We start from the raw sequence: 72,089 nt of genomic DNA, 5'->3' as shown, positions 1-72,089 counted from the left end.
AATAGAAGTGCTAAAACACAATTTTCCAACTACGGCTATTTAAAATACTAGACTAAGGACCCAGAACAAACTAAACAATGCAATCAGATGGGACAGTGCAGAAAAGTGCAAAGTAGTATCACCACATAGGTCACAAGTGCACTTAGCTATTTAAGTAGAATTGATATAATTAAAATAATTTAATTCTCTCTTCCACATCTCTTCAAGTCTTAGATTTATTTATTTTATTTATTTTCCATTTGTTTACCAGGAAAGTCCAAGTGGGCCAAAAAAAGCCACTTTTCAGAGGAGGCCTGGGGACAAAAGTTCCACATTACAAAATTTAAATACAGAATAAACAAAACATGAGGTACAAATGTAATAATTATGGTTATAGTAAAACTTGTAAGAAGAAGGCAATAAGTATAGTAAAGCAGTTACAGTAAGACATGTGAGAAGCAGATAATACAATACATTCTTTTAAGGTACAATAGATATTATAATACAGTCTTAATGATATAGTACAGTCTTTGTGAAAGAAAAGGACTTCTAGTTCAGTCTTTTAATGTAGAGATGCAAAAAGAGAGACAGAGAGAGAGAGAGAGGATTAAGGAGAAAGAGAAACTGGGTAAGTGTTGAGTACTTTAAAAAGGAGAAAAGAAAGGGGTAGAGTACAGTCAGATTAGGCAATATTGCTGTTAGAGAGAGAAAGAGGGGAATATAAGAGGTTGGGAGGCAAGAGGATTCATAAAAGATGCATAGAAACATAGATGAGAGATACCAAATCATTCTCCACAATTCAAAATGCATGAACTGAGGAGTACACTGTGTATAACAAAAGTGGATGGCAATTATACTGTGATCTGTTAGTAACAAAGTAACAACAGACATGTTTTATGATCCATGGACCAAGTATCAGATACTGCTAACTGTTAGCCTTTAAACAAAGGCAATACTAAATAAATGAAGTAGTGACAAAGGTGAGGTACCATAAACCTTTCTGTTTAATGTTTTTTTTGCTATCAATGTAATGCTTTGTTCCAATAGAATTTGTCCTTCACAAGAATGGCATTTAGCTGATCTTGAATTCAAAAGCTGGACCAGAGTATGATATCACATATTCATCGTGACTATGCCTCCACTGTCAAGAGGCCAGAGTATTTGGCATTTTAATTGAAAAGCAATATTGGAAATATGGAAACATTGTTGTGCACAGTACTGAGAAGGAAGAATGCGAAGAGAGGAAGAATAAGGTATAAAAGTAAAAAATACTTAAGAATATATTATAAACATAAGTGACTACTTTTTCACGGAACAAGGATTTACACATTGCAATATATATTAAAACAAGTTGTAAACAGTCCCAGTTTACTCAATAGACTTTATTAATTCAAGACAAGAGGAAGGGTGACAGCTGATTGGAGCCTTGACCTAGACTGTTGCACTAAACTATAAGTTAGGAGTTCTTTGATATAGGCATAAAGGAAGGAGGGTAGACAGTAGAAAGGAAAACAATGCTTTACAGAGAGACGAAAAAGATGAAGAGGAGGATAGAACATAGGTAAAGCATACGCAGGAAGAGAGTCAGTTGAAAAGTATAGGGAAACAGGAGGTGTACTAGATAGGTTTGAAAATAAAGTCCATGCATAATCTATAGGAACAGCTAGAGGTAAGCCACTGGGGATGCTGTGGAAAAAAAAAAACACATCTGAGAAATAATAAGTGAAGAGTATACAGGGAGGTTGGACAGTCCAGTTAAGGGATAGAAAGTAGCGACATCAATGTAGAAATTGAAAAGGGGAAGGTCGTAGGGGAGGTTTTTTTTTTTTTTCAATATGTGAATGAGTAAGCATAAGAAGAGATGACACAGGTTTTCAAAAAATGAGCTGAGGAGAACAGAGTGCCTACTATAGTATAGGAGGTTAAGGTTTTTATGGTTCACAAGGTGGGGAATCAAAGGGAATAATAGACTGGTTTCTTTGTTATGGATGCTAATGCGTACAAGAGGAGTTAAGAGGATTTTACCCAATATTATTCAGAGGAGTCAACCAGCATTTGTTAAGAGAGCAATATCTCATCATAACTGACAATTAGTGATGATCCTGTGGAGTAGATGGAAACAGAAAATGACAAGGCAGATTTGTTGGTTCTATATTATAACATCAAAGTCTTACAACTTTGAATGTTATAATATTGAACCCAGTAGAGGGAACGCTGGAAATAGCTAAGCTGCAGAACACCGAATACTTTCCTAGGGAAAGTATTCGGTGTGCTGTTTCTGCAACTTCACTATTTCCTCGACTGTGGAGTGAAGGTTATGGACCAGGTTAAGGTAAGTGTGCGAACAAAGGTGAGTGTGCGATTGGGCATGGGTTAGGTGAGTTAGGGTTAGGGAGCGGGTCAGGTAAGTGTGCGATTGTGTGGACGTGACGGTTAGGGTGGGGTAGGTGAGTTAGGGTTAGGGAGCGGGTAAAGTGAGTGTGCAATAGTGACAGACCTTAGTGTTACGGTTGGGTTAAGGTAAGTGGATAGCTAGTGGTGTATGTATGGTTTAGTGTAGGTTTTGTGAAGTGTGTGTGGATTATTTATTTTGGTGTGCTTGTGTTGTGTGTATGTTTGTCGGAACAGCAAATTTTTTCCCTTGGAAAAATTCACTATTCTGACTGTTCGGTTTTCTGGTGTTTTGCTCTACTGGGTTCGATATTATAACATTCGAAGTTGTAAGACTTTGATGTTATAATATAGACCCAAATTATTTTTGACACAATGACATTTGACTTGGAGAAGCAAACTTATTTGTTTAAAGTCTTGGAAAAAGTGTGGGTGGAAGAAGGTCTGCAGTTTGGTAAACTCATGATTCTGTGACCCATGCATAAGAGACGTAGTTAGCAGAGGAGTGACTGACCATGGATGCTTCAGTACACATTTGTTGCCTTCCTTATTTATTTTAGTAATATAAGTGCTGGTCAGTGAGGGAAAGGAGAAGTTTATAGAAAATAAATAAGAAGATAGGATAAAGATTTATTTTCAGTTGTTTACAGAAGATTGTTAGTGCTAGAAGGTGTAGAACACAAGCAATAAGATCTTATGCATGAATTTCAGAATTTTATGGAGGAAACTGGGTTTGAGTGTGTTAAACAGAAAGCCAAATGAATTAATATGGGACAGAATGGTAACTGTGGGGCAGTAAACTTTGTAATGAGAGATAAAAGACAGAGAGAGAGAGAAGTGGAAGCTGTAAGAGGAGGATATTAAATCAAATCAATAATGTATTTATTTGTTTTTTTTATTTATTTATTTACATTTGTTGACCGGGAGTGTCCGACTGGATGTAGGTCCATTTTCAGCAGAGGCCCGGGGAGAAAAGCTCCAAAGTTAAAATAAACAGACAGTAGTTACATTGGATTACATATTAATTAACAATTTAACATAGCAGTTAATTCCAACATATTTATAGATGAAGAACATAGTACATCAGTAGACAACTAGAATCTTTATCTGTGAAGTGCATAACACACATTAACAAATGTTACACTAAGAAATTCCTGCTGTATAATAAGTACTAGGCTTATGAGCATCTGAGCTTGCTATAATTAAGGTAGTTAGTGGAGTGGAAAGAAAGGTAGTGGTTGGATGGGGTGGGTGATATTAGAGTGGGAGTTGCAAGGGCATAGCCAGCATGTTTTTAGGTGTGCTTTTAGTAAAGTTTTGAAGTGGGTGCATGATGGCATGGAGGTAATTGTGGGTGGGAGGGAGTTCCATAATTTGGCTGTGGTGCAAGAGAATAGTGCTTCACCAGCAGAGTTATTGGCTTTAGTGATCTGCAAGTGATTTTTGTAGATGGATCTTAGTGGTCTGGTGGTGCGATGGGTTGGAGTAGATTCTGGAGGGATGGGACATTTAGTGGATGGTTTACTAGTTTGTGGGCGAGTGAGAGTTGATACCATTGAAGGAGGTGAGGGAGTTCAAGCCAGCCCTGTTCAGCAAGTGAGAGACAGTGGTGACTACGGTAGGATGCCCCTGTGGCGAATTTGGCGATTTTGTTGTAGCAGGTCTCTAGCTTGTTTAGATCGCATTGCCTTAGGTTGGTATATATTGGAGAGGCATAAAGTAGGGCAGAGATAAGGTGGGAATTTACTATTGAAATCTTTGCTGCTTTGGTGAGAAGTTGCTTATTTCTGTATAGTGCTCCTAGTTGTTTGTGGACTTTTTTATGGTCATGGATATGCGAATGTCAAATTTTAGTTTATTGTCTATTTCCACTCCTAGCAATTTGGTGTGTTCAGTTGGGTATATAGTAGTGTTGTCTTTTGCTGTGATGTTAAAGTGAGAGTTGGTTTGAGTATGTTAGGTGGGTTAGAAGATGAGTAGTTTAGTTTTGCGACTATTTATGAGGAGTTGAGAAAGCAGGTTAAAACACTGGTGTTCACTGCCCACCACTAAAACTACTACCATTTAGAGTAATTGCCTCCTCATTTAAGGTTGTCAGGAAGCTCAGTGCCTGAGTCAGATGAATCACAGGCATATAAAACAACTTTCAGGTGTGGGAATCACTTCAGCATACTGATCTGTCTCCTATTAAGTAACCATTACTTTACCACCATGATTCTCTCCACACTGCACCAAAGTGAAGGCCACAAAAATAAAGCTCCTCTAAACTTTGACTTTTCGTGTTAAATGCTATGAAATATAAAAAGGTTGGTGAAATTTTTATCACTTCATTACTAGTTTATGCAGCAACTTAGCTTCCCCAATAATCCTACTAGTACAGTCCAAGGCAGGCATATATACATAATTTCTAACATGTTAAGCACAAAAATATTTTGCTGCATAAATCATCACAAACACCAAAATCCTGTCTGCCATTACATATTTTTGTCACCTCACCATGAAAAATGCATTCATTTAAAAGAATCACACACTCTGAATTTCTTGGTCCCTTGTCCACACATTCAATTCATCCCAGAACAATTACATAATTACATAATTACATAAGGCAATTACTTATACAGAGGCCTTTAAGATTACAAAGACAACAGTTTAACCAGCATTACAAAACATTAAAATTTTCTCTGACAATGTCTTTCACCATCTATAGGCTAATTTCCCTTTCGTCTTATAAAAATTTACTATAAAACTATTTCTTTTTCCAGTAATTCCCTAAACACCTGAAATGGTTTGTTTTATACCTCACATCTTTCTAAACTATGCATCTGTACTAAACACCCTCTTATGAGTAGCATTTTTATCTGCAACACGTGTGAATAACACATCACTGTACTAAGACAGTATAGTAGAATTGCCAAAAAAACAAAACAGGGCACTTCCATTAGAAAGGTGCACTATTGCAGCAAATCCTCCAGAATGCTTCATCCTTGCTTATCTTTAAAATGTAGCCATGTGCTCTATCATCCCTAGCTAGGAGCAGTTCCTAAAACATTCATCCACTTCCTTTTTTTCTATACCCACCTTCCTCTTACCCTGTCTTCCTTCTCTTTGGTACAAGCATCCTTTCTCATCCTTTTTTCTTTATTGCTGCTATCCTCCACATCTCCTTATGGTGTGCCATACAATTCCATGCTGGCTTTATCATTAGAACCCCATTACAGTTTTATGCAGCCACTTACACAGCACCATAATGCATTGATTAGATGGTCCCTGATAGCTGGATCTTTAGTATTATATTAACTTCCTATAATTTCTCTTTCATTTCCTGCCACTCAACTTCTATCCTTTCCAATATGGCTCCAATTCTCACACAGTTAGTTTTCTCGGGAAACTGATTCTGCTGCCAGTCTTTATCTATTAAAGGCCACCTCCCACTTTCTCTTTTTTCCATCTTAAATCACATTTGCCAACATCCCTGGTAAAATTAATCTGTGCTTCATACAGCCTTCATTTTTCCTACAGAGAGGCAACTGTCCAAGTCCAGCTCATTTAAATGGCAGCTAAATTTTCAACATAGGTCAGCTGGGTGCCAACACCAGCCTGCTGGAACAGCCAGAAGCTCAGCTCTACACTTATGACCTCTGGTATCAAATAGTAATCATCTGTCATTTTGATTCCATGGCCCCATAATAGCAGTACTCTCCCTTCTCACTCCTGGTCCATCAACATCTCATCTACATTGCAAAGGAGCAATTTTACAATCTCCTGCCTGGATGTTTTGCCCGATATATCTATTTTCCAAACTTTTTTGCATTCTGTCAATAAACACAGGTTGACTACCTCTGTCTGCTGTGCCATTTTAATCTTCTATTACTGGTAAGTTAAGTAGCTGGGTATTTTCCCATCATTACCTATTTTTTTTAAATCTTCTAATTTCCATTGGAGCTGCTGCATTTCAAATTGCTACTGATTAATCATAAATACATGCCTCTTCACCTCAGTTTTTGCATTTTTCCTATCTCCTTAAAGCAGTCAACATCCAGTCAGAAATCTGTCACCTCCTGGTAAACCCGCTATGCTCTCTTTCTCTGTATGTCATCCTCAGTCATTATACCTCCCAGAATTTAAAGGACTTCATCTAATTTCTAATCCTTTATTTCCACACAGATGATCATCTTTAGCTGGGCAGCACAGTAGCATAGCAGATGTCATTGTCACCTCACAGCAAGAGGTTCCTTAGTTTAATGTCTTCTGTGTGCAGTCTGTATGTCATCCCTCTGTTCACATGGGTTTGCTTCGGTTTCCTCCCACATTCCAAAGACAAGCAGTAGGTAGATTGGACACTCTAAATTGGTCATAGGTGTGAAAGTGGGGTGTGGAAGAACTATTGTGGTAAGCTAGCCACCATCTAGAGTAAACCTTGGCTCTAGATGATTTAAACCATTGAAGTAACACCCAGACCCCGTGTGCACAAATGTGAAAAAGGTGTGAATGGATAGCTGGATCATCTTTAGCTGCTGCAACATTTCTGCCACCTGACTTTTCAGTGACTATGGTTAATTTTCACTGCCATCACTCTTCTGCTAGTTTACTTAAAGCTTATAGTCCGCCTATGCCACAGTCGTCATGTTTCAGGGTTACCAGCACCGCTCAGGTATTTCATTTTTTTTAGCCAGAGCTAATATATTCTAATTAGACAAATTATTTCTATTGCTGTAGCACTCGACCTATAGTAGGCATTGAAGTCATCCTAAGTATACACTATTGACAGCATAATACAATGATACAAACTGGATTTCCAATTCTTGAGGGCTGAATATGTTGTACATTTCTTATATCTTCCAAGTTGCTCCACAGAGCATAGCTACTTTAGAAAAAAAGGCACTAGACTTGCAACAGACTATGACAATCACTAAATAAAATACCCCATAGTAGTCTCACAATTATATATTTAGTACAATACCTTAGAAGTCAACAAGTGTCCTTTTCAAATCTTACAGGAACTTTATAGCATAGTCTCAATACCTGCAGTAGATATGTACTGAGTGCAGGCAGTGCAGTAACAGGGGACGAGAGAACTGACAGAAGTAAATAATTCTTCTATATATGTTGGAGACATTGTGCGTACCTCACATCAGCATCAGTATAATATGCTATGAGTTTTTGTCACAAAACCGAATATCAAAAAGATCAGTAGCCAACACATCAGAAAACAAACATTGACTCCTGATCCACCAAAAGAACAAAACAGGAGTGCTTTTTGCAGGGGACAATCCCCTGCAAAAAAACAAACTTAACTATACTAATCATGAGATTGCATAACAGTGCAGGAAAGTGTAAAACACCTCTAGCTGCACTATTGTGCGATCAAATGAACTGGTACTCACAGTGATTGTGCATGTGTGTGTGTTTGTGTGTGTGTGTGTGTGTGTGTGTGTGTGTGTGTGTGTGTGTGCGTGTGTGTGTGTGTGTGTGTGTGTGTGTGTGTGTTTGCATATAGAGACAGATAGACAGACATACAGAGATCAGATATATGTTGTATGACTTGCACATAGGGTCTAGTATTAAAACTTGAATGAGCAAGATCCTTGTGTACACTTTATTTGGACACATACCATATATATTTTTAAGTAATGTGGTCCAGATAAAATATTTTGGATTTGCTGTGGAAGGATATTTCTCCAAAATACCTTAGTGTCTTCCCTGAGTAACAATAAAAAAAATGCTTGTCATTGAGAAATGGTTTGTTAAGGTATGTAGCTAGTGACTTCCTATGTACACAGCATAGCTCCAAAGAATTGTATCCTTCTATAGAAAGTATAGATTCTTTAGCTTGTAGCATGTATTTTAAATATCAAGTATAACAATGAAATGTGTGTGCCCATGTTCTTTTAGTATAATAAACTGGCAACTTAATAATCTATAAGAGAGAACTACATGCCATACTGTACATTTTGTTTGTTTGTTTACTTCTCTGGAACATCTGAATATCTTAAATTAATTTCTTTTTACCTCACCTGCAATGTACTGGCTTTATGTGCATCATGTCGGTACAAGTTAGTATTTTAATTAGAAGTAAATACATTATTTTTCGAAGTTGAATTTGTTTGCTGCACTGACTATACATCAAAAAACATAATATTTACATCTGAGAATTATAGTTTCCTCTCTGAAATTAATAAAAATGTGATTGGTCACATCATGTCCAGGCATGCACTGACCAGGCAGTGTACACTGAATGAAAGGAGGCATGAGTTGCAAAAAAAATATTCAGATAAATATAGTGAGCAAATACAAATCTCAGCCATCTGCTTTTCTTTTATGTTTCCCTTCTGTGTGTATGCCACCACTTATGATGTACCTCAATTTCCTGTAGTCCTGTACTCTCCTTTCCTCGCTTTTCATGGAAACAGTAAGGGGCCAGGTGACTGGACACCACACAGCAGGTGTTTACAATGTGCTGTCAGTTCCTTTGTGGTTGGCCTTTAGATTTTTGTTATTGCTCTGCCTTCCACATCATAGCACAGCTAGCCACTCAGGCTTGCCCTCTGTTACTGTTTCAATATCTGTGCTTACATTATACTGTAGTGTATCACCACTCTGTGAAGCAAGCCGTGATCTAGAATGCAGAACATTTATTTGAAATCCAAGCCATCATGTCATGCATGTATGTATGAATTTAAGCACTTTAATGCTTTATTTTCTTGTCCAAACTGGTCCTAATGCATAGAACCCATTTCATGGGTACCAAACAGCGAAGCTATAATAAGGCATTGTTAAACACATATTACATTAGGATTGTATATAATGGGGAATAATATATGTGCATCATGTTGACCAGTTTTATGCTGTGCAATGAATAGAAACAAGTCAAATCAAATAGCAGAAGGATACTGTTTTCAATAATAAGATATATGAACTTAGCAAACCCATTTTATATGCAAGATACTTGATTAAATGCATTTCAAACATTTCGTGACTGCACATACAGCATAATTCCATTCTAAAGAAAAGACAAAGGCACCCATTTCACAGAATAATGTTGAGTACATGGGACCTATATTAGGTTAAAGATCCTATCCATTGTATCTTGAGGGTCATGTGATATGAGTGAAATGATAAGAAAGCAAAAGCTAAGAGAAAGGAATTTTCTAAATAAAGTGCGACAAGTACTGCGTCACACTTGGATCATATATACATGAAGACAAAATTACTAGGATTGCAACAATTAGCTGTGCAACTATATGCTGCTAAAACACAGATGAAGTTATAAAGAAACATTTAATAACTTTCTTAAATTCATAACAATAGCAAGCTGACCAATTTAAGAAGAATGACTTTGATTTGGTGAATTTACAGAAGGAATAATCACTGGCACTGGATTCATTAACTCTACAATGGACTAGCTTCCTCTGTCATAAGGTAAAGACTATGGAAAGGCTTTCTCCTTGGCTGTGGTACTCTCTTCTTGAACAGCAAACTCAGTGATATCCACTGAATACTCTTCTTGTAATTAGCTAAGCTTTCCACTCTTTTAATGGGATCCAGTAATTTATTCTGTCAAGCAGGAATTCTCTATGTTGAGTATGAGCATATGTGCTTAGTTTTATTTGCTTGCATGTAGAGCTTTCGATTCCTATGGCTATAAGCTGAAGCAGTAACATATGGTTCTAAATCAAAGCTGAATTGTAAACATGCATTGTAAAATCATTTATACACCATAATTAATTTTCTGGTGTGTATCTTGTAGAATAGTGTGTGTGCTGTACCTTTAAGAAGCGTGTTAAGGACAGCACGTGCATATAAATAGCAAGCATGTGCTAGCTTCAATGCCATTTTGACAGTGCAGCCAGAGATTGAGTATGCATGAGTATGATAGCTACTTTGTTTATAGTTTTATACTAAGTTAAAGTTACTAAGTATCAATCCTGATGTGGTTGTACATAATACAGCTGCTTGAACAGAACCCACAGAAGTTCGTCTGTTTTATCCTGACCAGACGAGCGGCAATCTGCACAGTAATGTGTATACTTAAGATACTTATATCTCCCTATATAATTAAAGGTTATCTATTAATATCATTTTCTTAGTAAATCTTCTCTGTACTTTTGCTACAGCTATAAGCTGAACAACAGAATAGATACTGAAGATGCTGCTGTATATCACTATTGGTGTTACATGTCTTATATAAGCTTCCAGGCAACACAGGGAAATGTGTTCATGTTGCTCTAACAGTAATATAGGGAAATGTCTACATGCTGTTCTAACAGTAATACAACGAAATGTGTTTGTGCTGTTCTAACAGCAATACAGGGAAAATGTGTGCATGCTGTTCTTAAAGTAATAAAAAAATGTGTTTGTGTTGTTCTATCAGTAATACAGGGAAATGTGTGCATGCTGCTCTAACTGTAATACAGGGAAATGTGTGCATGCTGCTCTAACAGCAATAAAGGGAAATGCGTGTGTCCTTCTCTGACAGTAAAACAGAGGAATGTGTTCATGCTGCTCTAACAGTAATACAGGGAAATGTGTTCATGCTGCTCTGATAGTATTACAGGGAAACGTGTGCCTATTGTTCTAACCGTAATACAGGGAAATGTGTTAATGCTGCTCGAACAGTAATACAAGGAAATGTGCCCATGCTGCTCAACTGTAATACAGAGAAAAGTGTTCATACTACTCTAACAGTAATACAAGGAAATGTGTGCATGCTGCTTTAACAGTTATACAGGGAAATGTGTTAATGCTGCTCTAACTGTAATACAGGGAAATGTGTGCATGCTGATCTAACTGTAATGCAGGGAAATATGTGCATGCTGCTCTAACAGTAATACAAGGAAATGTGTGCATGCTGATCTAACTGTAATACAGGGAAATGTGTGCATGCTGATCTGACAGTAAAACAGAGACATGTGTTCATGCTGCTCTAACAGTAATACAGGGAAATGTGTTCCTACTGCTCTAACAATAATACAGGGAAATGTGCGCATGCTTTTCTAACAGTAATACAGGGAAATGTGTCCGTGCTGCTCTAACACTAATACAGGGAAATGTGTTCATGCTGCTATAACTGTAATACAGGGAAATGTGTGCATGCTGCTCTAACAGTCTTCTTCTCTTTCAGCTCTGTTCCCGTTAGGGGTCACCACAGCAGATCATCTGTTTTTATTTCTTCCTGCCCTCTGCATCTTGCTCTGTCACACCAACCACCTGCATGTCCTCTCTCACTACATCCATAAACCTTATCTTAGGCCTTCATCTTTTCCTGTTACCTGGCAGCTTCATCCTTGGCATCCTTTTCACAATATACCTAGCATTCCTCCTCAGCACATGTCCAAACTAACCCAATCTCGCCTATCTGACTGTCTCCAAATTGTCCAACCTGACCTGACCCTCTAATATACTGATTCCTAATCCTGTCCATCTTTGTCACACCCAGTGCAAATCTTAACATCTTTAACTCTGCCACTTCCAGCTCTGACTCCTGCCTTTTTGTCAATGCCACCACCTCCAACTCTTACAACATAGCTGGTCTCACTACCCACTTGTAGACCTTCCCTTTCACTCTTACCAGTACCAGCCTGTCACAAATCACTCCTGCCACTCTTCTCCACCCATTCCACCCTGCCAGTACTCTCTTCTTTACATCTCTTCTACACTCACCATTACTCTGAACTGTTGATCTCAAGTATCTAAACTCATCCAACTTCGTCACCTCTACTGCCTGCATCCTCATCATTCCTCTAGCCTTGCTCTCATTCACACACATATATTATGTCTTTGTCCTGCTGACCTTCATTCCTCTACTCTGTAGAGCATATCTCCACCTCTGCATGGTCTCCTCAACCTGGTCCCTACTCTCACTACAGATCACGATGTCATCTGCAAACATCATAGGCTGTGGGGCCTCCTGTCTGATCTCATCTGTCAATCTGTCCATCACCATTGCAAATAGTAAAGAGCTCAGAACTGATCCTTGATGTAATCCCACCTTCACCTTAAACACATCTGTCACTCCCACTACAGACTTCACCTCTGTCACACTACCCTCGTACATATCCTGTACCACTCTTACATACTGCTCTGCCAGTCCTGACTTCTTCATACAACACCACAACCCCTCTCCAGGCATCCCATCATATGCTTTCTCCAAGTCCACAAAGACACAATACAACTCCTTCTGATCTTCTCATATTTCTCTATCAAGACTCTCAGAGCAAACATCACATCTGTAGTGCTCTTTCCTGGCATGAAAGCATACTACTGATCACTAAACAGCACCTCCCTTCTTAACCTAACTTCCACTACTCTTTCTCATAACTTCAAGCTGTAACTGATCAGTTTTATCCCTCTGTAGTTACTACAGCACTGGACATCAACCTTATTCTCAAAAATAGGTACCAAAACACATTTTCTTCACTCCTCAGGCCTCCTCTGACTTTCCAAGATTTCATTAAACAATCTGGTTAAAAACTCCACTTCCATTTCCCCTAAGGACATGCATTCTTCCACTCATATGTCATCTGGACCAACAGCCTTTCCATTCTTCATCCTTTTCATAGCTGTCCTTACTTTCTCCTTGCTAATCTGTTTCCCTTCCTGATTCACTAACCCCACATCATCCACACTTCTCTCTCTCTCACACTCTTTTCATTCATCAGCCCCTCAAAGTAGTATTTCCATCTTCTCAATACACTCTCCTTGCTTGTGAGTGTGTTTCACTCAATATCCTTTATCACCCTTACCTGTTGCACATCTTTCCCAACTCAGACCCTTTATCTAGCCAATTGGTACAGGTCCTTTTCTCCCTCTCTAGTGTCCATCTTTTCATACAACTCTCCATATGCCTTATCCTTAGCCTTCGCCACCTCTCTCTTTGCCATGCTCCTCATTTCCTTATACTCCTGTTCACTTTTTTCATCTCTCTGACAATCCCACTTCTTCTTCTCCAGCCTCTTCCTCTGTATATTCTCCTGTACTTCCTCATTCCACCACCAGGTCTCCATGTCCTCCTTCCTCTGTCCTGATGTCACACCAAGCAGCTTTCTAGCATTCTCCCTTACCATCACTGCTGTAGTTACCCAGCCATTCAGTAACTCTTCAATACCCCCATGCCTGTTTTAACTCTTCCCTGAACTCCATCTCACAATCACCCTTTTTCAGCTTTCACCATTTGATCATTGGCACTGCTCTCACACTTGTCCTCCTCTTCTTGATCACCAATGTCATCCTACAGGCCACCATTCTATGCTGCCTAACGACACTTTCCCCATCACCAATTTACAGTATCTAATCTCCTTCAGACCGACCGTCCTGCATAGGATATAATCCACCTGTGTGCATCTTCCTCCACTCTTGTAAGTCACTTTATGCTCCTCCTAAGAGTAATACAGGGAAATCTGTGCATGTTGTTCTAACAGTAATACAGGGAAATATGTTCATGCTGCTCTATCAGGAACACAGGGAAATGAGTTCATGCTGCTTTAACAGTAATACAGGGAAATGTGTTCATGTTAGTGTAACAGTAATAGAGGGAAATGTGTGCATGCTGCTTTGACACTAATACAGGGTAATGTGCGCATGCTGCTCTAACAGTAATACAGGGAAATGTGTGAATGCTGCTCTAACAGTAACACAGGAAAATGTGTGAATGCTGCTCTTACTTAAATACAGGGAAATGTGTGCATGCTGCTCTAACTGCAATGCAGGGAAATGTCTGCATGCTGTTATAACAGTAATACCTGGAAAATGTGTGCATGGTGTTCTAACAGTAATACCGGGAAATGTGTTCATGCTGCTCTAACTGTAATACAGGGAGATGTGTGCATGCTGTTCTAACAGTTGTAAAGGGCACTGTGTACATGCTGTTTTAAAAGTAATGAAGGGAAATGTGTTCATGCTGCTCTAACAGTAATACAGGAAAACGTGTGCAAACTGCTCTAAGTGTAATACAGGGAAATGTGTGCATGCTGCTCTAACATTAATACTGGGAAATGTGTGCATCCTGCTGTGATAGTAAAACAGGGAAATGTGTTCATGCTGCTCTAATAGTAATTCAGAGAAATTTGTTCATGCTGCTCTCACAGTAATACATGGAAACGTGTGCCTGCTTTTCTAACAGTAACAAAGGGAAATATGTTCATGCTGCTCTAACAGTAACACAGGGAAATGTGTTCATGCTGCTCTAACTATTTGAAGCAGGTGGAAGATGCACACAGGTGGATTATACCCTATGCAGGAGGGCCAGTCGGAAGGAGATTGCGCACAGTAAAGTGGTGATGGGGAAAGTTTAGTTAGGCAGCATAGAATGGTGGTTTGTAGGATGATGTTGGTAAAGAAGAGGAGGAAAAGTGTGAGAGCAGTGCCAAGGATCAAATGGTGAAAGCTGAAAAAGGGTGATTGTGAGATGGAGTTCAGGGAAGAGTTAAAACAGGCATGGGGACAGTGAATAGTTATTGAATGGCTGGGTAACTACAGCAGAGATGGTAAGGGAGACAGTTAGAAAGGTGCTTGGTGGACATCTGGACAGAGAAAGGGGGACAAGGAGACCTAGTGTTGAAATGAGGAAGTACAGGAGAGTATACAGAGGAAAAGGCTGGCGAAGAAGAGGTGGGATTGTCAGAGAGATTAAGAAAGAAGACAGGAGTATAAGGAGATGAGGAGCATGGCAAAGAGAGAGATAGTGAAGGCTAAGGATAAGGCATATAGAGAGTTGTATAAAAGGTTGGACACTAAATATGGAGAAAAGGGCATATACCTATTGGCTAGATAGAGGGACTGAGCTGGGAAAGATATGCAGCAGGTAAAGGTGATAAATGATATTTAGGGAAATGTAGTCACAAGAAAGAAGAGTGAGTTGAGCAGATGGAAAGAGTACTTTGAGGGGTTGATGAATGACGAGAATAAGTGCTCTAACACCAATACAGGGAAATGTGTTTGTGCAGCTATAACTGTAATACAGGGAAATGTGTTCATGCTGCTCTAACAGTAATACATGGAAATGTGTGCATGCTCAAACAGCCATCTTCTCTTTCGGATGTTCCCATTAAGGGTCGCCACAGCACATCATCCTTTTCCATTTCTTCATGTCCTCCGCATCTTGCTATGTCACACCAACCACCTGGATGTCCTCTCTCACCACATCCATAAACCTTATCTTAGGCCTTCCTCTTTTCCTCTTACCTGGCAGCTCCATTCTTAGCATCCTTTTCCCAATATACCCAGCATACCTCCTCAGCACATGTCCAAATCAATGCAATCTTGCTTCTCTGTCTTTGTCTCCAAACTGTCCAACCTGAGCTGACCCTCTAATATACTGATTCCTAATCCTATCCATCTTTGCCACACCAAGTGCAAATCTTAACATCTTTAATGCTGCCACTTCCAGCTCTGACTCCTGTCTTTTTGTCAATGCCACCGTCTCCAACCCACACAACATAGCTGGTCTCACTACCCCCTTGTGCTAACTGTAATACAGGGAAATGTGTGCATGTTGCTCTAACTGTAATACAAGGAAATGTGTGCATGCTGCTCTATCAGTAATGCAGGGAAATGTATGCATACTGCTATAACAGTAATGCAGGAAAATGTGTGCATGCTGCTCTAACTGTAATACATGGAAATGTGTGCATGCTTCTTTAACATAATACAGGGAAATGTGTTCCTGCTGTTTTAACAGTAATACAGGGAAATATGTTCATGCTGCTCTAACAGTAATACAGGGAAATGTGTTCATGCTGCTCTAACAGTAATACAGGGAAATGTGTTCATGCTGCTCTAGCTGTAATACAGGGAAATGTGTGCATGCTGCTCTAACTGCAATACAGGGAAAAGTGTGTATGCTGTTCTAACAGTAATACAGGGAAATGTGTTCATGCTGCTCTAACAGTAATACAGGGAAATGTGTGCATGCTGCTCTAACAGTAATACACGGAAATGGGTTCATTCTGATCTATCAGTAGTAAATGGAAATGTGTGCATGCTGCTGTAACAGTAATACAGGGACATGTATTCATGCTGCTCTATCAGTAATACAGGGAAATGTGTGCATGCTGCTGCAATAGTAATACAGGGAAATGTGTGCATGCTGTTCTAACTGTAATACATGGAAATGTGTGCATGCTTCACTAACAGTAATACAGGGAAATGTGTTTTTGCTGTTCTAAAAGTAATACAGGGGAAATGTGTGCATGCTGCTCTAACAGTAATACAGGAAAATGTGTGGATGCTGCTGTAACTGTAATACAGGGAAATGTGTGCATGCTGCTCTAACTGTAATACAGGGAAATGTGTTCACACTGCTCTAACTGTAATATAGGGAAATGTGTTCATGCTGTTCTAAAAGTAATACAGGGAAATGTGTGCATGCTGCTCTAACAATAACACAGGGAAATGTGTTCATGCTGCTCTAAGTGTAATACAGAGAAATGTGTGCATGCTACTCTAACAGTAATACTGGGAAATGTGTTCATGCTGCCCTAACTGTAATACAGGGAAATTTGTTCATGCGGCTCTAACAGGAATAGAGGGAAATGTGTTCATGCTGCTGTAACAGTAACACAGGGAAATGTGATCATGCTGCTCTAATTGTAATACAGGGAAATGTGTGCATGCATCTCTAACAATAATACAGGGAAAAGTGTGCATGCTGTTTTAACAGTAATGAAGGGAAATGTGTTCATGCTGCTCTGTTAGTAATACAGGGAAATGTGTGCATGCAGCTCTAACTGTAATACATTGAAATGTGTGCATGCTTCTCTAACAGTAAAACAGGGAAATGTGTTCCTGCTGTTCTAACAGTAATACAGGGGAAATGTGTGCATGCTGCTCTAACAGTAATACATGGAAATGTGTGCATGTTTCTCTAACATAATACAGGGAAATGTGGTCCTGATGGTCTAACAGTAATATAGGTGAAATGTGTGCATGCTGTTCTAACAGTAATACAGGAAATTGTGTGCATGCTGCTCTAACTGTAATACAGGGGGGATGTCTGCATGCTGCTCTAACAGTAATACATGGAAATGTGTGCATGCTTCTCTAACATAATACACGGAAATGTGTTCCTGATGATCTAACAGTAATACAGGGAAATGTGTGCATGCTGCTCTAACTGTAATACAGGGGGGATGTGTGCATGCTGCTCTAACAGTAATACAAGGAAATCTGTGCATCCTGCTCTAACTATAATACAGGAAAATGTGTGCATGCTGCTCTAACAGTAACACAGGGAAATGTGTGCATGCTGCTCTTACTTAAAAAGAGGGAAATGTGTTCATGCTGCTTTAACAGTAATACAGGGAAATGTGTTCATGTTGCTCTAACAGTAATAGAGGGAAATGTGTGCCTGCTGCTTTGATACTAATACAGGGTAATGTGCGCATGCTGCTCTAACAGTAATACAGAGAAATGTGTGCATCCTGCTCTAACTATAATACAGGAAAATGTGTGCATGCTGCTCTAACAGTAACACAGAGAAATGTGTGCATGCTGCGCTTACTTAAAAAGAGGGAAATGTGTGCATGCTGCTCTAACTGCAATACAGGGAATTGTCTGTATGCTGTTATAACAGTAATACCTGGAAATGTGTGCATGGTGTTCTAGCAGTAATACCGGAAATGTGTTAATACTGCTCTAACTGTAATACAGGGAAATGTGTGCATGCTGTTCTAACAGTAATACAGGGCACTATGTGCATGCTCTTTTAACAGTAATATAGGGAAATGTGTTCATGCTGCTCTAACAGTAATACAGGAAAAAGTGTGCATACTGCTCTAAGTGTAATACAGGGGAAATGTGTGCATGCTGCTCTAACATTAATACTGGGAAATGTGTGCATCCTGCTGTGATAGTAAAACAGGGAAATGTGTTCCTGCTGCTCTAACAGTAATACAGAGAAATGTGTTCATGCTGCTCTCACAGTAATACATGGAAATATGTGCCTGCTGTACTAACAGTAACAAAGGGAAATGTGCTCATGCTGCTCTAACAGTAACTCAGGGCAATGTATTCATGCTGCTCTAACTGTTAGAAGCAGGAGGAAGATGCACACAGGTGGATTATATCCTATGCAGGAGGGCCAGTCGAAAGGAGATTGTGGACAGTAAAGTGGTGATGGGGAAAGTTTAGTTAGGCAGCATAGAATGGTGGTTTGTAAGATGACGTTGGTCAAGAAGAGGAGGACAAGTGTGAGAGCAGTGTCAATGATCAAATATTGAAAGCTGGAAAAGGGTGATTGTGAGATGGAGTTCAGGGAAGAGTTAAAACAGGCATGAGGGGCAGTGAATAGTTACTGAATGGCTGGTAACTACAGCAGAGATGGTAAGGGAGACAGCTAGAAAGGTGCTTGGTGGACATCTGGACAGAAGAAGGTGGACAAGGAGACCTAGTGGTGGAATGAGGAAGTACAGGTGAGTATACAGAGAAAGAGGCTGGCGAAGAAGAAGTGGGATTGTCAGAGAGATTAAGAAAGAAGACAGGAGTATAAGGAGATGATGAGCATGGCAAAGAGAGAGATAGTGAAGGCTAAGGGTAAGGCATATGGAGAGTTGTATGAAAGGTTGGACACTAAATAGGGAGAAAAGGGCATATACCTATTGGCTATACAGAGGGACCAAGCTGGGAAAGATCTACAGCAAGTAAAGGTGATATAGGATATTGAGGGAAATGAAGTCCCAAGCAAGGAGAGTGTGTTGAGCAGATGGAAAGAGTACTTTGAGCGGCTGAGGAATGAAGAGAATGCATGCTCTAAAACTAATACAAGGAAATGAGTTTCTGCTGCTATAACTGTAATACAGGGAAATGTGTTCATTCTGCTCTAACAGTAATACATGGAAATGTGTGCATGGTCAAACAGTCATCTTCTCTTCCGGCTGTTCCCATTAAGCATTGCCACAGCACATCATCCTTTTCCATTTATTCATGTCCTCTGCATCTTGTTCTGTCACACCAACCACCTGCGTGTCCTCTCTCACCACATCCATAAACCTTATCTTAGGCCTTCCTCTTTTCCTCTCACCTGGCAGCTCCATCCTTAGCATCTTTTTCCGAATATACCCAGCATCCCTCCTCAGCACGTCCAAACCAACGCAATCTCGCCTCTCTAACTTTGTCTCCAAACTGTCCAACCTGAGCTGACCCTCTAATATACTGATTCCTAATGCTATCCATCTTTGTCACACCCAGTGCAAATCTTAACATCTTTAACGCTGCCACTTCCAGCTCTGACTCCTGCCTTTTTGTCAATGCCACCGTCTCCAACCCATACAACATAGCTGGTCTCACTACCCTCTTGTGCTAACTGTAATACAGGGAAATGTGTGCATGCTGCTCTAACGGTAATACAAGGAAATGTGTGCATGCTGCTCTATCAGTAATACAAGGAAATGTTTGCATACTGCTGTAACAGTAATGCAGGGAAATGTGTGCATGCTGCTCTAACTGTAATACATGGAAATGTGTGCATGCTTCTCTAACATAATACAGGGAAATGTGTTCCTGTTGTTTTAACAGTAATACAGGGGAAATGTGAGCATGCTGCTCTAGCAATAAAACAGGGAAATGTGTTCATGCTGCTCTAACTGTAATACAGGGAAATGCATGCATGCTGCTCTAACTGTAATACAGGGAAATGTGTTCATGTTGCTCTAACAGTAATATAGGGAAATGTGTTCATGCTGTTCTAACAGTAATACAGGGAAATGTGTGCATGCTGCTGTAAGAGTAATACATGGAAAAGTGGCATGCTGCTCTAACTGTAATACAAAGAAATGTGTGCATGCTTCTCTAACAGTAATACAGGGAAAGGTGCTCATGCTGTTCTAACAGTAATACATGGGAAATGTTCATGGTGCTCTAACAGTAATACAGGGAAATGTGTGCATGCTGCTCTAACTGTAATACAGAGAAATGTGTTCATGCTGCTCTAACAGGAACACAGGGAAATGTGTTCATGTTCCTCTAACAGTAATACAGGGAAATGTGTGCATGCTGCTCTGACATTAATATAGGGAAATCTGTGCATGCTGCTCTAACTGAAATGCAGGGAAATGTTTGCATGCTGCTCTATCAGCAATATTGGGAAATGTATGCATGTTGCTCTAACAGTAATACAGGGAAATGTTTGCATGCTGCTCTATCAGCAATATAGGGAAATGTATGCATGTTGCTCTGACAGTAATACACAGAAATGTGTTTATGCTCCTCTAACTGTAATAGAGGAAATGTGTGTTTGCTGCTATGAAACTAACACAGGGTAACGTGTACATGCTGCTCTAACAGTAATACAGGGAAAAGTGTGCGTACTGCTCTAACTTTAATGCAGTAACTGTGTGCATGCTGCTCTAAAAGTAACACACGGCAATGTGTGCATGCTACTTTAACTGCAATACAGGAAAATGTCTGCATGCTGTTCTAACAGTAATACCTGGAAAATGTGTGCATGGTGTTCAACAGTAATATTGGGAAATGTGTTAATTCTGCTCTAACTGTAATAGAGGGAAATGTGTGCATGCTGCTCAAACTGTAATACAGGGAATTGTGCACATGCTGTTTTAACAGTAATACAGGGAAATGTGTTCACGCTGCTCTTACAGTAATACAGGAAAACGTGTGCATACTGCTCTAACTGTAATACAGGAAAATGTGTGCATGCTGCTCTAACTCTAATACAGGGAAATGTGTGCATCATGCTGTGACAGTAAAACGGGGAAATTTGTTCATGCTGCTCTAACAATAATACAGGGAAATGTGTTCATGCTGCTCTAACAGTAATCCAAGAAAATGTGTGCATGCTGCTCTAACTGTAATACATGGAAATGTGTGCATGGTGCTCTGACAGTAAAACAGGGAAATGTGTTCATGCTGCTCTAACAGTAATACAGGGAAATCTATTCATGCTGCTCTAGCACTAATACAGGGAAATGTGTTAAGGCTGCTATAACTGTAATACAGGTAAATGTGTTCATGCTGCTCTATCAGTAATACAGGAAAATGTGTGCATGCTGCTCTAACAGGCATCTTCTCTTTAGGCTGTTTCCATTACAGGTCTCCATACCGGATCATCTGTTTCCATTTCTTTCTGTCCTCTGCATCTTGCTCTGTCACACTGACCTCCTGCATGTCCTCTCTCACCACATCCATAAACCTTATCTTAGGCCTCCCTCTTTTCCTCTTACCTGTCAGCTCCATCCTTAACATTCTTTTCCCAATATACCCAACATCCCACCTCAGCACATGTCCAAACCAATGCAATCTCGCCTCTCTGACTTTGTCTCCAAACTGTCCAACCTGAGCTGACCCTCTAATATACTGATTCCTAATCCTGTCCATCTTTGTCATACCCAGTGCAAATATTAACATCTTTAACTCTGACACTTCCAGCTCTGACTCCTGCTATTTTGTCAATGCCACCATCTCCAACCCATACAACATAGCTGTTCTCACTATCCTCTTGTAGTCCTTCCCTTTCATTCTTAGTGGTACCCGCCTGTCACAAATCCCTCCTGACACTCTTCTCCACCCATTCCACCCTGCCTGTACTCTCTTCTTCACCTATCTTCCACACTCACCATTACTCTGAACTGTTGATCTCAATTACTTAAACTCATCCAACTTCACCAACTCTACTCCCTACATCCTCACCATTCCATTGTCCTCCCTCTCATTCACACACATATATTCTGTCTTAGTCCTACTGACCTTCATTCCTCTCCTCTCTAGGGCATATCTCCACCTCCCCAGAGTTTCCTCAACCTGGTCTCTACTCTCACTACAGATCACAATGTCATCTGCAAACATCATAGTTCACGGGGTTTCTTGTCAGATCTCATCTTTTAACCTGTCCATCACCATTGAAAATAAGAAAGGGCTTACAGTCGATCCTTGATGTAATCCCACCTTCACCTTAAACGCATCTGTCACTCCCGCTGCAGACTTCACCACTGTCACACTACCCTTGTACATATCATGTACCACTCTTACATACTCCTCTGCCACTTCTGCCTTCCTCATACAACACCACAACTCCTCTCTAGGCACCCTATCATATGCTTTCTCCAAGTCCAGAAAGACACAGTGCAACTCCTTCTGACCTTCTATATTTCCCTATCAACTCTTAGAGCAAACATCGCATCTGTAGTGCTCGATCCTGGAATGCAACCATGCTGCTGATCACTAATCATCACTTCCCTTCTTAACCTAGCTTCCATAACTCTTTCCCATAACTTCAAGCTGTGACTGATCAGTTTTATCTCTCTGTAGTTACTACAGCTCTGCACATCACCCTTATTTTAAAAAATAGGTATCAAAACATCTTTTCTCCACTCCACAGACATCCTCTGACTTTCCAAGATTTCATTAAACAATCTGGTTAAAAACTCCACTGCCATTTCACCTAAGCATCTGCCTGCTTCCACTGGTATGTCATCTGGTCCAAAAGCCTTTCCATTCTTCATCCTCTTCATAGCTGTCATTACTACCTCCTTGCTAATCTATTTCACTTCCTGATTCACTATCCCTACATCATTCAACCTTCTCTCTCTTATTCTCTTCATTCATCAGCCCTTCAAAGTACTTTTTCCATCTGCTCAACACACTCTCCCTGCTTGTGACAATGTTTCCCTCAATATCCTTTATCACCTTTACCTGCTGCACATCTTTCCCAGCTCGGTCCCTTTGTCTAGCCAATCGGTACATGTACTTTTCTCCCTCTTTAGTGTCCAACCTTTCATACAACTCTCCATATGCTTATCCTTATCCTTCACTATCTCTCTCTTTGCCATGCTCCTCATATCCTTATACTCATGTCTACTTTCGCAATCTCTTGATAATCCCACTTCTTCACCAGCCTCTTCCTCTGTGTAATCTTCTGTACTTCCTCATTCCACCACCAGGTCTCCATGTCCCCCTTCCTCTGTCCAGATGTCACACCAAGCACCATTCTAGCTTTCTCCCTTATCATCTCTGCTGCAGTTACCCAGCCATTCAGTAACTCTTCACTGTCCACCCCATGCCTGTTTTAACTCTTCCCTGAACTCCATCTCACAATCACCATTTTTCAGCTATCACCATTTGATCCTTAGCACTGCTCTCACACTTGTCCTCCTCTTCTTGATCATCATCATCCTACACACCACCATTCTATGCTGCCTAACTACACTTTCCACATCACCACTTTACAGTCTCCAATCTGCTTCTGACTGGCCATCCTGCATAGGATATAATCCACCTGTGTGCATCTTCCTCCACTCTTGTTAGTCACCCTATGCTCCTCCTAACAGTAATACAGGGAAATCTGTGCATGCCATTCTAACAGTAATACATTGAAATGTGTCCATGCTGCTCTAACTGTAATACAGGGAAATGTGTCCATGCTGCTCTAAATGTAATACAGAGAAATGTGCACATGCTGCTCTAAGAGTAACACAGGAAAATGTGTGCATGCTGCTCTAACTGTAATACAGGGGAATGTCTTCATGCTGCTCTAACTGTAATACAGAGATATGTGCTCTTGCTGCTCTAACTGTAATATAAAGAAATGTGCGCATGCTGCTCCAACTGTAATACAGGGAAATGTGTTCATGCTCCTCTAACAGTAATATAGGGAAATGTGTTCATGCTGCTCTTACTTAAATACAGGGAAATGTGTACATGCTGCTCTATCTGCAATATAGGGAAATGTCTGCATGTTGTTATAACAGTAATACCTGGAAAATGCGTGCATGGTGTTCTAACAGTAATACCGGGAAATATGTTCATGCTGCTCTAATAGCAATACACGGAAATGTGTGCATGCTGTTTTAACAGTAATACAGGGCACTGTGTACATGCTGCTTTAACAGTAACATAGGGAAATGTGTTCATGTTGCTCTAACAGTAATACAGGAAAACATGTGCATACTGCTCTAAGTGTAATACAGGGAAATGTGTGCATGCTGCTCTAACATTAATACTGGGAAATGTGTGCATCCTGCTGTGATAGTAAAACAGAGAAATGTGTTCATGCTGCTCTAACAGTAATACAGAGAAATGTGTTCATGCTGCTCTCACAGTAATACATGGAAATGTGTGCCTGCTGTTCTAACAGTAACAAAGGGAAATGTGTTCTTGCTGCTCTAACAGTAACACAGGGACATGTGTTCAATCTGCTCTATCTGTTAGAAGCAGGAGGAAGATGCACTCAGGTGGACTATATCCTATGCAGGAGGGCCAGTCGGAAGGAGATTGCGACAGTAAAGTGGTTGGTGCTGGGGAAAGTTTAGTTAGGCAGCATAGAATGGTGGTTTGTAGGATGACGTTGGTCAAGAAGAGGAGGACAAGTGTGAGAGCAGTGCCAAGGATCAAATGGTGAAAGTTGAAAAAGGGTGATTGTGAGATGGAGTTCAGGGAAGAGTTAAAACTGGCATGGGGGGCAGTGAATAGTTACTGAATGGCTGGGTAACTACAGCAGAGATGGTAAGGGGATGGTAAGGGAGACAGCTAGGAAGGTGCTTGGTGGACATCTGGACAGAGGAAGGGGGACAAGGAGACCTAGTGGTGGAATGAGGAAGTACAGGAGAGTATACAGAGGAAGAGGCTGGTGAAGAAGAAGAAGTGGGATTGTCAGAGAGATTAAGAAAGAAGACAGGAGTATGAGGAGATGAGGAGCATGGCAAAGAGAGAGATAGTGAAGGCTAAGGATAAGGCATATGGAGAGTTATATGAAAGGCTGGACACTAAATAGGGAGAAAAGGGCATATACCTAATGGCTAGACAGAGGGACCAAGCTGGGAAAGATCTGCAGCAGGTAAAGGTGATAAAGGATATTGAGGAAAATATAGTCACAAGCAAGGAGAGTGTGTTGAGCAGATGGAAAGAGTACTTTGAGGGGCTGATGAATGAAGAGAATGAGTGCTCTAACACTAATACAGGGAAATGTGTTTGTGCTGTTATAACTGTAATACAGGGAAATGTGTTCATGCTGCTCTAACAATAATACACGTAAATATGTGCATGCTCAAACAGTCATCTTCTCTTTTGGCCGTTCCCATTAAGGGTCACCACAGCACATCATCCTTTTCCATTTCTTCATGTCCTCTGCATCTTGCTCTGTTGCACCAACTACCTGCATGTCCTCTCTCACCACATCCATAAACCTTATCTTAGGCCTTCCTCTTTTCCTCTTAGCTGGCAGCTCCATCCTTAGCATCCTTTTCCAAATATACCCAGCATCCCTCTTCAGCACGTCCAAACCAAAGCAATCTCGCCTTTCTGACTTTGTCTCCAAACTGTCCAACCTGAGCTGACCCTCTAATATACTGATTCCTAATCCTATTCATCTTTGTCACACCCAGTGCAAATCTTAACATCTTTAATGCTGCCACTACCAGCTCTGACTCCTGGCTTTTTGCCACTGCCACCGTCTCCAACCCACACAACATAGCTGGTCTCACTAACCCCTTGTGCTAACTGTAATACAGGGAAATGTGTGCATGCTGCTCTAACGGTAATACAAGGAAATTTGTGCATGCTGCCCTATCAGTAATACAGGGAAATGTGTGCATGCTGCTCTAACTGTAATACAGGGAAATGTGTGCATGCTGCTCTAACTGTAATACAGGGAAATGTGTTCATGCTGCTCTAACAGTAATATAGGGAAATGTGTTTATGCTGGTTTAACAGTAATACAGGGAAATGTGTGCATGCTGCTCTAGCAATAACACAGGGAGATGTGTTCATGCTGCTCTAACTGTAATACAGGTAAATGCATGCATGCTGCTCTAACTGTAATACAGGGAAATGTGTTCATGCTGCTCTAACAGTAATATTGGGAAATGTGTTCATGCTGTTCTTACAGTAATACAGGGAAATGTGTGCATGCTGCTGTAAGAGTAATACATGGACACGTGTGCATGCTGCTCTAACTGTAATACAAGGAAATATGTGCATGCTTTTCTACCAGTAGTACAGGGAAAGGTGCTCATGCTGTTCTAACAGTAATACATGGGAAATGTTTGTGGTCCTCTAACAGTAATTACAGGGAAATGTGTCTATGCTGCTCTAACTGTAATACAGGGAAATGTGTGCATGCTGTAGTAACAGTAACACAGGGAAATGTGTTCATGCTGCTCTAACTGTAATACAGGGAAATGCATGCATGCTGCTCTAACTGTAATACAGGGAAATGTGTTCATGCTGCTATAACAGTAATACAGGAAAATGTGTGCATCCTGCTCTGACAGCAAAACAGGGAAATATGTTCATGCTGCTCTAACAGTAATAAAGGGGAATGTGTTCAAGCTGCTCTAAATGTGTTTCTGCTGCTCTGACAGTAATACAGGGAAATGTGCGCCTGCTGTTCTAACAGTAATACAGGGAAATATTTTCATGCTGCTCTAACTGTAATGCAGGGAAATGTGTTCATGCTGCTCTTACAGTAATACAGGGGAATGAGTGCATGCTGCTATAACAGTAATACAGGAAAATGTGTGCATCCTGCTCTGACAAAAAAAAAAAAAACAGGGAAATATGTGCATGCTGCTCTAACTGTAATACAGCATAATGTGTTAAAGCTGCTCTAACTCTAATACAGGGGAATGTGTCTATGCTGCTCTAAATGTAATACACGGAAATGGGTCCATGCTGCTCTAGCTGTAATACAGGGAAATGTGTACATGCTGCTGCAACTGTAATACAAGGAAATGTGTGCATCCTGCTTTAACAGTATTACAGGCAATTGTGTTCATGCTGCTTTAACTGTAATACAGGGAAATGTGTTTAGCTGCTCTAACAGTAACACATGGAAAAGTGTTAATGCTGCTCTAACTGTAATACAGGGAAATGTGTGCATGCTGCTCTAACTGTAATACAGGGAATTGTGTGCATGCTGTTCTAACAGTAATACAGGGAAATGTGTGCATGCTGCTCTAACTCTAATATAGGGAAATGTGTGCATGCTGCTCTAACTGTAACATAGGGAAATGTGTTCATGATTTTCTAACAGTAATACAAGGAAAAGTATGCATGCTGCTCTAACAGTAACACAGGGAAATGTATTCATGCTTCTCTAACTGTAATACAGGGAAAGCATGCATGCTCTTCTAACTGTAATACAGGGAAATGTGTGCATGATGTTCTAACAGTAATAAAGGGAAAAGTGTTCATGCTGCTCTAACTGTAATACAGGGAAATGTGTGCATGCTGCTCTAACAGTAATACAGGGAAATGTGTTCATGCTGCTCTAACAGTAATAAATGGAAATTTGTGCATGCTGCTCAAACTGTAATACAGGGAAATGCATGCATGCTGCTCTAACTATAATAAAAGGGAATGTCTTCATGCTGTTCTAACAGTAATACAGGGAAATGTGTTTATGCTGCTATGACAGTAATACAGGGAAATGTGTGCCTGCTGTTCTAACAGTAATACAGGGAAATGTGTGCATGCTACTTTAACAGTTTTACAAAGAAATATGTTCATGCTGCTCTAACAGTAATACAGGTAAATGTGTTCATGCTGCTCTAAGTGTAATATAAGGAAATGCATGATTGATGCGCTAACTGTAATAATGGGAAATATGTGCATGCTGTTCTAACAGTAATAAAGGGAAAAGTGTTCATGCTGTTCTAACTGTAATATAGGGAAATGTGCTCATTCTGCTCTAACAGTAATACAAGAAAATGTGTTCATGTTGCTCAAACTGTAATACAGGGAAATGTGTGCATGCTGCTCTAAATATAATGCAGGGAAAAGTGTGCAAGCTGTTCTAACAGTAATACAGGGAAAAGTGTGCATGCTGCTCTAACAGTAACACAGGGAAATGTGTTCATGCTGCTCTAACTGTAATATAAGGAAATGCATTATTGATGCACTAACTGTAATACTGGGAAATATGTGCATGCTGTTCTAACATTAGTAAAGGGAAAAGTCTTCATGCTGTTCTAACTCTTATACAGGGAAATGTGTGCATGCTGCTCTAACTGTAATACAGGGAAATGTGCTCATTCTGCTCTAAGAGTAATACAGGGAAATGTGTGCATGCTGCTCTAACAGTAAGACAGGGAAATATGTGCATGCTGCTCTAACTGTAATACATGGGAATGTGTTCATGCTGCTCTAACTGTAATACAGGGAAATGAGTACATGCTGTTCTAACAGTAATACAGGGAAATGTGTTCATGCTGCTCTAACTCTAATACAGGGGAATGTGTCTATGCTGCTCTAAATGTAATACACGGAAATGGGTCCATGCTGCTCTAACTGTAATACAGGGAAATGTGCACATGCTGCTGCAACTGTAATACAAGGAAATGTGTGCATCCTGCTTTAACAGTATTACAGGCAATTGTGTTCATGCTGCTTTAACTGTAATACAGGGAAATGTGTTTAGCTGCTCTAACAGTAACACAGGGAAAAGTGTTAATGCTGCTCTAACTGTAATACAGGGAAATGTGTGCATGCTGCTCTAACTGTAATACAGGGAATTGTGTGCATGCTGTTCTAACAGTAATACAGGGAAATGTGTGCATGCTGCTCTAACTGTAATACAGGGAAATTTGTTCATGCAGCTCTAACAGTATAATAGGGAAATGTGTTCATGATATTCTAATAGTAATACAGGGAAATGTGTGCATGCTGCTCTACCAGTAACACAGTGAAATGTGTTCATGCAGCTCTAACTGTAATACATTGAAAGCATGCATGCTCCTCTAACTGTAATACAGGGAAATGTACGCATGATGCTCTAACAGTAATAAAGAGAAAGTGTTCATGCTACTCTAACTGTAATACAGGGAAATGTGTGCATGCTGCTCTAACAGTAATACAGGGAAATGTGTTTATGTTGCTTTAACTGTAATACAGGGAAATGTGTTCATGCTGCTCTAACAGTAACACAGGGAAATTTGTTCATGCTGCTCTAACTGTAATACAGGGAAATGCATGCATGCTGCTCTAACTGTAATACAGGGAAATGTATTCATGCTGCTCTTACAGTAATACAGGGAAATATGGGCATGCTGCTATAACAGTAATACAGGAAAATGTGTGCATCCTGTTCTGACAGTAAAACAGGGAAATATGTTCATGCTGCTCTAACAGTAATACAGGGAAATGTGTTTATGCTGCTCTGACAGTAATACAGGGAAATGTGTGCCTGCTGTTCTAACAGTAATACAGGGAAATGTGTGCATGCTGCTATAACAGTAATACAGGAAAATGTGTGCATCCTTTTCTGACGGTAAAACAGGGAAATATGTTCATGCTGCCCTAACTGTAAAACAGGGAAATGTGTTCATACTGTTCTTACAGTACTACAGGGAAATGTGCCTGCTGTTCTAACAGTAATACAGGAAAATATTTTCATGCTGCTCTAACTGTAATACAGGGAAATGTGTTCATGCTGCTCTTACAGTAATACAGGGAAATGTGTGCATGCTGCTATAACAGTAATACAGGAAAATGTGTGCATCCTCCTCTGACAAAAAAAATGTGAAATATGTGCATGCTGCTCTAACTGTAATACAGCGTAATGTGTTAAAGCTGCTCTAACTGAAATACAGAGAAATGTGTGCATGCTGTTCTAACAGTAATACAGGGAAATGTGTGCATGCTGCTCTAACAGTTTTACAAAGAAATATGTTCATGCTGTTCTAACTGTAATACAGGGAAATGTGTTCACACTGCTCTAATAGGAACACAGTTAATAGTGTGTATGCTACTCGACCTGTAATGCAGGCAAATGTGTTTATGCTGCTCTAAGTGTAATACAGGTAAATGTGTGCATGCTGTTCTAACAGTAATACAGGGAAATGTGTTCATGTTGCTCAAACTGTAATATAGGGAAATGTGTGCATGCTGCTCTAACCGTAATACAGGGAAAAGTGTGCAAACTGCTCTAACAGTAATACAGGGAAATGTGTGCATGTTTCTCTATCTGAAATACAAAGAAATGTGTGCATGCTGCTCTAATTGTAATACAGGGAAATGTGTTCATGCTGCTCTAACAGTAATTTACGGAAATGTGTTCATGCTGTTCTAACAGTAATACAGGGAAATGTGTGCATGCTGCTTTAACAGTAACACAGGGAAATGTGTTCATGCTGCTCTAACTGTAATATAAGGAAATGCATGATTGATGCTCTAACTGTAATACTGGGAAATATGTGCATGCTGTTCTAACAGTAATAAAGGGAAAAGTGTTCATGCTATTCTGACTGTAATACATGGAAATGTGTTCATGCTGCTCTAACAGTAATACAGGGAAATGAGTACATGCTGTTCTAACAGTAATACAGGGAAATGTGTTCATGTTGCTCTAACTCTAATACAGATAAATGTGCTTCTGCTGCTCTAACTGTAATACAGGGATATATGTGCATACTGCTCTAACAGTAAGACAGGGAAATGTGTGCATGCTGCTCTAACTGTAATACATGGTAAATGTGTTCATGCTTCTCTAACTGTAATACAGGGAAATGAGTGCATACTGTTCTAACAGTAATACACGGAAATGGGTCCATGCTGCTCTAACTGTAATACAGGGAAATGTGTGCATGCTGTTCTAACAGTAATACAGGGAAATCTGTTCATGCTGTTCTAACTGTAATAAAGGGAAATGTGTGCATCCTGCTCTAAGTGTAATACAGGTCATGCTGCTCAAACTGTGATACAGGGAAATGTATGCATGCTGCTCTAACAGTAATACAAGGAAATGTGTGCATGCTGCTCTAACTGTAATACAGGGAAATGTTTGCATGCTGCTCTAACTGTAATACAGGGAAATGTGTGCATGCTGCTCTAACAGTATTACAGGGAAATGTATTCATGCGGCTCTAACTGTAATACAGGGAAATATGTGCATGCTGCTCTAACTGTAATACAGGGAACTGTGTGCATGCTGCTCTAACAGTAATACAGGGAAATGTGTTGATGCTGCTCTGACAGTAATACAGGGAAATGTGTTCATGCTGCTCTCACAGTAATACAGGAAATGTGTTCATGCTGCTCTAACAGTAATACAGGGAAATTTGTTTATGCTGCTCTAACAGTAACATAGGAAAATGTGTTCATGATGTTCTAACTGTAATACAGGGAAATGTGTGCATGCTGCTATAACAGTAATACAGGAAAATGTGTGCATGCTGCTCTAACTGTAATACAGGGAAATATGCGCATGCTGCTCTAACTGTAATACATGGGAATGTGTTCATGCTGCTCTAACTCTAATATAGGGAAATGTGTGCATGCTGCTCTAACGGAAATACAGGGAAATGTGTGCATGCTGTTCTAACAGTATTACATGGAATTGTATTCATGCTGCTCTAACTTTAATAAGGAAATGTGTTCATGATTTTCTAACAGTAATACAAGGAAAAGTGTGCATGCTGCTCTAACAGTAGAACAGGGAAATGTGTTCATGCTGCTCTAGCTGTAATACAGGGAAATGTGTGCATGCTGCTCTAACAGTAAGACAGGGAAATGTTTTCATGCTGCTCTAACTGTAATACAGGGAAATGTGCGCATGCTGCTGCAACTCTAATACAAGGAAATGTGTGCATGCTGCTCTAACAATACAGGAAATGTGCATGCTGCTCTAACTGTAATACAGGAAATGTGTGCATGCTGCTCTAACAGTAATACAGGGAAATGTGTTCATGCTGCTCTAACTGTAATACAGGGAAATGTGCATGCTGCTCTAACAGTAATACAGGAAATGTGCATGCTGCTGTAACAGTAATTCAGGGAAATGTGTGCATGCTGCTCTAACAGTAATACAGGGAAATGTGTTTATGCTGTTCTAACAGTAATACAGGGGAAATGTGTCCATGCTGCTCTAACAGTAATACAGAGAATGTGTGCATGCTGCTCTAACTGTAATACAGGAAATGTGCATGCTGCTCTAACTGTAATACAGGAAATTTGTTCATGCTCCTCTAACAGTCACATAGGGAAATGTGTTCATGAAGTTCTGACAGTAATACAGGGAAATGTTTGGCTGCTGCTCTAACTGTAATACAGGGAAATGTGTGCATGCTGCTCTAACTGTAATACATGGAAATGTGTGCATGCTGCTCTAACTGTAATACAGGAACATGTGTGCATGCTGCTCTAACTGTAATACAGAGAAATGTGTGCATGCTGCTCTAAACGTAATACAGGGAAATGTGTTCATGCTGCTCTAACTGTAATACAGGAAATGTGTTCATGATTTTCTAACAGTAATACAAGGAAAGTATGCATGCTGCTCTAACAGTATCAGAGGGAAATGTATTCATGCTTCTCTAACTGTAATACAGTGAAATTTGTGCATGCTGCTCTAAATGTAATAAAGGGAAATGTGTGCATGCTGCTCTAACAGTAATACAGGGAAATGTGTGCATGCTGCTCTAACAGTAACACAGGAAATGTGTTCATGCTGGTCTAACTGTAATACAGGGAAATGTGTGCAAGCTGCTCTATCAGTAATACAGGGAAATGTGTGCATGCTGCTCTAACAGTAATACAGGGAAATGTGTGCTTGCTGCTCTAATTGTAATACAGGAAAACGTGTGCATGCTGCTCTAACTGTAATACAGGGAAATGTGTTCATGCTGCTCTAACAGTAATACATGGAAATGTGTGCATGCTGCTCTAACAGTAATACAGGGAAATGTGTGCATGCTGCTCTAACTGTAATACAGGGGAATGTGCATGCTGCTCTAACTGTAATACAGGGAAATGTGTGCTTGCTGCTCTAACTGTAATACAGGGAAATGTGTGCATGCTGCTCTAACAGTAACACAGGGAAATGTGTTCATGCTGCTCTAACTGTAATACAGGGAAATGAGTGCATGCTACTCTAACAGTAATACAAGGAAATGTGTTCATGCTGCTCTAACAGTAACATGGGGAAATGTGTTCATGCTGCTCTAACTGTAATACAAGGAAATGCATGCATGCTGCTCTAGCTGAAATACAGTGAAATGTGTTCATACTGCTCTAACAGTAATACAGGGAAATGTGCTCATGCTGCTCTAACTGTAATACAGGGAAATGTGTGCATGCTGCTCTAACTGTAATACAGGGAAATGTGTGCATGCTGCTCTAACAGTAATACAGGGAAATGTGTTTATGCTGTTCTAACAGTAATGCAGGGGAAATGTGTCCATGCTGCTCTAACTGTAATACAAAGAAATGTGTGCATGCTGCTCTAACAGTAATACAGGGAAATGAGTACATGCTGTTCTGACAGTAATACAGGGAAATGTGTTCATGCTGCTGTTACTGTAATACAGGGGAATATATATATGCTGCTCTAAGTGTAATACAGGGAAATATGTGCATCTCTAACAGTAATACAGGGAAATATGTGCATGCTGCTCTAACTGTAATACATGGAAATGTGTGCATGCTGCTCTAACTGTTATATAGCGAAATGTGTTCCCGCTGCTCTAACTGTAATACAGGGAAATGTAATCATTCTGCTCTAAGAGTAATACAGGGAAATGTGTGCATGCTGCTCTAACAGTAAGACAGTGAAATGTGCATGCTGCTCTAACTGTAATACAGGGAATTGTGTGCATGCTGTTCTAACAGTAATACAGGGAATTGTGTGCATGCTGTTCTAACAGTAATACAGGGAAATGTGTGCATGCTGCTCTAACTCTAATATAGGTAAATGTGTCCATGCTTCTCTAACTGTAATACAGAGAAATGTGCACATGTTGCTCTAACAGTAATACAGGGGAAATGTGTGCATCCTGCTCTAAAAATAAGACAGGGAAATGTGTGCATGCTGTTCTAACTGTAATACAGGGAAATGTGTTCACGCTGCTCTAACAGTAATATAGGGAAATGTGCATGCTGCTCTAACAGTAATACAGGAAATGTGCATGCTGCTCTAACAGTAATACAGGGAATGGTGTGCATGCTGCTCTAACTGTAATGCAGGGAAATGTGTTCATGCTGCTCTAACAGTAATATATGGAAATGTGTTCATGCTTCTCTAACTGTAATACAGGGAAATGTGTTCATGCTGCTCTAACTTTAATGCAAGGAACTGTGCTCATGCTGTTCCAACTGTAATACAGGGAAATGTGTGCATGCTGCTCTAACAGTATTACATGGAATTGTGTTCATGCTGCTCTAACTGTAATACAGGGAATGTGTGCATGTTACTAGAACTGTAGTACATGGAAATGTGTGCATGCTGCTCTAACAGAAATACAGGGAAATGTGTACATACTGTTCTAACAGTAATACAGGGAAATGAGTGCATTCTGTTCTAACAGTAATGCAGGGAAATGTGTTGATGCTGCTCTAACTGTAGTACAGGGAAATGTATGCATGCTGTACTAATTGTAATACAGGGAATGTGCATGCTGCTCTAACAGTAATACAGGGAAATGTGTGCATGCTGCTCTAACAGTAACACAGGGAAATGTGTGCATGCTGCTCTAACAGTAAGACAGGGAATGTGTGCATGCTGCTCTAACAGTAATATCAGGAAATCTGTTCATGCTGCTCTAACTGTAATACAGGGAAATGTATTCATGCTGCTCTTGCAGTAATACAGGGAAATGTGCGCATGCTGCTCTAACTCTAATATAGGGAAATGTGTGCATGCTGCTCTAACTGTAATACAGGGAAATGCATGAATGCTGCTCTAAGTGTAAAACAGGGAAATGTATTCATCCTGCTCTTGCAGAAATACAGGGAAATGTGTGCATGCTGCTCTAACAGTAAGACAGGGAAATGTGTACATGCTGCTCTAACTGAAATACAGAGAAATGTGTGCATGCTGTTCTAACAGTAATACAGGAAATGTGTGCATGTTGCTCCAGCAGTAAGCCAGGGAAATGTGTGCATGCTGCTCTAACTGTAATACACGGGAATGTGTTCATGCTGTTCTAAACGTAATGCAGGGAAATGTGTTCATGCTGCTCTAACAGTAATATATGGAAATGTGTTCATGCTTCTCTAACTGTAATACAGGGAAATGTGCATGCTGCTCTAACAGTAATATAGAGAGATGTGCTCATGCTGTTCTAACAGTAATACAGGGAAATGTGTGCATGCTGCTGTAACAGTAATTCAGTGAAATGTGTGCATGCTGCTCTAACAGTAATACAGGGAAATGTGTTTATGCTGTTCTAACAGTAATACAGGGGAAATGTGCATGCTGCTCTAACAGGAAGACAGGGAAATGTGTTCATGCTTCTCTAACAGTAATACAGGGAAATATGTGCATGCTGCTCTAACTGTAATACATGGAAATGTGTGCATGCTGCTCTAACTGTAATACAGGGAAATATGTGCATGCTGCTCTAACTGTAATACATGGAAATGTGTGCATGCTGCTCTAACTGTAATACAGGGAAATGTGTGCATGCTGCTCTAACTGTAATACAGGGAAATATGTGCATCCTGTTTTAAAAGTAATACAGGGAAATGTGTGAATGCTGCTCTAACTGTAATACAGGGAAATGTGTTCATGCTGCTCTAACTGTAATACAGGGAAATGTGTGCATGCTGCTCTAACTGTAATACAGGGAATTATGTGCATGCTGTTCTAACAGTAATACAGGGAAATGTGTGCATGAATTTCTAACAGTAATAAAGGGAAAAGTATTCATGCTGCTCTAACTGTAATACAGGGAAATGTGTGCATGCTACTCTACCAGTAATACAGGGAAATGTGTTTATGCTGCTCTAACAGTAACATAGGAAAATGTGTTCATGATGTTCTAACTGTAATACAGGGAAATGTGTGCATGCTGCTCTAACTGTAATACAGGGAAATGTGCACATGCTGCTCTAACTGTAATACAGGGAAATGTGTGCATGCCGCTCTATCAGTAATACAGACAATGTGTGCATGCTTCTCTAACAGTAATACAGGGAAATGTGTGCATGCTGCTCTAACTGTAATACAGGGAAATGTGTTCACGCTGCTCTAACCATAATATAGGGAAATGTGTTCATGATGTTCTAAATGTAATACAGGGAAATGTGTGCATGCTGCTCAAACAATATTACAGGGAAATTTGTGAATGCTGCTCTAAGTGTAATACAGGGAAATGTGTGCATCCTGCTCTAACAGTAATACAGGGAAATGTGTGCATGCTGCTCTAACAGTAATACAGGGAAATGTGTGATTGCTGCTCTAACTGTAATGCAGAGAAATGTGTGCATGCTGCTGTAACAGTAACAAAGGGAAATGTGTTCATGCTGCTCTAACTGTAATACAGGAAAATGCATGCATGCTGCTCTAGCTGTAATACAGGGAAATGTATCCATGCTGCTCTAACTGTAATACAGAGAAATGTGCACATGCTACTCTAACAGTAATACAGGGAAATGTGTGCATGCTGCTCTAACAATAATATATGGAAATGAGTGCATTCTGCTCAAACTGTAATATAGGGAAATGTGTGCATCCTGCTATAAAAGTAAGACAGGGAAATGTGTACATGCTGTTCTAAGAGTAACACAGGAAATGTGTGCATGCTGTTCTAACAGTAATACAGGCAAATCTGTGCATGCTGATCCAACTGTAATACAGGGAAATGTTTACATGCTGCTCTTTCAGTAATACAGAGAAATGTGTGTATGCTGCTCTAACTGTAATGCATGGGAATGTGTTTATGCCTCTCTAACTGTAATACAGGGAAATGTGTACATGCTGCTCTAACTGTAATACAGGGAAATGTGTCTATGCTGCTCTAACTGTAATACAGGGAAATGTGTCTATGCTGCTCTAACTGTAATACAGGCACATGTGTGCATGCTGTTGTAACAGTAACACAGGAAAATGCATTCATGCTGCTCTAACAGTAATACAGTGAAATGTGTGCATGCTGCTCTAACTGTAATACAGGGAAATGTGTTAATGCTGCTCTAACTGTAATACAGGGAAATGTGTTCATGCTGCTATAACAGTAATACAGGAAAATGTGTGCATCCTCCTCTGACAAAAAAAATGTGAAATATGTGCATGCTGCTCTAACTGTAATACAGTGGAATGTGTTCAAACTGCTCTAACTGAAATACAGGGAAATGTGCATGCTGCTCTAACTGTAATACAGGGAAATGTGTGCATGCTGCTCTAACAGTTTTACAAAGAAATATGTTCATGCTGCTCTAACTGTAATACAGGGAAATGTGTCCATGCTGCTCTAATAGTAACACAGTTAAAAGTGTGTATGCTACTCTAACTGTAATACAGGCAAATGTGTTCATGCTGCTCTAAGTGTAATACAGGTAAATGTGTGCATGCTGTTCTAACAGTAATACAGGGAAATGTGTTCATGTTGCTCAAACTGTAATACAGGGAAATGTGTGCATGCTGCTCTAAATGTAATACAGGGAAAAGTGTGCAAGCTGCTCTAACAGTAATACAGGGAAATGTGTGCATGTTGCTCTATCTGTAATACAAAGAAATGTGTGCATGCTGCTCTAATTGTAATACAGGGAAATGTGTTCATGCTGCTCTAACAGTAATTTACGGAAATGTGTTCATGCTGTTCTAACAGTAATACAGGGAAATGTGTGCATGCTGCTCTAACAGTAACACAGGGAAATGTGTTCATGCTGCTCTAACTGTAATATAAGGAAATGCATGATTGATGCTCTAACTGTAATACTGGGAAATATGTGCATGCTGTTCTAACAGTAGTAAAGGGAAAAGTGTTCATGCTGTTCTAACTGTAATACAGGGAAATGTGCATGCTGCTCTAACTGTAATATAGGGAAATGTGTGCATGCTGCTCTAACATTAATACAAGGAAATGTATGCATGCTGCTCTAACAGTAAGACAGGGAAATGTGTGCATGCTGCTCTAACTGTAATACATGGAAATGTGTGCATGCTGCTCTAACTGTAATACAAGGAATTGTGTGCATGTTGCTTCAACAGTAATACAGGGAAATGTGTTCATGTTGCTCTAACTGTAATGCAGGGAAATGAATGCATCCTGCTCTAACTGTAATACAGGGAATTGTGTGCTTGCTGTTCTAACAGTAATACAGGGAAATGTGTTCATGTTGCTCTAACAGTAATACAGGGAAAGGAGTGCATGCTGCTCTAATTGTAATATAGGGAAATGTGTGCATGTTGCTCTAACTGTAATACATGGGAATCTGTTCATGCCTCTCTAACGGAAATACAGGGAAATGTGTGCATGCTGTTCTAACAGTAGCACATGGAAATCTGTTCATGCTGCTCTAACTGTAATACAGGGAAATGTGTTCATGCTGCTCTAACTGTAATACAAGAAAATGCATGCATGCTGATCTAACTGTAATACAGGGAAATGTGATAGGGAAATGCATCCATGCTGCTCTAACTGTAATACAGGGAAATACATGCATGCTGCTCTAACTGTAATGCAGGAAAATGTGTTCATGCTGTTCTAACAGTAATACAGGGAAATGTGTGCATGCTGCTCTAACAGTAATACAGGGAAATGTGTGCATGCTGCTCTAACAGTAAGACAGTGAAATGTGCATGCTGCTCTAACTGTAATACAGGGAAATGTGTTCATGCTGCTCTAACAGTAATACAGGGAAATGTGTGCATGCTGCTCTAACAGTAATACAGGGAAATGTGTTCATGCTGCTCTAACTGTAATACAGAAAAATGTGCGCATGCTGCTGCAACCGTAATACAGGGAAACGTGTGCAAGCTGCTGTAACAGTAATACAGGGAAATGTGTTCATGCTGCTCTAACTGTAATACAAGAAATGTGTGCATGCTGCTCTAATTGTAATACAGGGAAATGTGTTCATGCTGCTCTAACAGTAATTTACGGAAATGTGTTCATGCTGCTCTAACTGTAATACAGGGAAATGCATGCATGCTGCTCTAACTGTAATACAGGGAAATATGTTTATGCTGCTATAACAGTAATACAGGAAAATGTGTGCATCCTTCTCTGACGGGAAAACATGGAAATATGTTCATGCTGCTCTAATAGTTATAAAGGGGAATGTGTTCATGCTGCTCTAAATGTGTTTCTGCTGCTCTGACAATAATACAGGGAAATATTTTCATGCTGCTCTAACTGTAATGCAGGGAAATGTGTTCATACTGCTCTTACAGTACTACAGGGAAATGTGTGCATGCTGCTATAACAGTAATACAGGAAAATGTGTCCATCCTCCTCTGACAAAAAAACAGTGAAATATGTGCATGCTGCTCTAACTGTAATACAGCGGAATGTGTTCAAACTGCTCTAACTGAAATACAGGGAAATGTGTGCATGCTGTTCTAACAGTAATACAGGGAAATGTGTGCATGCTGCTCTGACAGTTTTACAAAGAAATATGTTCATGCTGCTCTAACTATAATACAGGGAAATGTGTCCATGCTGCTCTAATATTAACACAGTTAAAAGTGTGTATGCTACTCTAACTGTAATACAGGCAAACGTGTTCATGCTGCTCCAAGTGTAATACAGGTAAATGTGCTGTTCTAACAGTAATACAGGGAAATGTGTTCATGTTGCTCAAACTGTAATATAGGGAAATGTGTGTGTGCTGCTCTAACTGTAATACAGGGAAAAGTGTGCAAGCTGCTCTAACAGTAATACAGGGAAATGTGTGCATGTTGCTCTATCTGTAATACAAAGAAATGTGTGCATGCTGCTCTAATTGTAATACAGGGAAATGTGTTCCTGTTGCTCTAACTATAATACAGGGAAATGTGCTCATTCTGCTCTAACAGTAATACAGGGAAATGTGTGCATGCTGCTCTAACAGTAAGCCAGGCAAATGTGTGCATGCTGCTCTAACTGTAATACATGGGAATGTGTTCATGCTTCTCTAACTGTAATACAGGAAAATGAGTACATGCTGTTCTGACAGTAATACAGGGAAACATGTAATGCAGGGAAATGGGTCCAGGCTGCTCTAACTGTGATACAGGGAAATGTGTGCATGCTGCTCTCACTCTAATGCAAGGAATTGTGTGCATGCTGCTTTAACAGTTATACAGGGAAATGTGTTTATGCTACTCTAACTGAAAGGCAGGGAAATGTGTGCATGCTGTTCTAACAGTAATAAAGGGAAAAGTGTTCATTGTGTTTTAACTGTAATACAGTGAAATGTGTGCATGCTGCTCTAACTGTAATATAAGGAAATGTGTTCCTGTTGCTCTAACTATAATACAGGGAAATGTGCTCATTCTGCTCTAACAGTAATACAGGGAAATGTGTGCATGCTGCTCTAACAGTAAGCCAGGGAAATGTGTGCATGCTGCTCTAACTGTAATACATGGGAATGTGTTCATGCTTCTCTAACTGTAATACAGGAAAATGAGTACATGCTGTTCTGACAGTAATACAGGGAAACATCTATGCTGCTCTAAGTGTAATACAGGGAAATGGGTCCAGGCTGCTCTAACTGTAATACAGGGAAATGTGTGCATGCTGCTCTCACTCTAATGCAAGGAATTGTGTGCATGCTGCTTTAACAGTTATACAGGGAAATGTGTTTATGCTACTCTAACTGAAAGGCAGGGAAATGTGTGCATGCTGCTCTAACTGTAATATAGGGAAATGTGTGCATGCTGCTCTAACTGTAATACATGGGAATGTGTTTATGCCTCTCTAACTGTAATAAATGTGTGCATGTTGTTCTAACAGTAAGACAGGGAAATATGTTCATGCTGCTTTAACAGTAATAAAGGGCAATGTGCGCCTGCTGTTCTAACAGTAATACAGGGAAATATTTTCATGCTGCTCTAACTATAATGCAGGGAAATGAGTGCATGCTGCTATAACAGTAATACAGGAAAATGTGTGCATCCTGCTCTGACAAAAAAAAAAGGGAAATATGTGCATGCTGCTCTAACTGTAATACAGCGTAATGTGTTAAAGCTGCTCTAACTGAAATACAGAGAAATGTGTGCATGCTGCTCTAACAGTAATACAGGGAAATGTGTGCATGCTGCTCTAACAGTTTTACAAAGAAATATGTTCATGCTGCTCTAACTGTGATACAGGGAAATGTGTCCATGCTGCTCTAATAGTAACACAGTTTAAAGTGTGTATGCTACTCTAACTGTAATACGGGCAAATGTGTTCATGCTGCTCTAAGTGTAATACAGGTAAATGTGTGCATGCTGTTCTAACAGTAATACAGGGAAATGTGTTCATGTTGCTCAAACTGTAATATAGGGAAATGTGTGCATGCTGCTCTAACCGTAATACAGGGAAAAGTGTGCAAGCTGCTGTAACAGTAATACAGGGAAATGTGTGCATGTTGCTCTATCTGTAATAGAAAGAAATGTGTGCATGCTGCTCTAATTGTAATACAGGGAAATGTGTTCCTGTTGCTCTAACAGTAATTTACGGAAATGTGTTCATGCTGTTCTAACAGTAATACAGGGAAATGGGTGCATGCTGCTCTAACAGTAACACAGGGAAGTGTGTTCATGCTGCTCTAACTGTAATATAAGGAAATGCATGATTGATGCTCTAACTGTAATACTGGGAAATATGTGCATGGTGTTCTAACAGTAATAAAGGGAAAAGTGTTCATGCTGTTCTAACTGTAATACAGGGAAATGTGTGCATGCTGCTCTAACTGTAATACAGGAAAATGGGTACATGCTGTTCTGACAGTAATACAGGGAAACATCTATGCTGCTCTAAGTGTAATACAGGGGAATGGGTCCAGGCTGCTCTAACTGTAATACATGGAAATGTGTGCATGCTGCTCTCACTCTAATGCAAGGAATTGTGTGCATGCTGCTTTAACAGTTATACAGGGAAATGTGTTTATGCTACTCTAACTGAAAGACAGAGAAATGTGTGCATGCTGCTCTAACTGTAATATAGGGAAATGTGTGCTTGCTGCTCTAACTGTAATACAGGGAAATGTGCTCATGCTGCTATAACAGTAATACAGGAAAATGTGTGCATCCTGCTCTGACAGCAAAACATGGAAATATGTTCATGCTGCTCTAACAGTAATAAAGGGGAATGTCTTCAAGCTGCTCTGACAGTAATACAGGGAAATGTGCACCTGCTGTTCTAACAGTAATACAGGGAAATATTTTCATGCTGCTCTAACTGTAATGCAGGGAAATGAGTGCATACTGCTATAACAGTAATACAGGAAAATGTGTGCATCCTGCTCTGACAAAAAAAAAAAAACAGGGAAATATGTGCATGCTGCTCTAACTGTAATACAGCATAATGTGTTAAAGCTGCTCTAACTGAAATACAGAGAAATGTGTGCATGCTGTTCTAACAGTAATACAGGGAAATGTGTGCATGCTGCTCTGACAGTTTTACAAAGAAATATGTTCATGCTGCTCTAACTGTAATACAGGGAAATGTGTCCATGCTGCTCTAATAGTAACACAGGGTTAAAAGTGTGTATGCTGCTCTAACTGTAATACAGGCAAATGTGTTCATGCTGCTCTAAGTGTAATACAGGTAAATGTGTGCATGCTGTTCTAACAGTAATACAGGGAAATGTGTTCATGTTGCTCAAACTGTAATACAGGGAAATGTGTGCATGCTGCTCTAAATGTAATACAGGGAAAAGTGTGCAAGCTGCTCTAACAGTAATACAGGGAAATGTGTGCATGCTGCTCTGATTGTAATACAGGGAAATGTGTTCATGCTGCTCTAACAGTAAAACTGGGAAATGTGTTCATGCTGCTCTAACAGTAATACAGGGAAATGTGTGCATGCTGCTCTGATTGTAATACAGGGAAATGTGTTCATGCTGCTCTAACAGTAATACAGGGAAATGTGTTCATGCTGCTCTAACTGTAATACAAATACAGGGAAATGTGTGCATGCTGCTCTAACAGTAAGACAGGAAATGTGTACATGCTGCTCTAACTATAATACAGGGAAATGTGTTCATTCTGCTCTAACATTAATACAAGGAAATGTATGCATGCTGCTCTAACAGTAAGACAGGGAAATGTGTGCATGCTGCTCTAACTGTAATACATGGAAATGTGTGCATGCAGCTCTAACAGTAATACAGGGAAATGTGTGCATTCTGTTCTAACGGTAATACAGGGAAATGTGTTAATGCTGCTCTAAGTGTAATACAGGGAAATGTGTGCATGCTGCTCTAACTGTAATACAAGGAAATGTGTGCATCCTGCTCTAACAGTAATACAGGGAAATGTGTGCATGCTGTTCTAACTATAATACAGAGAAATGTGTGCATGCTGCTCTAACTGTAATACATGGTAAATGTGTTCATGCTCTTCTAACTGTAATACAGGGAAATAAGTGCATACTGTTCTAACTGTAATACAGGGAAATGTGCGCATGCTGCTCTAACTGTAACATAAGGAAATGTGTTCCTGTTGCTCTAACTGTAATACAGGGAAATGTGCTCATTCTGTTCTAACAGTAATACAGGGAAATGTGTGCATGCTGCTCTAACTGTAAGACAGGGAAATGTGTTCATGCTGCTCTAACTGTAATACAGGGAAATGTGTTCATGCTGCTCTAACAGTAATACAGGGAAATGTGTGCATGCTGCTCTAACTGTAATACATGGGAATGTGTTCATGCTGCTCTAACTGTAATACAGGGAAATGTGTGCATGCTGCTCTAACAGTAATACAGGGAAATGTGTGCATGCTGTTCTAACAGTAATACAGGGAAATGTGTTCATGCTGCTCTAACTGTAATACAGGGAAATGTGTGCATGCTGCTCTAACTGTAATACAGGGAAATGTGTGCATGCTGCTCTTACAGTAATACAGGGAAATGTGTGCATGCTGCTATAACAGTAATACAGGAAAATGTGTGCATCCTGCTCTGACAGTAAAACAGGGAAATATGTTCATGCTGCTCTAACAGTAATACAGGGAAATGTGTTTATGCTGCTCATACAGGAAATGTGCATGTTGCTCAATCAGTAATACAGGGAAATATTTTCATGCTGCTCTAACTGTAATGCAGGGAAATGTGTTCATGCAGCTCTAACTGTAATACAGCATAATGTGTTAAAGCTGCTCTAACTGAAATACAGAGAAATGTGTGCATGCTGTTCTAACAGTAATACAGGGAAATGTGTGCATGCTGCTCTAACAGTTTTACAAAGAAATATGTTCATGCTGCTCTAACTGTAATACAGGGAAATGTGTCCATGCTGCTCTAATAGTAACACAGTTTAAAGTGTGTATGCTACTCTAACTGTAATACAGGCAAATGTGTTCATGCTGCTCTAAGTGTAATACAGGTAAATGTGTGCATGCTGTTCTAACAGTAATACAGGGAAATGTGTTCATCTTGCTCAAACTGTAATATAGGGAAATGTGTGCATGCTGCTCTAACCGTAATACAGGGAAACGTGTGCAAGCTGCTGTAACAGTAATACAGGGAAATGTGTGCATGTTGCTCTATCTGTAATACAAAGAAATGTGTGCATGCTGCTCTAATTGTAATACAGGGAAATGTGTTCATGCTGCTCTAACAGTAATTTACGGAAATGTGTTCATGCTGTTCTAACAGTAATACAGGGAAATGTGTGCATGCTGCTCTAACTGTAATATAAGGAAATGCATTATTGATGCTCTAACTGTAATACTAGGAAATATGTGCATGCTGTTCTAACAGTAATAAAGGGAAAAGTGTTCATTGTGTTTTAACTGTAATACAGTGAAATGTGTGCATGCTGCTCTAACTGTAATATAGGGAAATGTGTTCATTCTGCTCTAACTGTAATACAGGGAAATGTGTGCATGCTGCTCTAACAGTAATACAGGGAAATGTGTGCATGCTGCTCTAACAGTAAGACAGGGAAATGTGTCCATACAGCTCTAACTGTAATACATAGTAAATGTGTTCATGCTTCTCTAACTGTAATACAGGGAAATGAGTACATGCTGTTCTAACAGTAATACAGGGAAATGTGTGCATGCTGCTCTAACTGTAATACAGGGAAATGTGTACATGCTGCTCTAACAGTAATACAGGGAAATGTGTTTATGCTGTTCTAACAGTAATACAGGGAAATGTGTGCATGCTGCTCTAACTGTAATACAGGGAAATGTGTGCATGCTGCTCTAACTGTAATACAGGGAAATGTGTTCATGCTGCTCTAACTGTAATACAGGGAAATGTGTGCATGCTGCTGTAACAGTAACACAGGGAAATGTGTTCATGCTGCTCTAACTGTAATACAGGGAAATGCATGCATGCTGCTCTAGCTGTAATACAGGGAAATGTGTGCATGCTGTTCTAACAGTAATAAAGGGAAATGTGTGCATGCTGCTCTAACTGTAATACAGGGAAATGTGTTCACGCTGCTCTAACCATAATATAGGGAAATGTGTTCATGATGTTCTAAATGTAATACAGGGAAATGTGTGCATGCTACTCTAACAGTAATACAGGGGAAATGTGTGCATGCTGCTCTAATAATAATATATGGAAATGAGTGCATTCTGCTCTAACTGTAATATAGGGAAATGTGTTCATGCTTCTCTAACTGTGATACAGGGAAATGCATGCATGCTGCTCTAACAGTAATACAGGGAAATGTGTGCCAGCCGGATATAATTGTAATACAGGGAAATGTGTGCATGCTGCCCTAGCTGTAGTACAGGGAATTATGTGCATGCTGTTCTAACAGTAATACAGGGAAATGTGTTCATGTTGCTCAAACGGAAATACAGGGAAATGTGTTCATGCTGCTCTAACAGTAATACAGGGAAATTTGTTTATGCTTCTATAACAGTAATACAGGGAAATGTGTACATGCTGCTCTAACTGTAATACAGGGAAATGTGTACATGCTGCTCTAACAGTAATACAGGGAAATGTGTGCATGCTGCTCTAACAGTAATACAGGGAAATGTGTGCATGCTGCTCTAACTATAATGGATAGAAATGTGTGCATGCTGCTCTAACAGTAACACAGGAAATTGTGTTCATGCTGGTCTAACTGTAATATAGGGAAATGTGTGCATGCTGCTCTAACAGTAATACAGGGAAATGTGTTCATGTTGCTCTAACTCCAATACAGGGAAATGTGTGCATGCTGCTCTAACTGTAATACAGGGAAATGTGTCCATGCTGCTCTAAGTGTAATACAGAGAAATGTGTTCATGTTGCTCTTACAGTAACATAGGGAAATGTGTGCATGCTGCTGTAACTGTAATATAGGAAATGTGCATGTTGCTCTAACTGTAATACATGGGAATGTGTGCATGCTGCTCTAATGGAAATACAGGGAAATGTGTGCATGCTGTTCTAACAGTAGCACATGGAAATCTGTTCATGCTGCTCTAACTGTAATACAGGGAAATGTGTTCATGCTGCTCTAACAGTAATACAGGGAAATGTGTTCATGCTGCTCTAACAGTAATACAGGGAAATATGTTCATGCTGCTCTAACTGTAATACAGGGAAATGTGTTCATGCTGCTCTTACAGTAATACAGGGAAATGTGTGCATGCTGCTATAACAGTAATACAGGAAAATGTGTGCATCCTGCTCTGACAAAAAAAAAAACAGGGAAATATGTGCATGCTGCTCTAACTGTAATACAGCATAATGTGTTAAAGCTGCTCTAACTGAAATACAGAGAAATGTGTGCATGCTGTTCTAACAGTAATACAGGGAAATGTGTGCATGCTGCTCTGACAGTTTTACAAAGAAATATGTTCATGCTGCTCTAACTGTAATACAGGCAAATGTGTTCATGCTGCTCTAAGTGTAATACAGGTAAATGTGTGCATGCTGTTCTAACTGTAATACAGGGAAATGTGCGCATGCTACTCTAACAGTAATACAGGGAAATGTGTTCATGTTGCTCTAACTGTAATACAGGGAAATGTGTGCATGCTGCTCTAACAGTAATACAGGGAAATGTGTGCATGCTGCTCTAACAGTAATACAGGGAAATGTGTGCATGTTGCTCTATCTGTAATACAAAGAAATGTGTGCATGCTGCTCTAATTGTAATACAGGGAAATGTGTTCATGCTGCTCTAACAGTAATACAGGGAAATGTGCATGTTGCTATAACAGTAATACAGGAAATGTGCATGCTGCTCTAACAGTAATACAGGAAATGTGTTCATGCTGCTCTAACTGTAGTAAAGGAAATGTGCATGCTGCTCTAACAGTAATACAGGGAAATGTGTTCATGCTGTTCTAACTGTAATACAGGGAAATGTGTGCATGTTGCTCTACTGTAAAAGAGATAAATGTGCTTCTGCTGCTCTAACTGTAATACAGGGAAATGTGTTCATGCTGCTCTAACAGTAATACAGGGAAATGTGTGCATGCTGCTCTAACAGTAAGACAGGGAAATGTGTGCATGCTGCTCTAACTGTAATACATGGGAATGTGTTCATGCCTCTCTAACTGTAATACAGGGAAATGTGTACATGCTATTCTAACAGTAATACAGGGAAATGTGTTCATGCTGCTCTAACTGTAATACAGGGAAATGTGTGCATGCTGCTCTAACTGTAATACAGGGAAATGTGTGCATGCTGTTCTAACAGTAATAACAGGGGAATGTGTGCATGCTGCTCTGACACTAATATAGGGAAATGTGTGCATGCTGCTCTAACTGTAATACAGGGAAATGTGTGCATGCTGCTCTAACTGTAATACAGGGAAATGTGTGCATGCTGTTCTAAGAGTAACACAGGGAAATGTGTTCATGCTGCTCTAACTGTAATACAGGGAAATGCATGCATGCTGCTCTAACTGTAATACAGGGAAATGTGTTCATGCTGCTCTAACAGTAACACAGGAAAATGTGCATCCTGCTCTAACTGTAATACAGAGAAATGTGTCCATGCTGCTCTAACTGTAATACAGGGAAATGTGTGCATGCTGCTCTAACAGTAATACAGGGAAATGTGTGCATGCTGCTCTAACTGTAATACAGGGAAATGTGTGCATGCTGCTGTAACTGTAATACAGGGAATGTGTTCATGCTGTTCTAACAGTAATACAGGGAAATGAGTGCATGCTGCTGTAACAGTAATTCAGGGAAATGTGCGCATGCTGCTCTAACAGTAATACAGAGAATGTGTGCATGCTGCTCTAACAGGAAGACAGGGAAATGTGTGCATGCTGCTCTAATTGTAATATAGGAAATGTGTGCATGTTGCTCTAACTGTAATACATGGAAATGTGTTCATGCCTCTCTAACTGTAATACAGGGAAATGTGTGCATGCTGCTCTAACAGTAATACAGGGAAATATGTTCATGTTGCTCTAACAGTAATACAGGGAAATGTGTGCATTCTGTTCTAATGGTAATACAGGAAAATGTGTTAATGCTGCTCTAACTGTAATACAGGGAAATGTGTGCATGCTGCTCTAACTGTAATACAGGAAAATGTGTTAATGCTGCTCTAACTGTAATACAGTGAAATGTGTGCATGCTGTTCTAACTGTAATATAAGAAAATGTGTTCCTGTTGCTATAACTGTAACACAGGGAAATTTGTTAATTCTGTTCTTACAGTAATACAGGAAATGTGTGCATGCTGCTCTAACAGTAAGACAGGGAAATGTGCATGCTGCTCTAACTTTAATACAGGGAAATGTGTACATGCTGTTCTAACAGTAATAACGGGAAATGTGTTCATGCTGCTCTAACTGTAATACAGGGAAATGAGTGCATTCTGTTCTAACAGTAATGCAGGGAAATGTGTTGATGCTGCTCTAACTGTAGTACAGGGAAATGTGTGCATGCTGTACTAATTGTAATACAGGGAATGTGTTCATGCTGCTCTAACAGTAATATAGGGAAATGAGTTCAAGCTGCTCTAACAGTAATACAGGAAATGTGTTCATGCTGCTCTAACTGTAATACATGGGAATGTGTTCATGCTGCTCTAACTGTAATACAGGGAAATGTGTTCATGCTGCTCTAACAGTAATACAGGGAAATGTGTGCATGCTGCTCTAACTGTAATACAGGGAAATGTGTGCATGCTGCTCTAACAGTAATACAGGGAAATGTGTTCATGCTGCTCTAACTGTAATACAGGGAAATGCATGCTGCTCTAACTGTAATACAGGGAAATGTGTACATGCTGCTCTAACTGTAATACAGGGAAATGTGTCTATGCTGCTCTAACTGTAATACAGGGACATGTGTGCATGCTGTTGTAACAGTAACACAGGGAAATGTATTCATGCTGCTCTAACTGTAATACAGGGAAATGTGTGCATGCTGCTCTAACTGTAATACAGGGAATTGTGTGCATGCTGTTCTAACAGTAATACAGGGAAATGTGTGCATGCTGTTCTAACTCTAATATAGGGAAATGTGTGCATGCTGCTCTAACTGTAATACAGGGAAATTTGTTCATGCTGCTCTAACAGTATAATAGGGAAATGTGTTCATGATGTTCTAAAAGTAATACAGGATAATGTGTGCATGCTGCTCTAACAGTAACACAGTGAAATGTGTTCATGCAGCTTTAACTGTAATACACAGAATGCATGCATGCTCCTCTAACTGTAATACAGGGAAATGTATGCATGATGTTCTAACAGTAATAAAGGGAAAAGTGTTCATGCTGCTCTAACTGTAATACAGGAAAATATGTGCATATTGCTCTAACAGTAATACAGGGAAATGTGTTCATGCTGCTCTAACAGTAGTACAGGGAAATTTGTGCATGCTGCTCTAACTGTAATACAGGGAAATGCATGCATGCTGCTCTAACTATAATAAAAGGGAATGTGTTCATGCTGCTCTTACAGTAATACACGGAAATGTGTTTGTGCTGCTATAACAGTAATAAAGTAAAATGTGTGCATCCTGCTCTGACAGTAAAACAGGGAAATATGTTCATGCTGCTCTAACAGTAATACAGGGAAATGTGTTTATGCTGCTATGACAGTAATACAGGGAAATGTGTGCCTGCTGTTCTAACAGTAATACAGGGAAATGTGTTCATGCTGCACCAACTGTAATACAGGGAAATTTGTTCATGCTGCTCTTACAGTAATACAGGGAAATGTGTGCATACTGCTATAACAGTAATACAGGAAAATGTGTGCATCCTGCTCTGACAAAAAACAGGGAAATATGTGCATGCTGCTCTAACTGTAATACAGGGGAATGTGTTCAAGCTGCTCTAATTGTAATATAATGAAATGTGTCTATGCTGCCTTAACTGTAATACAGGGAAATGGGTCCATGCTTTTCTAACTGTAATACAGAAAAATGTGCATGCTGCTGCAACTGTAATACAGGGAAATGTGTGCATGCTGCACTAACTGTAATACAGGGAAATGTGTTCATGCTGCTCTTACAGTAATACAGGGAAATGTGTGCATACTGCTATAACAGTAATACAGGAAAATGCGCATCCTGCTCTGACAAAAAACAGGGAAACGTGCATGCTGCTCTAACAGTAATACAGGGAAATGTGTCCATGCTGCTCTAAGTGTAATACAGGGAAATGTGTATATGCTGCTTTAACTGTAATACAGTGAAATGGGTCCATGCTTTTCTAGCTGTAATACAGAAAAATGTGCATGCGGCTCTAACTGTAATACAGGGAAATGTGTACATACTGTTCTAACAGTAATACAGGGAAATGAGTGCATGCTGTCTAATAGTAATACAGGGAAATGTGTTCATGCTGCAATAACTATAGTACAGGGAAATGTGTGCATGCTGTACTAATTGTAATACAGCAAATGTGTTCATGCTGCTCTAACAGTAATATAGGGAAATGTGTTCATGCTGTTCTAACAGTAATACAGGGAAATGTGTGCATGCTGCTCTAACAGTAACACAGGGAAATGTCATGCTGCTCTAACTGTAATACAAGGAAATGCATGCATGCTGCTCTAACTGTAATACAGGAAAATATGTGCATGCTGTTCTAACAGTAATAAAGGGAAAAGTGTTCATGCTGCTCTAACTGTAATACAGGGAAATGTGTTCATGCTGCTCTAACAGTAATATAGTGAAATGTGTTCATGCTGCTCTAACTGTAATGCAAGAAATGTGTGCATGCTGCTCTAACAGTACTACAGGGAAATGTGTGCATGCTGCTCTAACAGTAAGACAGGGAAATGTGTGCATGCTGCTCTAACTGTAATACATGGGAATGTGTTCATGCTTCTCTAACTGTAATACAGGGAAATGAGTACATGCTGTTCTTACAGTAATATAGGGGAATGTATCTATGCTGCTCTAACTGTAATACAGGAAATGTGCATGCTGCTGCAACTGTAATACAAGGAAATGTGTGCATGCTGCTCTAACAGTATTACAGGCAATTGTGTTCATGCTGCTTTAACTGTAATACAGGGAAATGTGTTCAGCTGCTCTAACAGTAACACAGGGAAAAGTGTGTATGCTGCTCTAATTGTAATACATGGAGATGGATCCATGCTGCTCTAACTGTAATACAGGGAAATGTGTGCATGCTGCTCTCACTGTAATACAAGGAATTGTGTGCATGCTGCTTTAACAGTTATACATGGAAATGTGTTTATGCTACTCTAAATGAAAGACAGGGAAATGTGTGCATGCTGCTCTAACTGTAATATAGGGAAATGTGTGCATGCTGCTCTAACTGTAATACAGGGAAATGTGCTCATGCTGCTATAACAGTAATACAGGAAAATGTGTGCATCCTGCTCTGACAGCAAAACATGGAAATATGTTCATGCTGCTCTAACAGTAATAAAGGGGAATGTCTTCAAGCTGCTCTAAATGTGTTTCTGCTCCTCTGACAGTAATACAGGGAAATGTGCGACTGCTGTTCTAACAGTAATACAGGGAAATATTTTCATGCTGCTCTAACTGTAATGCAGGGAAATGTGTTCATGCTGCTCTTACAGTAATACAGGGGAATGAGTGCATGCTGCTATAACAGTAATACAGGAAAATGTGTGCATCCTGCTCTGACAAAAAAAAAACAGGGAAATATGTGCATGCTGCTCTAACTGTAATACAGCATAATGTGTTAAAGCTGCTCTAACTGAAATACAGAGAAATGTGTGCATGCTGTTCTAACAGTAATACAGGGAAATGTGTGCATGCTGCTCTGACAGTTTTACAAAGAAATATGTTCATGCTGCTCTAACTGTAATACAGGGAAATGTGTCCATGCTGCTCTAATAGTAACACAGCTAAAAGTGTGTATGCTACTCTAACTGTAATACAGGCAAATGTGTTCATGCTGCTCTAAGTGTAATACAGGTAAATGTGTGCATGCTGTTCTAACAGTAATACATGGAAATGTGTGCAAGCTGCTGTAACAGTAATACAGGGAAATGTGTGCATGCTGCTCTAAATGTGTTTCTGCTGCTCTGACAATAATACAGGGAAATATTTTCATGCTGCTCTAACTGTAATGCAGGGAAATGTGTTCATGCTGCTCTTACAGTAATACAGGGGAATGAGTGCATGCTGCTATAACAGTAATACAGGAAAATGTGTGCATCCTGCTCTGACAAAAAAAAGGGAAATATGTGCATGCTGCTCTAACTGAAATACCGAGAAATGTCTGCATGCTGTTCTAACAGTAATACAGGGAAATGTGTGCATGCTGCTCTGACAGTTTTACAAAGAAATATGTTCATGCTGCTCTAACTATAATACAGGGAAATGTGTCCATGCTGCTCTAATATTAACACAGTTAAAAGTGTGTATGCTACTCTAACTGTAATACAGGCAAACGTGTTCATGCTGCTCCAAGTGTAATACAGGTAAATGTGTGCATGCTGTTCTAACAGTAATACAGGGAAATGTGTTCATGTTGCTCAAACTGTAATATAGGGAAATGTGTGCATGCTGCTCTAACTGTAATACAGGGAAAAGTGTGCAAGCTGCTCTAACAGTAATACAGGGAAATGTGTGCATGTTGCTCTATCTGTAATACAAAGAAATGTGTGCATGCTGCTCTAATTGTAATACAGGGAAATGTGTTCCTGTTGCTCTAACTATAATACAGGGAAATGTGCTCATTCTGCTCTAACAGTAATACAGGGAAATGTGTGCATGCTGCTCTAACAGTAAGCCAGGGAAATGTGTGCATGCTGCTCTAACTGTAATACATGGGAATGTGTTCATGCTTCTCTAACTGTAATACAGGAAAATGAGTACATGCTGTTCTGACAGTAATACAGGGAAACATCTATGCTGCTCTAAGTGTAATACAGGGAAATGGGTCCAGGCTGCTCTAACTGTGATACAGGGAAATGTGTGCATGCTGCTCTCACTCTAATGCAAGGAATTGTGTGCATGCTGCTTTAACAGTTATACAGGGAAATGTGTTTATGCTACTCTAACTGAAAGGCAGGGAAATGTGTGCATGCTGCTCTAACAGTAATAAAGGGAAAAGTGTTCATTGTGTTCTAACTGTAATACAGTGAGATGTGTGTATGCTGCTCTAACTGTAATATAAGGAAATGTGTTCCTGTTGCTCTAACTATAATACAGGGAAATGTGCTCATTCTGCTCTAACAGTAATACAGGGAAATGTGTTCCTGATGCTCTAACTATAATACAGGGAAATGTGCTCATTCTGCTCTAACAGTAATACAGGGAAATGTGTGCATGCTGCTCTAACAGTAAGCCAGGGAAATGTGTGCATGCTGCTCTAACTGTAATACATGGGAATGTGTTCATGCTTTTCTAACTGTAATACAGGGAAATGAGTACATGCTGTTCTGACAGTAATACAGGGAAACATCTATGCTGCTCTAAGTGTAATACAGGGAAATGGGTCCAGGCTGCTCTAACTGTAATACAGGGAAATGTGTGCATGCTGCTCTCACTCTAATGCAAGGTATTGTGTGTGTCAGCAAAATTATTAAAACAGACTGTAAAATCATTAGGTTTTTCTTAAATAACAGTCAATAATACAGGAGGTTCAAGTTCAAAACGTTTTATTAGTGTACACCAGGAGGCAAAAGACTATACAATACAAGTATAGAATTTTGACTAACGTGATACAGGAAGTAAACTTCTTTAAATACACTATACATTCAAGCTGTGCCCACCTTACTGACATGGTCAGTCACAGGGCACCTACATCACTATAGTCTACAATATTCTATTCATAAGAAAGTGCTGAGGTTATACTTTTTAAAAGTTTTCCCATGAGAATAATACAGCCTTGCAAGACACCTGGTCAGTTATAATGTCTTTCTGTAAATGTTGCTCTTTCCAAGGCCATTGCCTGTGATTAATACAATGGTAGCTTCAGTTCTTTAATACAGTTCTTTGTTTCTCATATATACAGTTTTACATGTCTGTGCTATTTCAAGCCTTTTAGTAACATACAAGGTCACATCATTCGTGCAGGAAGAAGCTGAATTAGTGCTCTATTCATTTAATTTTCCTGACCCAGCAGATAATCATTTTAGTAAAACATAAACAGCATTTGCTAAGCTCTGCATTTCTGACAGGGTCAAAGGCCAGCTTTGCTTCAAGCCAAACAGCAGTTTCTAAGCCACTTCATATTCAAACATGAATTGATTTTTCTATATATGATTAATAGAATAAAAAGCATTATATATTATTTGTTTTTAAACTAGCATTCACATGTGTTTAAATACATATTTTTCTTACATTTCCCTCCTGATAATACTTTTTATTCTATTCAGAAACATAAACAATATCATATCGTTCCCTAGCCTTTTCCTTTAAGGACTTTTAACTAGGCAAGTCATTTAATCTATACTTCAGAAAAAAACATCATCTGAAATCAATCTTTCAATTTCAATATCTTGGTAAAAAGTTTCAGTAACAGATATATCAACAAAATCTTTGATTAATCTTTTCATGCAGGGAATTCCACAGCAAACACATGCTCCTATTAGGAGTATACCCACACAAATAGCAATTAAAATGTTCATTAGGATGGAACCCCACCCCCCAAACAGATTCTGGAAAAAGTCCGTCAGTGGGTTTGGGCCTGGTTTAGTCATTGCTGATACTTGCTGAATTACCTCTAGGTGATTATTTGCCTCGTGATGATTCTCAGGGATAAAAGCACAGCATTCTTCTTCGTGTACCACCTCTTGCTACTAGGGTGAAGTAAAGAGCCATTCGATTTTGTAGCACAACAGTTCTCATTGCATTCAGTTCATCAGTCACCAATTCTAGGGCGGAAAAAGTTGCATTACTCATTACTTCGAGAAGTCTTGACAGCTTCCTCAGCTCCCAGATCGATTTGACTGCTCCATAGGCTGGTAGTATTCCTGCTCAGGATATAACACTGTTACTCAAGTCCATATGAGTCAATTCACTTTTGTCTTTTACTGAATTATGGTCTCTCCAACCAGCTTCGATCTTCCTAACTAGATTCACAGGTTTCTTTACTGGACCTTCAGATTTTCGAGCTGTTTCCCTTACATTTCATATCTTACCCAAAGGTAATTCTGCAGTATGTCTTATTGCTGGAACCAGATAACCCAAAGAACAACTGCCGGACCAATTCTCAGGTAACCATTTATATGCCTTTTTCCCCACAAATAAAATTATTACTTTGGTACTAATACGTGTTATCCCTGTATGAAACATTTTCCTATCTTTAATAGACAATTGTTTAGTTAAGACTGGATTGTCATGTACTGCATTTAATGTAGTTTTCATTGAACTCAGATATGAATCATAGTTAGTATTACAAACAGTACCCCCACTTCTGACTTTAATGTAACATTTATAAGACATTGTTATATTACAATTACTCCAGCCCACCTGGAGGGTATCATTTTTGTAGAAACATACAACTCCTTTTTGTGTGCCAGGTAAAAATAAAGCTATTTTGTCCTGTGATCTTACAGTTTCTGTATCAAAAGCAAATTTTCCCAAGTCTCATTTATCCCCAGAGGGACAGCAGACATTAACAGTCTTTTATATGCTGTTGGTATAGCTGTACAAACCCAGCGATTTGAAATGTTCATAGTCTCTGCATACACACGTTTTATGGACAGGTGTGTGTTAAAATTTGGATGCCAGTCTATAAACAGTTCATCACGTCTTCTCACTTTCACTCGTGTGATTGAGTGCAGGAAAAAACCACAATAAGAGAAAAATTGTCACACTTATAGTCAACAAATGCACAGCTAACAAAATAATTATGCAATAGTTCTGGGGTTGCTCTGCTTTTCTATTTGCTTTACTCTTGGCCATTTTGCCCTTGTGTATCAGTCACAAAGTTCTTATCAAGTTGAAAGTTCTTTACCGGTTTGGTCTGTCTTTTATCTGAAAAAGAGTTAAACTGCAAAACAGATTTATTCATTAACAGTTTCTTTATATAATTAGCTAATGAACTGTCAGCCTCCTGCTCTGCAGGCATGAGAGCTTTCCACTGAGGCACATAATATGCTCTCCCAAAAAACATTTTAGAGGGAGTCAAACCCTTTACATTTATTTAATTCTAAGAAATCCATACAAATAGTGTGGAATGGGTATGGTGGTATAGGAAAACTTACTTGCTTGTTTTTAAATGCTCCTTGTGCATGGTGCTTGTTACAAATATGGCAAGCTGCACAAAAAGTTTTTGTATAATTTATGTATCCATATGTTTGGAATATTCGATTTACTAACTGTACCATCCCCCCTGTTGAGACATGGCACTGCCCATGGCTCAACAAAGCTGCATATCTAAATAAATTAGACGGCAATATTAGTTTTCTTTCTTTGGAAATGTAAAGTCCATTCTCAAGAATTGCACCTTGTTTTACCCATTTTTGTTTTTCTGCTTTTGTAGTAAGCGTCTGTATTGTTTTTAACATGTCTAAATCTAAAATCTCAGAGGGTTGTAATTCCTCATTCAAAAATAAAGTTTCTGAGTCTGAGGCTGCTTGCTTTGCAGCTGCATCAGCTCGTGCATTACCTTTTGAAATCTTATCCTGTTGTTTTGTATGAGCTACACATTTACAAAATAGCTACTTTGGTAGGTAACTGAATAGATTCTAATAGCTCTAAAATAAATTGCGCATGATTAATAGGTTTTCCACTGGATGTAATAATTTCTTTATTTTTCCATTGTTTTGCAAATACATGTACTGTAGAAAAAGCATACTGACTGTCAGTATATATGTTTACACACTTGTTTTTTGCTAAAGTACATGCTCTCGTCAAAGCTATTAACTCTGCTGCTTGTGCAGATAAGTTGTGTGGTAAGGATTGAGCTTTTAAAATTTTAATGTCTGTAACTACTGCATACCCCACCAGATTTTTTCCTGTAGGACCCCTTCTGCATGAGCCATCCATGTAATATGTCACCTCAGCATTATCCAAGGGCATATTTGTAAGATCTTGTCTAGGTAAAGCTAACTGTTCAATTTCCTGCAGGCAGCTGTGTGGTGTGCCCACAGCAGGAGTTGGAAGTAATGTCATACATTGTTCAATTGTCATATGAGGTTGGCTCAGCAGTATAGTTATACATGAAAGATGTCTAGCAGGAGAAAGGTATGCCATTTTCTCTTGCAGTAAAATTATTGCAACTGCATGAGGCACTCTCAATGTGAGAGGGTGGAATAACACCACTGAGGCCGAAGCCTGCACTGCCATTGCTGCTGCAACTACTGCTTGTACACAGTGAGGCAAAGATTGCACCACTGGGTCTAACTGTGATGAATAGTAAGCTATGAGGCATTGCTTATCCCCATGTTGTTGCTTCAATACTGATGTCATGTACCCTTGCTTACAATCTATGGTCTGAAAGAACCGTTTGTGATAATTTGGAAGTCTTAAAACTAATGAAGAAGCTATTAACTGCTTCAACCTGCAGAAAGCCATTTCTGCTTCTGCTCTCCATTGTAAAATAATTTGGTACCCAGCTCCAACAACTTTATTGGATATCACATATCCCAAGTATCTAACTTGTTTTTTCCAAAGTTGTAACTTACTTTTGTTTACTTTGTGTCCTTGTATTGCTAAAAAATTTTAATAATGTTACAGTATCCGCCCTGCACTGCTGCTGGGTGGGGGCTGCTAGCAAGATGTTATCTACATAAAGTAGAATTTGACTACCTCCCGGTGGGGTCAATCCTGCCAGGTTGCTAGCCATTTCTTGTGCAAATATTGTTGGGCTCTCACAATATCCCTGTGGTAGTCGAGTATATGTATACCTTTTATCCTGAAATGTAAATGCAAACCAATATTGACTATCAGGATATATAGGTATTGAAAAGAAAGCATTGCTAATATTTACCACAGAGAAATATTTCTGTTGTGGGTGTAAACCATTTAACAAAGTATGTGGGTCTGGCACCGTAGGTGCTCTAGGTATTACTGCATTATTTACAGCTTGTAATTCTTGTACCATCCGCTATTCCCCGTTTACTTTTTCAACAGGAAATAGGGGTGTATTACATGGTGAATCAGGAGATTCTACCAGTACTCCTTCTTTGAGTAATGCTGCTATTATAGGCTTAATTCCTACTTCTGCATCCTTTCTCAAAGGGTATTGTCTTTTCTGTGGTCTAAAAGCTGACTTTGGGGTTATTGTAATGGTCCTGCTGTTTGAATAAGTCCTACATTTGACTTGCCTGTTGACCAGAGAGTTGTTGGAATTTCACATAGGGCTTTTTCTTCTTTTAATAAGAAATCTAATCAGCTGTCCTTGCTGGATTGCAAGTGTACAGCTGGGTGTGTCTGTGTCAACCAATTTAGTTTTTGTTTTTGTATTCCTTGTTCTGACAGCTCTAAATCAGTCTGTTTTTCCCATCTTGTTACTTTTTCTCCTAAGTCTGCCCATTTAACACTTTTGTTTTTTGTCAAGCTGACATGTGGCAGTCTATTGGACTTATACAATTTCATGAATTCCTGAGGTAATGAACAGCTTACTACACTGTTTTCCTCAGTATCCCAATATAAAGTTCGTAATATTAATCTGCTAGCAGGATTTTTGAATAATTCTTGCTCATATATCTTATTAGGTCCCGGTGTGTTACAGTAGTATAGAGTACAATGTAACAAATGCTGCTGGTCAGTGTCAAGGGAGGGTACCTTACTGATGGCTACGTTCATCAGTTCTTTGGTTACTGCCCCTGGACCAGTAACTAGGTCCTGGCTGTACCAATAATAGGCTTCACCCTCCAATCACACCACAAAAGCATCCATTTGTCTTTGTACCTCCATACCCTGCATGGTAGGAACTACTGCTATGCCAAATATCTGCATAAGGTCTCTTCCCAGTAAGTTTACTGGACATTTTGCAGAAACTACAATTTTACTTTTCTGAGTCATACCTGAAACAGGGTCAGTTATTGCTATATTATGGGAGAGTGGTTCCCTGTATAGCTGTCCATTGCTGCTTTTACTAATATATAATCAGGTGATCCAGAATGTTCTGGTAAGTTGGAGGGGTGTATCAAAGTCCGTGATACTCCTGAGTCATACAGGAATTTGACTTTCCTTCCCTCCACCAGAAGTGTCACTTCTGGTTTTGAATCTGCTAGGTAGAGCTCCAGGCTCAACAATGCTAAGTCTAAAACTTCACTTTTTTCATCCTCTACATCTGTTTGTACTTCCTCTATTCCCTCTACTACATTTACATTTTCTTTCTGCTTTTGTAGTAAAGCGTCTGTATTGTTTTAACATGTCTAAATCTAAAATCTCAGAGGGTTGTAATTCATCATTCAAAAATAAAGTTTCTGAGTCTGACGCTGCTTGCTTTGCAGCTGCATCAGCTCGATGCGATACAACACGAAATCTTATCCTGTTGTTTTGTATGAGCTACACATTTTACAAAATAGCTACTTTGTTAGGTAACTGAATAGATTCTAATAGCTCTAAAATAGAAATGCATGATTAATAGGTTTTCACTGGATGTAATAATTTCTTTATTTTCCATTGTTTTGCAAATACATGTACTGTAGAAAAGCATACTGACTGTCAGTATATATGTTTACACACTTGTTTTTGCTAAAAGTACATGCTCTCGTCAAAGCTTATTAACTCTGCTGCTTGTGCAGATAAGTTGTGTGTAAGTTGAGCTTTTAAAATTTTAATGTCTGTAACTACTGCATACCCCACCAGATTTTTCCTGTAGGACCCCTTCTGCATGAGCCATCCATGTAATATGTCACCTCAGCATTATCCAAGGGCATATTTGTAAGATCTTGTCTAGAGTAAAGCTAACTGTTCAATTTCCTGCAGGCAGCTGTGGTGTGCCCACAGCAGGAGTTAAGTAATGTCATACATTGTTCAATTGTCATATGAGGTTGGCTCAGCAGTATAGTTATACATGAAAGATGTCTAGCAGGAGAAAGGTATGCCATTTTCTCTTGCAGTAAAATTATTGCAACTGCATGAGGCACTCTCAATGTGAGAGGGTGGAATAACACCACTGAGGCCGAAGTCTGCACTGCCATTGCTGCTGCAACTACTGCTTGTACACAGTGAGGCAAAGATTGCACCACTGGGTCTAACTGTGATGAATAGTAAGCTATGAGGCATTGCTTATCCCCATGTTGTTGCTTCAATACTGATGTCATGTACCCTTGCTTACAATCTACGGTCTGAAAGAACCGTTTGTGATAATTTGGAAGTCTTAAAACTAATGAAGAAGCTATTAACTGCTTCAACCTGCAGAAAGCCATTTCTGCTTCTGCTCTCCATTGTAAAATAATTTGGTACCCAGCTCCAACAACTTTATTGGATATCACATATCCCAAGTATCTAACTTGTTTTTTCCAAAGTTGTAACTTACTTTTGTTTACTTTGTGTCCTTGTATTGCTAAAAATTTTAATAATGTTACAGTATCCGCCCTGCACTGCTGCTGGGTGGGGGCTGCTAACAGATGTTATCTACATAAAGTAGAATTTGACTACCTCGGTGGGGTCAATCCTGCCAGGTTGCTAGCCATTTCTTGTGCAAATATTGTTGAGCTCTCACAATATCCTGTGGTAGTCAGTATATGTATACCTTTTATCCTGAAATGTAAATGCAAACCAATATTGACTATCAGGATATATAGGTATTGAAAAGCATTGCTAATATTTACCACAGAGAAATATTTCTGTTGTGGGTGTAAACCATTTAACAAAGTATGTGGGTCTGGCACCGTAGGTGCTCTAGGTATTACTGCATTATTTACAGCTTGTAATTCTTGTACCATCCGCTATTCCCCGTTTACTTTTTCAACAGGAAATAGGGGTGTATTACATGGTGAATCAGGAGATTCTACCAGTACTCCTTCTTTGAGTAATGCTGCTATTATAGGCTTAATTCCTACTTCTGCATCCTTTCTCAAAGGGTATTGTCTTTTCTGTGGTCTAAAAGCTGACTTTGGGGTTATTGTAATGGTCCTGCTGTTTGAATAAGTCCTACATTTGACTTGCCTGTTGACCAGAGAGTTGTTGGAATTTCACATAGGGCTTTTTCTTCTTTTAATAAGAAATCTAATCAGCTGTCCTTGCTGGATTGCAAGTGTACAGCTGGGTGTGTCTGTGTCAACCAATTTAGTTTTTGTTTTGTATTCCTTGTTCTGACAGCTCTAAATCAGTCTGTTTCTCCCATCTTGTTACTTTTTCTCCTAAGTCTGCCCATTTAACACTTTTTGTTTTGTCAAGCTGACATGTGGCAGTCTATTGGACTTATACAATTTCATGAATTCCTGAGGTAATGAACAGCTTACTACACTGTTTTCCTCAGTATCCCAATATAAAGTTCGTAATATTAATCTGCTAGCAGGATTTTGAATAATTCTTGCTCATATATCTTATTAGGTCGGTGTGTTACAGTAGTATAGAGTACAATGTAACAAATGCTGCTAGTCAGTGTCAAGGGAGGGTACCTTACTGATGGCTACGTTCATCAGTTCTTTGGTTACTGCCCCTGGACCAGTAACTAGGCCCTGGCTGTACCAATAATAGGCTTCACCCTCCGATCACACCACAAAAGCATCCATTTGTCTTTGTACCTCCATACCCTGCATGGTAGGAACTACTGCTATGCCAAATATCTGCATAAGGTCTCTTCCCAGTAAGTTTACTGGACATTTTGCAGAAACTACAATTTTACTTTTCTGAGTCATACCTGAAACAGGGTCAGTTATTGTTATATTATGGGAGAGTGGTTCCCTGTATAGCTGTCCATTGCTGCTTTTACTAATATATAATCAGGTGATTCAGAATGTTCTGGTAAGTTGGAGGGGTGTATCAAAGTCCGTGATACTCCTGAGTCATACAGGAATTTGACTTTCCTTCCCTCCACCAGAAGTGTCACTTCTGGTTTTGAATCTGCTAGGTAGAGCTCCAGGCTCAACAATGCTAAGTCTAAAACTTCACTTTTTTCATCCTCTACATCTGTTTGTACTTCCTCTATTCCCTCTACTACATTTACATTTTCTTTCTGTCTATTAACCTTTCCTGATGATTTTTGATTGTTATCACTATCATATAGTCAATCCTCATCACCTTTATCTTCTGTCATTGCTTTCTTATTTTGTTTACAGTCCCTAGCTAGATGCCCTTTTTTCCTGACTGTAATACAAATACTTCAGCTCCGTCTTCAGCAGTGAAGACTTGTGCCCTTTTTTTTTTTTTTTTACTTTTTACTAAAGTGTCTTTCAGCATGTCTAGCATACTCAAGTAAGGCTTGTAGCCTGCTTGTTCGGTGATCTATCATATGCCTTGTAATAAAGCTACTGATAGGGGCAATGCAACCTTTCAAAAATGCATTTTTTAATTGTTGTTCAAAGCATTCTAATAATCTAGCATAATATCCATTTATTGTCTCATTTTCCTGTTGTATGCATTGATTAATGCAAGTCCAGTCTGCTCTAAGTTTCCATTTCTCAGAGATTCTGTCTGTCAGACCTTTCACTCTGTTGTCTAAAAATGTTTTGAATTTTAAGCTTCTGTTTTCTACGATTTGCTTCCTCAATCCACCTGTGTGCTTGAGGTATGCCTGAATTAGTGCTGCTTTTTTGCCTGACCTCCTGCATCAGATTTAAGCTGTTTAAGGAGTTTAACTAGTGTAAGTTTATCTAGTTTACCATCAAATTCATATTTGTTAACACATTTTGTATAATACCTAACATATCAGCATGCTGTAATTGCATGTATTTTGTTTCTTTGGTTAGGGGCGGATCTTGCAAGGTTTTAGTGCACTGATTTCCCATGTCTTAAAAAAGACTGTTACGTAACCCTTTTCTTACCACATGGTATCTTCTTCCCTCTGTTCAGTCCTGTCTAGAATGACTGTCTACTTTATTCTGTTTTCCTGATCTATGACCAAATATACAGTACTGCAATTCGTTCCTGATCTGTTAAAACAAATCTTAGTAACATTATACTGTAGCCTGGTCCCTGATCTAAAACAAAAGCAAAGAGGGAAATTCTTCCTACCTGAGCCTCCCGTTTATGACTGTACGTTTTCTTCTTGGGGGCCAGTTTTCCGCTCTTCAGCCACAGATCAGAAAGTGGCCAGCCTCTTTACACACAACAATTCAGTAGGAGGTCTTTTCACTTCAAGAAGAACTGTGTTTTGGTACCTTCTCCTGCGCAGCTTCTCCACTACCGTTGTATTCTGATCTGTAGCTTACCAAGGGAATTCCGGTCCGAAGGACCAAAGTGTCAGCAAAATTATTAAAACAGACTGTAAAATCATTAGGTTTTTCTTAAATAACAGTCAATAATACAGGAGGTTCAAGTTCAAAACGTTTTACTAGTGTACACCAGGAGGCAAAAGACTATACAATACAAGTATAGAATTTTGACTAACATGATACAGGAAGTAAACTTCTTTAAATACACTATACATTCAAGCTGTGCCCACCTTACTGACGTGGTCAGTCACAGGGCACCTACATCACTATAGTCTACAATATTCTATTCATAAGAAAGTGCTGAGGTTATACTTTTTAAAAGTTTTCCCATGAGAATAATACAGCCTTGCAAGGCACCTGGTCAGTTATAATGTCTTTCTGTAAATGTTGCTCTTTCCAAGGCCATTGCCTGTGATTAATACAATGGTAGCTTCAGTTCTTTAATACAGTTCTTTGTTTCTCATATATACAGTTTTACATGTCTGTGCTATTTCGAGCCTTTTAGTAACATACAAGGTCACATCATTCGTGCAGGAAGAAGCTGAATTAGTGTTCTATTCATTTAATTTTCCTGACCCAGCAGATAATCATTTTAGTAAAACATAAACAGCATTTGCTAAGCTCTGCATTTCTGACAGGGTCAAAGGCTAGCTTTGCTTCAAGCCAAACTGCAGTTTCAAAGCCACTTCATATTCAAACATGAATTGATTTTTCTATATATGATTAATAGAATAAAATGCATTATATATTATTTGTTTTTAAACTAGCATTCACATGTGTTTAAATACATATTTTTCGTACAGTGTGCATGCTGCTTTAACAGTTATACATGGAAATGTGTTTATGCTACTCTAACTGAAAGGCAGGGAAATGTGTGCATGCTGCTCTAACTGTAATATAGGGAAATGTGTGCATGCTGCTCTAACTGTAATACAGGGAAATGTGTCTATGCTGCTCTAACTGTAATACAGGGAAATGTGTGCATGCTGTTCTAACAGTAACACAGGGAAATGTGTTCATGCTGCTCTAACTGTAATACAGGGAAATGTGTGCATGCTGCTCTAACAGTAACACAGGGAAATGTGTTCATGCTGCTCTAACTATAATACAGGGAAATGTGTGCATGCTGCTCTAACAGTAATACAGGGAAATGTGTGCATGCTGCTCTAACAGTAATACAGGGAAATGTGTGCATGCTGCTCTAACTGTAATACAGGGAAATGTGTTCATGCTGCTCTAACTGTAATACAGGGAAATGTGTGCATGCTGCTCTAACTGTAATACAGGGAATTGTGTGCATGCTGTTCTAACAGTAATACAGGGAAATGTGTTCATGCTGCTCTAACTGTAATACAGGGAAATGTGTGCATGCTGCTCTAACAGTAATACAGGGAAATGTGTGCATGCTGCTCTAACTGTAATACAGGGAAATGTGTTCATGCTGCTCTAAATGTAATACAGGGAAATGTGTGCATGCTGCTCTAACAGTAACACAGGGAAATGTGTTCATGCTGCTCTAACTGTAATACAGGGAAATGTGTGCATGCTGCTCTAACAGTAATACAGGGAAATGTGTGCATGCTGCTCTAACTGTAATACAGGGAAATGTGTGCATGCTGCTCTAACTGTAATACAGGGAAATGTGTTCATGCTGCTCTAACAGTAATATAGGGAAATGTGTTCATGCTGTTCTAACAGTAATACAGGGAAATGTGTGCATGCTGCTCCAACTGTAATACAGGGAAATGTATACATGCTTCTCTAACAGTAATAGAGGGAATGTGTTCATGCTTTTCTAGCTGTAATACAGGAAATGAGTGCATGCTGCTCTAACTGTAATACAGGGAAATGTGTTCATGCTGCTCTAACTGTAATACAGGGAAATGTGTGCATGCTGCTCTAACAGTAATACAGGGAAATGTGTTCATGCTGCTCTAACTGTAATACAGGGAAATGTGTGCATGCTGCTCTAACTGTAATACAGGGAAATGTGTGCATGCTGCTCTAACTGTAATACAGGGAAATGTGTGCATGCTGCTCTAACAGTAATACAGGGAAATGTGTGCATGCTGCTCTAACAGTAATACAGGGAAATGTGTTGATGCTGCTCTGACAGTAATACAGGGAAATGTGTTCATGCTGCTCTCACAGTAATACAGGGAAATGTGTGCATGCTGCTCTAACAGTAATACAGGGAAATGTGTTCATGCTGCTCTAACTGTAATACAGGAAAATGTGTGCATGCTGCTCTAACTGTAATACAGGGAAATGTGTTCATGCTGCTCTAACTGTAATACAGGGAAATGTGTGCATGCTGCTCTAACTGTAATACAGGGAAATGTGTTCATGCTGCTCTAACTGTAATACAAGGAAATGTGTGCATGCTGCTCTAACAGTAATACAGGGAAATGTGTGCATGCTGCGGAAATGGGTGCATGCTTCTCTAACTGTAATACATGGGAATGTGTTCATGCTGCTCTAACTGTAATACAGGGACATGTGTGAATGTTGATCTTACAGTAATAAAGGGAAATTTGTGCATGCTGCTCTTACAGTAATACAGGGAAATGTGTGCATGCTGCTCTAACTGTAATACAGGGAAATGTGTGCATGCTGCTCTAACTGTAATACATGGGAATGTGTTCATGCTGCTTTAACATTAATACAGTAAAATGTGTTCATGTTGCTCTAACAGTAATACAGGGAAATGTGTGCATGCTGCTCTAACTGTAATACAGGGAAATGTGTTCATGCAGCTCTCACTGTAATACAAGGAATTGTGTGCATGCTGCTTCAACAGTAATACAGGGAAATGGGTTCATGTTGCTCTAACTGTAATGCAGGGAAATGTGTGCATGCTGCTCTAACTGTAATACAGGGAAATGTGTTCATGCTGCTCTAACTGTAATACAGGGAATTGTGTGCTTGCTGTTCTAACAGTAATACAGGGAAATGTGTGCATGCTACTCTAACTCTAATAAAGGGAAATGTGTGCATGCTGCTCTAACTGTAATACAGGGAAATTTGTTCATGCTGCTCTAACAGTAGCACAGGGAAATGTGTGCATGCTGCTCTAACAGTAATACAGGGAAATGTGTGCATGCTGCTCTAACTGTAATACAGGGAAATGTGCGCATGCTGCTCTAACTGTAATACAGGGAAATGTGTGCATGCTGCTGTAAGAGTAAAACAGGGAAATTTGTTCATGCTGCTCTAACTGTACAACAGGGAAATGTATGCATGCTGCTCTAACTGTAATACAGGGAAATGTGTGCATGCTGCTCTAACTGTAATACAGGGAAATGTGTTCATGCTGCTCTAACTGTAATACAGGGAAATGTGAGAATGCTGTTCTAAGAGTAATAAAAGGAAATGGGTTCATGCTGCTCTAACTGTAATACAGGGAAATGTGTGCATGCTATTCTAACAGTAATACAGGGAAATGTGTTCATGCTGCTCTAACTGTAATACAGGGAAATGTGTCTATGCTGCTCTAACTGTAATACAGGGAAATGTGTACATGCTGCTCTAACTGTAATACAGGGAAATGTGTGCATGCTTCTCTAACAGTATTACTGGGAAATGTGCTCATGCTGCTCTAACAGTAACACAGGGAAATGTGTTTATGCTGCTCTGACAGTAATACTGGGAAATGTGTGCTTGCTGTTCTAACAGTAATACAGGAAAAAAATGTCATGCTTCTCTAACTGAATTACAGGGAAATGTGCATACTGCTGTAACAGTAATACAGGAAAATGTGTGTATCCTTCTCTGACAAAAAACAGGGAAATGTGTGCATGCTGCTCTAATTGTAATACAGGGGAATGTGTCCATGCTGCTCTAACTGTAATACATGGAAATGTGTGCATGCTACTCTACCAGTAATACAGGGAAATGTGTTCATGTTGCTCTAACGGAAATACAGGGAAATGTGTTCATGCTGCTCTAACAGTAATACAGGGAAATGTGTGCATGCTGCTCTAACAGTAATATAGGGAAATGTGTTCATGCTTCTCTAACAGTAATAGAGGAAAATGTGTTCATGATGTTCTAACTGTAATACAGGGAAATGTGTGCATGCTGCTCTAAGAGTAAAACAGGGAAATGTGTTCATGCTGCTCTAACTGTACAACAGGGAAATGTGTGCATGCTGCTCTATCAGTAATACAGGGGAATGTGTGCCTGCTGCTCTAACAGTAATACAGGGAAATGTGTGCATGCTGCTCTAACTGTAATACAAGGAAATGTGTGTATGCTGCTCTAACTGTAATACAGGGAAATGTGTTCATGCTGCTCTAACAGTAATACAGGGAAATGTGTTCATGCTGCTCTAACTGTAATACAGGGAAATGAGTGGATGCTGCTCTAACTGTAATACAGGGAAATGTGTTCAGGCTGCTCTAACTGGAATATAGGCAAATGTGTGCATGCTACTCTAACAGTAATACAGGGAAATGTGTTCATGCTGCTCTAACTGTAATACAGAGAAATGTGTGCATGCTGCTCTAACAGTAATACAGGGAAATGTGTTCATGCTGCTCTAACTGTAATACATGGAAAGCTGTTCATGCTGCTCTAACTGTAATACCGGGAAATGTGTGCATGCTGCTCTAACAGTAATACAGGGAAATGTGTTCATGTAATACAGGGAAATATGTTCCTGCTGCTCTAACTGTAAAACATGGGAATATGTTCATGCTGCTCTAACTGCAATACAGGGAAATCTGTGCATGCAGCTCTAACAGTAATATAGGGAAATGTGTGCATGCTGCTCTAACAGTAATACAGGAAAATGTGTTCATGTTGCTCGAACTGTAATACAGAGAAATGTGTTCATGCTGCTCTAACAGTAATACAGTGAAATGTGTGCATGCTGCTCTAACTGTAATACAGTAAATGTGTTCATGCTTCTCTAACTGTAATACAGGGAAATGTGTGCATGCTGCTCTAACAGTAATACAGGGAAATGTGTTCATGCTGCTCTAACTGTAATACAGGGAAATGTGTCCATGCTGCTCTAACTGTAATACAGGGAAATATGTGCATGCTGCTCTAACAGTAATACAGGTAAATGTGTGCATGCTGCTCTAACAGTATTAAAGGGATTTGTGTTCATGTTGCTCTAACTTTAACACAAGGAAATGTGTTCATGCTACTCTGACTGCAATACAGGGAAAAGTGTACATACTGTTCTAACAGTAATACAGGGAAATGTGTGCATGCTGCTCTAACAGTAATACAGGGAAATGTGTGCATGCTGCTCTAACTGTAATACAGGTAAATGTGTTCACGCTGCCCTAACTATAATATAGGAAATGTGTGCATGCTGTTCAAACAGTAATACAGGGGAAATGTGTGCATGCTGCTCTAACTGTAATACAGGGAAATGTGTGCATGCTGCTCTAACAGTAATACAGGGAAATGTGTGCATGCTGCTCTAACTGTAATACAGGGAAATGTGTGCATGCTGCTCTAACAGTAACACAGGGAAATGTGTTCATGCTGCTCTAACTGTAATACAGGGAAATGTGTGCATGCTGCTCTAACTGTAATACAGGGAAATGTGTGCATGCTGTTCTAACAGTAATAAAGGGAAAAGTGTTCATGCTGCTCTAACTGTAATACAGGGAAATGTGTGCATGCTACTCTACCAGTAATACAGGGAAATGTGTTCATGTTGCTCTAACAGTAATACAGGGAAATTTGTTTATGCTGCTCTAACAGTAACATAGGAAAATGTGTTCATGATGTTCTAACTGTAATACAGGGAAATGTGTGCATGCTGCTCTAAGAGTAAAACAGGGAAATGTGTTCATGCTGCTCTAACTGTACAACAGGGAAATGTGTGCATGCTGCTCTAAGAGTAAAACAGGGAAATGTGTTCATGCTGCTCTAACTGTAATACAGGAAATGTGTGCATGCTGCTCTAACAGTAATACAGGAAATGTGTGCATGCTGCTCTAACAGTAATAAAGGGAAAAGTGTTCATGCTGCTCTAACTGTAATACAGGGAAATGTGTTCATGCTGCTCTAACAGTAATACAGGGAAATGTGTGCATGCTGCTCTAACTGTAATACAGGGAAATGTGTTCATGTTGTACTAATTGTAATACAGCAAATGTGTGCATGCTGTTCTAACAGTAATACAGGGAAATGTGTTCATGCTGCTCTAACTGTAATACAGGGAAATGTGTGCATGCTGCTCTAACAGTAATACAGGGAAATGTGTGCATGCTGCTCTAACAGTAATACAGGGAAATGTGTGCATGCTGCTCTAACTGTAATACAGGGAAATGTGTGCATGCTGCTCTAACTGTAATACAGGGAAATGTGTTCATGCTGCTCTAACAGTAATACAGGGAAATGTGTTCATGCTGTTCTAACAGTAATACAGGGAAATGTGTGCATGCTGCTCTAACAGTAACACAGGGAAATGTGTTCATGCTGCTCTAACTGTAATACAGGGAATGCATATATGCTGCTCTAACTGTAATACAGGGAAATGTGTGCATGCTGTTCTAACAGTAATAAAGGGAAAAGTGTTCATGCTGTTCTAACTGTAATACAGGGAAATGTGTGCATGCTGCTCTAACTGTAATACAGGGAAATGTGTTCATGCTGCTCTAACTGTAATACAGGGAAATGTGTGCATGCTGCTCTAACAGTAATACAGGGAAATGTGTGCATGCTGCTCTAACAGTAAGACAGGGAAATGTGTGCATGCTGCTCTAACTGTAATACAGGGAAATGTGTTCATGCTGCTCTAACTGTAATACAGGGAAATGTGTGCATGCTGCTCTAACAGTAAGACAGGGAAATATGTGCATGCTGCTCTAACTGTAAAACATGGGAATATGTTCATGCTGCTCTAACTGCAATACAGGGAAATGTGTGCATGCAGCTCTCACTGTAATACAAGAAATTGTGTGCATGCTGCTTTAACAGTAATACAGGAAAATGTTCATGTTGCTCTAACAGTAATACAAGGAAAAGTATGCATGCTGCTCTAACAGTAACACAGGGAAATGTATTCATGCTTCTCTAACTGTAATACAGGAAATGTGTTCATGCTCTAACTCTAATATAGGGAAATGTGTGCATGCTGCTCTAACAGTAATACAGGGAAATGTGTTCATGTTGCTCTAACTGTAATACAGGGAAATGTGTTCATGCTGCTCTAACAGTAATACAGGGAAATGTGTGCATGCTGCTCTAACTGTAATACATGGAAATGTGTGCATGCTGCTCTAACTGTAATACAGGGAAATGTGTGCATGCTGCTCTAACTGTAATACAGGGAAATGTGTTCATGCTGCTCTAACTGTAATACAGGGAAATGTGTGCATGCTGCTCTAACTGTAATACAGGGAAATGTGTGCATGCTGCTCTAACTGTAATACAGGGAAATGTGTGCATGCTGCTCTAACTGTAATACAGGGAAATGTGTGCATGCTGCTCTAACTGTAATACAGGGAAATGTGTTCATGCTGTTCTAACAGTAATACAGGGAAATGTGTGCATGCTGCTCTAACAGTAATACAGGGAAATGTGTGCATGCTGCTCTAACTCTAATATAGGGAAATGTGTGCATGCTGCTCTAACTGTAATACAGGGAAATTTGTTCATGCTGCTCTAACAGTATAATAGGGAAATGTGTTCATGATGTTCTAACAGTAATACAGGGAAATGTGTGCATGCTGCTCTAACAGTAACACAGTGAAATGTGTTCATGCTGCTCTAACTGTAATACAGGGAAATGTGTGCATGCTCCTCTAACTGTAATACAGGGAAATGTGTGCATGCTACTCTAACAGTAATACAGGGAAATGTGTTCATGTTGCTCTAACTGTAATACAGGGAAATGTGTTTATGCTGCTCTAACAGTAATACAGGGAAATGTGTTCATGCTGCTCTAACTGTAATACAGGAAATGTGTGCATGCTGCTCTAACAGTAATACAGGGAAATGTGTGCATGCTGCTCTAACTGTAATACAGGGAAATGTGTGCATGCTGCTCTAACAGTAATACAGGGAAATGTGTGCATGCTGCTCTAACAGTAACATAGAGAAATGTGTTCATGATGTTCTAACAGTTATACAGGAAATGTGTGCATGCTGCTCTAACAGTAACACAGGGAAATGTGTTCATGCTGCTCTAACTGTAATACAGGGAATGTGTTCATGCTGTTCTAAAAGTAATACAGGGAAATGTGTGCATGCTGCTCTAACAATAACACAGGGAAATGTGTTCATGCTGCTCTAAC

Source organism: Protopterus annectens, chromosome 2.part0, assembly GCF_019279795.1.
Source record: "Protopterus annectens isolate FY-2018-M chromosome 2.part0, PAN1.0, whole genome shotgun sequence".
Classification (NCBI taxonomy): domain Eukaryota; kingdom Metazoa; phylum Chordata; order Ceratodontiformes; family Protopteridae; genus Protopterus; species Protopterus annectens.
Note: the sequence above shows the minus strand (reverse complement) of the source record.